General features: G+C 44.0%; 1 protein-coding gene across 1 annotated transcript; it reads left to right on the top strand.

Annotated features, from left to right (window-relative positions):
- The first annotated feature begins 1,051 nt into the window (after positions 1-1,051).
- LOC143930793 (claudin-10-like) lies at positions 1,052-54,251 on the top strand. The gene is made up of 5 exons (XM_077455390.1): positions 1,052-1,458; positions 29,268-29,429; positions 50,129-50,210; positions 50,292-50,399; positions 53,572-54,251. The coding sequence occupies exons 1-5, from the start codon at positions 1,239-1,241 to the stop codon at positions 53,696-53,698; spliced, it is 699 nt and encodes a 232-aa protein (XP_077311516.1). The 5' UTR covers positions 1,052-1,238; the 3' UTR covers positions 53,699-54,251.
- The last annotated feature ends 6,697 nt before the right edge of the window (positions 54,252-60,948 follow it).

Raw genomic sequence — 60,948 nt, 5'->3', positions numbered from 1 at the left:
GACCGTGTGTACGCTCCATCGGACAAACTTTTTCGGTTTTCATTGGACTTTTGTTGGCTGTGTGGGAACGGACAAACTTTCTGGCAACAAAAGTCTGATCGTGTGTACAGAAAACCATCAGACTTTTGTACAAAGTACAAACACGCATGCTCAGAACCAGTGAGAGGTGGCCAACCTACACTGATAGAAGAGCAGAGTTTCACTGCCAGTCATAGGGTGGGGGTAGAAAGAAGACCTGCAGGTGAATGTGAAGTTTCAGTAGAGCAAGCTAAGGTCTCCTGCCCTATCAAATGAGACTGTGGTATGTAGAGCTGTGTAAATTTCAGGACTTGATAGATAGAAATACAAATCTCTAGGCAGGTAAAATTGCTTGTATTTTTTATGCTTTTAAATATTTCTGATTATGGCAAATTTTAGGATTTAGTAAGGTTTAGGGGCAGCCTAAAGGTTACGATAAAATTAGAAATTTTGGTGACATAAGGATTACTTAATAAATAAATTAATAAATAAATATTTACACTGTACATGTATCACATGTCAATGTACTGTAAAAAATGTATTTGTTATAGTCAGTTTCTACCGGAACATTTTAAAGAATAGATAAAAAAAAGTTGAATATTACATTTTTTATGCTTTATTAATCTGCCATTAAGCTGCCATCTAATTATGAAAGGACAAAACAAAACAATCTTGCAACCAAAGCAATTGATTGTGGGTTTAAAAAGATTTACCTGTGCATTTTAATGGCTCTTGAACTGATACCATGTATCTTAGAATGGCAACATATTCTGTAGTACTTAGAAGCTTTTAAATGCGCCATTTAGTCAAGCCATGGCTATTCCAGATGTCAATTGAGGAAGGACCCAAGATTCATAAGAGCTAATGAAAACAATACAGCCGTGAGAGCCATTAATCCAAGACGTTGGCAGTAGCATGAAACTATGTGTGTGTTTTACATTCTGCCTGGAAATTAACTGAATTAATTAGGGAGGGCCACCTAGAGAACAAGGAGGGATTTTCATGACCATGACATTTGTGGACTGTTATTTCTTCTGGGACATTCTGTTGGACTGTCACTGTGTCAGCCTCTCTCCATTATAACTAAACTTTTTTTTCCTAATTTTTTCTTCTTCGAATCACATTTATCTGAACATCTATTTTTATATTAATGATATCCCTTTTTATTTTTTAACAAGTTTGTCCTTTGTAAATTTTCTGGTTTGATTTCGTGTGTCACCATGTCACACATGGCAACTGAGATTATAGCCTTTGTGCTCTCAGTGTCAGGATGGGTATTGGTAAGCTCTACTTTACCAACTGACTACTGGAAGGTCTCCAGCATTGATGGTACTGTTATCACTACTGCAACCTTCTGGTCCAACCTCTGGAAAACGTGTGTGACCGACTCAACTGGAGTCTCTAACTGTAAGGACTTCCCGTCTATGCTGGCTCTGGAAGGTAAGAACCTTTGGCTGGGGCTTGTGTAAAGCTTAGGTGAGATTGTTTGAGTTATCAATGAATTATAAAAACATGTGGAAATGGATATCAATGGGATATTTACATTAACATAGTATACAGACCTAATGTTATATGTAGCTGCATTATGTCTAAAAAGTTCAAATAAAATTCATGCTGCACTGCCAAGGAAAATAGATAAATAGTCCTATGTTTGTATTTTAAGATGTTTCCAACTTCATAGGGGGTATGCTAGACAGTAAAGATTTACAAATTTTAAGACTCTGCCTAATTGTTTGAGCATAGAGTTGATTTCCGTCTACAGTATATCCCCTGCCACTCCAAGGTCCTGTCATATTTACTCCCATTGTCTATGTGTAGGAACTTTCCAATGCACAACGCCTACAATAGGTAGTGGGATCCCAAGGTTGATTGGAACTACAACTACAATTTGGGGCTCTAGAATCACAGTTTAGGAAAGGCAAAGCATACAGCTGAGAGACATTCACAGCTTCCACCATTTTGAAAGCCACAAAATGGTATTTAAATTTAACAAGGCTTTCCATCCAAATAGAACATCTTACAGTACCAATAAAATATATATAATATATATAATATATATAAAGGACATGTAGCAAGTTTGAAGCATTGCCTCAGTTTGTTCGAAAAGCTCTAAGATTTGTGACCAAACATGGAGTTTGAACACAAATGCTGTGAACCAAATACAAGCCTAACCACATACAATTCATCATCTATCATTGTACAACTAAATATAACTAACATTGAATTGCAACTATTTTTTAAAGAGGTTTTCAATGTAGCCAACTTAAACTCGTAGAGGGCTTCATCCTATACTGATTTCTTTGCTTTTCATTTCTTTCTTACTTTAGTTTTCACTTTTTCTCCCTGTTGATTTTTAGACCTAATCCAATCTCCTGCTTCTATCTTCTTTCTAACTGATGCTTCCCTTCTTATTCTCATTGCAGCTTTCCTGATTTCCCCCCACCTGGTCATACTGGTAGATGTTTTCCCTATTTTTTTTTTTAATTCTTTATTTATTATCAGAGAGAGATGGTACACAAGTACATTTCACAATGATAGGTATAGGAACTGTAAAATATGTTAACAGATAATAAACAGGGTTGATGTTACATACATTGGCTTTCTGACAATATAAGGCCTGTTTGGCCTAGAATCGACAACTGGGGAGTATGTGAAGTGTTCTACTGCTTTCCCTTTTCCATTACTCATTGCTGCTGCATTCCCTTTTGCCCTTAATGCTGTCCAACTCTGCCCTCTGTGCTACTTTTCCCCTTGTCCTCAATGCTGCACTTCTTTCTGTCTTCAATGTTGCACCCACTTGCATTTGTGCTGCATTTCTTTTTGTCCTTAGTGCTACTGTACATTCCCCCCTATTCGCAGTGCTCTTTTTTTTTTTTATTATCCCCAATGTTGAATTTCCCCTTGTCCATAGGTATGCACCCCCCCCCCCCCTTTGTCCTCAGTACTACATTTGTCTTTGTCCTCAGTGCTGCATTTCCTTTGCTTTGCTCTCAGTATTGCATTCCTCCTAGTCCTCAGGGCTGCATTTATCCTTTTATCCTGTGCTCAATGCTGCATGTCCACTATATCCTATGTGCTGCATCCCTCCTTGCCCTCAGTGTTGCCATTCCTCCTTGCCCTCAATGCTGGCAATTCCTCCTTGCCCTCAATGCTGGCAATTCCTCCTTGCCCTCAGTGCTGCAATTTCTCCTGGTCCTCAGTGCTGCAACTCCTCCATGTCCTCAGTGCTCCATTTTTACTTGTCCTCCATGCTGCATTTCACCTAGTTTTCAGTGCTACATCCCCCCTTGTCCTCAGTGTTGTAACTCAAAAAAGCTGGTAGACCACCAATGGTCTGTAGGCCACAGTTTCAGAAACACAACTTTTAGCCCTTGTACACACGGTCGGACATTCCGACGGAAAATGTCCGATCGGACCGTGCTGTTGGATAATCCGACCATGTGTGGGCTCCATCGGACTGTTTCCGTCGGAATATCCGACCAACAAAGTTTTAGAGCTGGGCTATAAAATTTTCCGACAACATGATGCGATCGGACTTTGTCCAATCATTTGTAGAGAATTCCAAGCGGACAAAGTGCCGCGCATGCTCAGGTCAAATTCCTAGACCAAAGCTATTGGCTACTAGCCTGAACGTAGTCTCGTCGTAACGAAATAACGTCACCATGTTCTGCACGATCAGATTTTCCGACAACTTTGTCCGACCGTGTGTATGCAACACACGTTTCGGACAAAATCCGTCGGACAAAATCTGACGGATTTTGTTGTCGGAATGTCTAACCGTGTGTACAAGGGCTAAGAGATCTGGCTTCACATCAGACATCATATAAAATCTGCATTTTTTGAGTGCAGGTAGTATTTTTAACAACATATAAATGTGAAAATACTATCTTTTTTTTTTCATAGAAAAAAATGTATTCTATTAGTAAAAATGAAATAGAACAATGCCTTTCTGTACAAACCCCACCCCTTGTGTCTTATTATTTGAACAAAAACTACTGCTAGAATACACTTGTGTAGACAGAATGAGATCCATTTTTTATGCTGAGCTACATTTTAACTGTACAGGCCAAAAGAGAAGGTAAAGATGGGTTCATGCTTCCTGGATTATAAAGAGCCTACTGACCACTCTCAAAATCTTTTGCACCCCCTTTTGTCTATAGTTCCTTTGTTGCCTTTGGTCTCTAATGCTCAGAGGTGGACAGAATAGAAAAGCGAAATAAGGAACAAGTTTTAGCTTGGCGTTGGCCCACAAGTGTCATCATGTTTAATGCTGCCCTAATCTTCAGAGCCATCTGCTGATGTTGTGGTGCAAACATACACACACAGTGCTTCATTACTCCGTGTTGAAATAAGCTTTCTAAAGTTGCCGTACAATATAAGAGCTCGATGCAAATTAATTTTAGTCTGAAATGACAGGAATAATGAAACTCAATCAAATATTTTTGAACTTTGAATGAGAACCTTTTTATTCCTATGGATTGTTTCAATGTAGATTTATGTGATTTTTCCAGTGTCCAGACATACTGTTTGTTTAATGGAAGTCAGTGAGTCATTTAATAGGTCTGTTAATTTCTAACTCCAGCAAACATTTCTATTTGTTTTATCTTCCTACTGTTGGAACCTCCACCTTCATACTGGACGTACAGCCCTTTACAGGAGAGAATTGACCAATAGACTTAAAATCCAATTTAATTCATAAGAAGAGCTATGAAACCTACAAACACGCTTACCTGATGCAACAAATTCACCATGAACCCTGATGTAAAAAGTGTTTACTCATGCTCACAGTTACCTCTTCTCCATGTAGTAAACTCTTTTCAAAGTGCAGTTGCACCAGAGCTTATTAAATGACTAGAAGCTCTGCTGACTTCCATCCTCCAATCATGTGCAAGCAAAAAAAGCAACAGTTTTTTTTCCTTGCATGTGATTGGGTATTCTTTGTGAAGCTTTACCACATTTACTAAGCTCTGAAGCAACTGCCCTTGCAGAGTGCAACAGTCTTTTTGCCTTTAGAAAAACAACCCCTAAGCCACTTCTGTTACCTGAGAACTGGCCATTGAGTGTCATGTTGCAGTTTTGCACATTTTGGTTGTGTCTGGTAGGAGATAGATGTCTCTCATTCCAATTCATCGCATGCTATCTTGGAATCTCAGAATTGGTCACCGTGCTCAAATGTTTTTTTTTTTTTATGTTGTCACAGAACATTCAGAGGCAAACAGATATGCCTGTATGGGTTTCTAGTAACACACAGTATACTGTATTGTCAAAAGTATTGGGACACCTGCCTTTACACGCACATGTCCCAGTCTTAGTCCGAAGGGTTCCATATTGAGTTGGCCCACCCTTTGCAGCTATAACAGCTTCAACTCTTCTGGGAAGGCTGTCCACAAGGTTTAGGAGTGTGCCTATGGGAATGTTTGACCATTCTTCCAGAAGTGCATTTGTGAGGTCAAGCACTGATGTTAGACTTTATGGACCTTGCTTTGTGCACTGGTGCGCAGTCATGTTGGAACAGGAAGGGGCCATCCACAAACTGTTCCCACAAAGTAGGAAGCATGAAATTGTCCAAAATGTCTTGGTATGCTGACACCTTAAGGGTTCCCTTCACTGGAACTAAGTGGCCAAACCCAACCCTTGAAAAACAACCCCACACCATAATCGCCCCTCCATCAAATGATTTAGACCAGTGCACAAAGCAAAACCCATAAAGACATGAATGAGTGAGTTTGGGGTGGAGAGACTTGACTGGCCTGCACAAAGTCCTGACCTCAACCCAACAGAACAGCATATAGTTGCAAAGGGTGGGCCAACTCAATATTGAACCCTACGATCTAAGACGGGGATGCCACTAAAGTTCATGTGCGTGTAAAGGCAAGTGTCCCACTACTTTTGACAATATAGTGTATTTTCATTACCATTCAAGTATTAAGAGAATACAAAGCCAGTGAACTTCCACTTAGCAGAAGCCACTTTGTCTTCATCCAGTAAAAAAGTGTTGGTAAATCTGGATGAAGGGGTAATGGCTTCATATTGGTCGCCAACCAAACGCTAAGTTTGAACAGAGAATGTTTCTCTAGTACCATGAGCATATATTAGAACAGTCAGAGTTAAGCTTGAAAAAAAGTGGGCTTAGAAGGGGGAAGTGAAGGGGGAAGGAGATGGTAGGGTTATGTTGGCCCCACTGAGAGGAAAGGGAAAGGAACCAGAAGAGTGATAGCTTTTATTTTTCAAGGCATTTTCTCATTTTAAATCTCTTTTTTTTTTTTTACTTTATTATACAACATACTGTATATGTTTTAATATTAATATTCTACAAATCTTTTAAATAATACGATTTTATAGTATACAGTAATATATAGTATTCTGTATCATACTGTAAGTATGAGGGGTCTTCAAAAAGTTTCTGCACTTTTACATTTTTGTTGGAAATGGTGAGAGCGGGAAGAGTTTTGCTGATGGCATTAAAAAATTGGTACGAAGCTGGAAAAAATTAATCGCAAAAGAAAGTGACTATGTAGAAATATCATTTGTTTTTGAAATTCTTAATAAAAAGAGTTTAACATAGTATGGAAACTTTTTGAAGAACTCTCATATTATATATATGCAGTATATAGTAATATTATCTCAAGCAGGTTCACTTTTAACAAAACCTGCATTGACCCACTCCATTAGACCCCCTAAACTAAACTAACCCTAAAATCCTTCACCTAGCTGTTTACTAATCTCAAAATGATATCCAGGGCCTGTGTGGGCTGAAACTCTACTTCAGTGATAGCATTGTATTGTGGGACTAGACTCGCCTGAAATATGGCTCCTTCCAAGTCAACAGGTTTTCACAGCACAGCCACAGTCAACATAAAAAATTACATTTGCCCAGAAAAGGTAAGTAGCAGTAAAGTCTGCTGATATACCAAGTTACATAAGTAGCCGATCAGGGAGTTTCTAGGTTAGGTTAGTGGGGTAGGGAGAGTGGATTAATATAGTTTGTAGTCCTTACTAGAAGTTAACCTGTCTATGCAAGACTCCCCATAGTCACCAAGGAATTAAATGTACATGCTTCATACAATGTTTTCAAAGCTTTTCCTCCTATAGCCACATCCCTGGAGTAGTATTTAGAAGCAAAGAAGCCTACCCATAGCTCCTCCTCTAGCCAAAGAAGGTGATGTTATACTGTAAGGAATCTAGGTTTAAAGTGATATTAAACAATAGCCTTAGGCCCCTTTCACATGGGCCGGTGTATCGTCACATATGGCGACCCATCACATTTGGCTACCCGCTGGAGTGTGCATGGGAGACGCAGCCATATGTGTTCCAATACTTTTACGACAAAACAGCACACTAAGACCGTCAGATAGTGTGACGAAACTGACGTTGAACTGCGCTTGCGTAGTTATTATGTGGCTCCACCCCTAAGTCCAGGTTCAAGTCCCACCATCTAAGTGAACATAGAGTCAGAATATAAATATGGCGAGCGAAGCAAGGCCGTGCCCGAAGCGTGGCAAGCAAAGCAAGCCCGCGAGGGGCCCTGTTGCAAAGTGGTGTCTTACAATCAATAATTATACAGAAGAGCTTGTCTGTATCGTCACGTTCCGTGACATTATCTGATGGTTTCACTGCTCCGTATTGTCGTAAAAACTTTTGGAACGCATATGGGTAACTTACACATGCACAGTACGTAATTTCTCAGTGGAACGTCAACTCCTGTAACACCTGCCTGCATATAGAGTTCTATGGACATTACGACCAGGTCTACCTGAAAAGCTGATAGGACTCTGCTCAACTGTCCAAGATTTGATCCATCTATGGCCAGCTTTATTGTGTTTTCCTGCTTCCTTGTAATGTCATTCATGAGCTCACAAACCTTTCCTTCCTCCACCACTACCCTGTCCACTTGTTTGAAATAAGCCGCGCAGGTTTATTGTAGTCAGGTGCACAGCTCTGTGCAAACCACAAAGCCCAAAGTCCATATTTCATGTAAGGGGCAAAAGAAGGTGGCTACATTCCTACATACAATGGGAACATTTCCACCCTCTAACAGAAAGTTAGATCACAGCAGCAGAAAAAAAAAAATTATAATAATAATTTTGAGATTTGGAGAAGGCTGAGAGCAATAGAAGGTACTTTTTAAAGTTAACAATACATACCATATATACTCGAGTATAAGCCAAGGTTTTCATCCCATTTTTTAGGCTGAACCCCTCCTCGGCTAATACTTGAGTGAGCCATACCTTTGCTTACTAAAATAGCATGTGTCTTCCGCTGTGTTATGAAGTCTGTTCGGCTGTCCATTGTAACAAAGACCCACCTCCTCCTCGCACGTGATAGAGAAATACTGGTACAATGCTGGGAAACTGTATCAATGTTCTGTCTATCACAGACGAGGAGGAGGCGGGGCTTTGTTACAATGGACAGCCGAACAGACTGCATAACACAGCGGGAGACACACGCTGTTTAGTAATCACAGGTATGGCTGTAGATGGGTACAGTGAGACTACAAATGGGCACAATTAGGCTGCAAATGGTCACATTTAGACTGCAAATGAGCACAATTAGACTGCAAATGGTCACAGTGAGACTGCGGATTGGCATTGTTTACCCATTAGCTGTTGTATTTTCTCACCCTAGGCTTATACTCGAGTCAATATGTTTTCCCAGTTTTTTGTGGTAAAATTAGGTGCCTCGGCTTATATTCGGGTCGGCCTATACTCAAGTATATGCGCTAAGTTGCCAACTTTGTTGATTTTCAGTGACAGTTTCAACTTGATTCATGAAAAGAAAGTAATAAACATTGCATTACCACCAATGCTTGCCACCAAGCATTGCAATTAACATTTTTATGTGGTGCTTTAAATGAAAACTATTCTTTTCTTAAAGAAATATTTTTAACGTAAAGTACTTGTAAATGATCACTTTGTAAAACAACCCATTCATAGTTACATAGTATGTGAGGTTGAAAAAAAGACACAAGTCCATTAAGTCCAACCTATGTGTGTGATTATATATCAGTATTACATTGTATATCCCTGTATGCTGCGGTCGTTCAGGCGCTTATCTAATAGTTTCTTGAAACTATCGATGCCCCCCCCGCTGAGACTACCACCTGTGGAAGGGAATTCAACATCCTTGGCGCTCTTACAGTAGAGAACCCTCTACATAGTTTAAGGTTAAACCTCTTTTCTTGTAATTTTAATGAGTGGCCACAAGTCTTGTTAAACTCCCTTCTGCGAAAAAGTTTTATCCCTATTGTGGGGTGGAGTATGGTATTTTTCTATTGAAATCATATCCCCTTTCAAGTGTCTCTTCTCCAGAAAGTTCAGTGCTAACCTTTCCTCATATCTAATATCCTCCAGACCCTTTATTAGCTTTGTTGCCCTTCTCTGTACTCGCTCCATTTCCAGTATATCCTTCCTGAGGACTGGTGCCCAGAACTGGACAGCACACTCTAGGTGCAGCCGGACCAAAGTCTTGTAGAGCGGGAGAATTATCGTTTTATTTCTGGAATTAATCCCTTTTTAATGCATGCCAACATTCTGTTTGCTTTGTTAGCAGCAGCTTGGCATTGCATGCCATTGCTGAGCCTATCATCTACTAGGACCCCCAGGTCCTTTTCCATCCTAGATTCCCCCAGAGATTCTCCCTCATGTATAGATTACATTCATATTTTTGCCACCCAAATGCATTATTTTACATTTTTCTACATTGAACCTCATTTGCCATGTAGTTGCTCACCTTATTAATTTGTTCAGATCTTTTTCCACATCCTGCGGAGAAGTTATTGCCCTGCTTAGCTTAGTATCATCCACAAATACAGAGATTGAACTTTTTACCCCATTCTCCAGGTCGTTTATGAACAAATTATACAGAATTGGTCCCAGCACAGAACCCCGGGGGACCCCACTACCCACCCCTGACCATTCTGAGTACTCCCCATTTATCACCACCCTCTGAACTCGCCCTTGTAGCCAGTATTCAATACATGTACTCACCCTATGGTCCATGCCAACGGACCTTATTTTGTACAGTAAATGTTTATGGGGAACTGTGTCAAATGCTTTTGCAAAATCCAGATTGACCACATCTCTGGGCCTTCCTTTATCTAGATGGCAACTCACCTCTTCATAGAAGGTTAATAGATTGCTTTGGCAAGGACGATTCTTCATGAATCCACTGCTGATACCATTCTCATTACTAAAATCTTCGGTCTGTAATTCCCAGGAATGTATTTTGGGCCCCTTTTAAATATTGGTGCTACATTGACTTTTCTCCAATCAGTTGGTACCATTCCAGTCAGTAGACTGTCAGTAAAAATTAGGAACAATGGTCTGGCAATTACTTGACTGAGTTCCCTAAGTACCCTCGGGTGCAAGCCATCTTGTCCTGGTGATGTATTAATGTTAAGTTTCCCAAGTCTAATTTTAATTCTGTCCTCTGTTAACCTTGAGGGTGCTTCCTGTGATGTATTATGAAAATAAACACTGCAGTTTTGGTTACTGAAGCCCCCCAATTCCCTCGTGAAAACTGAGGAGAAGAATAAATTCAGTACCTTCGCCATCTCCCCATCTTTTCTAACTAGATGTCCTTCCTCATTCATTATAGGGGCAATATGGCCTATCCTCCTTTTTTACTGTTTACATACCATTCTAGGTGAGGGAATCAGGAAGTGAAGCGTTGCGGCTTCACTTCCCGGTTCTCTACTGCGCATGCGCAGGTCACGCAGCGCAATGGGAATGGTCCGCGCTGTCTCTGGGACCCGTGTGTGTCCCAGCAGACAGCACGGCAGGACAGGAAGAGGATTATACTCCCGTGGGAGTCTATGCCTGGAAGTGGGTGCAATACCTGTCTTAGACAGGTATCTGCACCCCCTCCCCCCTGAAAGGTGCCAACTGTGATACTGGAGGGGGGGGAGGGTTCCGATGAGCGGAAGTTCCACTTTAGGGTGGAACCCCGCTTTAAAGAATTTCTTTGTTTTGCTCTCCTCCGCTATATATCTTTCGTGTTCTTAGCCATCCTTATTGCACCCTTATTGCACCCTTACATTTCTTGTTGAATTCTTTATAAAGTCTGAATGCTGATGATAATCCCTCAACCTTGTATTTTTTGAAGGCCTTCTCCTTTGCTTATATATATGCATTTTTACATTGGAGTTAAGCCATCCAGGAATTTTGTTCAGGCGTTCAAATTTATTACCCAATGGGATGCATTGGCTAATGACCTTATTTAATATGCTCTTAAAGCAAACCCATCTCTCCTCTGTGTTCTTTGTTACTAAGATTTTATCCCAATTTATGCCTTCTAGCAATGATTGTATTTTAGGGAAGTTGGCTCTTTTAAAATTCAGTGTCTTTCTATTCCCCTTATGTTTCCTATTTGAGTGATTTATACTGAAGCCAATTGAGCTGTGATCGCTGTTACCTAAATTGCCCCATATTTCCACATCCGTGATCAGGTCTGTATTGTTGGTAATCAGTAGATCCAGTAACGTTTTATTTCTAGTTTGTGTGTCTGCCATCTGACCCATAAAATTGTCCTGCAAAACATTTAGGAACTGGCGAGCCTTAGATGAATGCGTTGTTCCCAGTCTATGTCTGGATAATTAAAATCCCCCATTATGATAACACTTCCTATCCTTGCTGCTAATCCAAATTGTGCTAGGAGATCTGTCTCCCCTTCCTCCCTCAGGTTAGGGGGCCTATAGCCTGCTCCCAGTATTATTTTCCCCTCAGCTTCATCCCTTTGGAGCTCTCTTAGTGATGTCATCTCTCACATTCACTTGTACATTATTCTTGATATATAGGCATACCCTCCTTCTATTTTACCCTCTCTATCCTTGTGATAAAGGGTATATCCTTGAATGGTTGCCAGCAAATCATGAAAGCTGTTGAACCAGGTCTCTGAAATTCCCACAAAATCCAAATCCTCCTCGTACAACAGTATCACATATCAGGAATATGTTGGGTTTATATACGCTTTAAATAATTGCTGTTGTATTCAATGTTAATTAAAATGATGTTTCTATTTGAACAAGTAGGCACCTATTATTTACTAAGACTTATAATGATTTACTAAAATTACAAAATTAAATAATTTACTGACGTGAGAAGCAAGCATGTAAATGCATTGGAGTAAAGTAAATGACAGTTTACTGCAATCATTCAGTTATGTGGGAAGCTCTGTTTACCTTAATTTCCCTGCAATTTAATTTGATGGTTTAAGTGAATGTGAGTTCCAGTGATTCACTTTATTACAAAATCCTGTTTGATAATTTTTTGTAAATTGACAGTAAATGATCAGTACAATAAAACCTTTAGTTGATTCTTATTTAATCAATCCTTAAAATAGGCAAATAATGCATTGCATTTAAAAAACAGCATTCATTGTGCTTTTGTGAACAGGCAATATTATCATTGGAAATGCTTGTTGTGCTTCAGGCCGGGTTCACACGAATCCGCGGCGTTTACCCGCATCGCACACCTCCCGACGGCAGTTCACACTGCCCTATGCGGACGGCTGGGAGTGTCAATGTTATGTTAATGACACCCCCAGATCCGTCGGCATATCGCAGTGCGATCTGCCGACTCGCACAGGAATCGGATCGCATGGTGTGAACCCCCATGCGATCCGATTCTGTTGCGGACCCAAAAAAGGGTCCCGTGCGAGTTTGCTGCGGGAGCGCTGCGAATTCAGCCATACTATCTGTATGGCTGTACTCGCATCGCTACGGAGATCGGATGTGATTTGCTGTGCGAATCACATCCGGATCTCCCCCCGCAGCGGTGTGAACCGGGCCTCAGTGTATCATGGGCCCTCTACCATTTTTCTCCAGGAATGACCTTGATTGATCAACTTCCCTTTACAAAGCTTATTCTTTTTTTCTCATATACTTTTTCAAGCTGTAATTTTATTTACAACCAAACAGAAACATTGAGGGTACAGTAATGGGCCGTACACACGATCGGATTTTCCGATGGGAAATGCTCGATGTGAGCGTGTTGTTGGAAATTCTGACCGTGTGTATGCTCTATCGGACATTTGCTGTTGGAATTTCCAACAACAAACTCTGTGTACACAAGTCCGAGGCACAAAATTCCATGCATGCTCAGAATCAATTACGAGACAGTCTGGTAAAACTAGCATTCATAATGGAGATAGCACATTTGTCACACTGCAAATTTTCAAATATTTCAATGCAGCACATTCTCTTCTTCTTTATAATGCTAAAATAATGAAGTTGTTTGCTGCTGATATTCACACAGAGTCCTGACATGTACTTATCAACGAAGTTGGGGACAAAGTCATGATCATTGAATTTATCCATATTCTCTGCAAGGCACAACACAAGACAAACCCTAATGTCAGGCTAAACTCTCCTAATCTTGTCCCAATATAGGCCTCAATCTATAAGCAGTAAAGGCCACTGTTGTCCCAAGTTAAAATGGTACCTTTGTTTGCACGATCATTGCTTACGCTCCGCTCACAGATTGTACCTACGACGCATTCATTTTATGCTTTATATACACTGTGTATGCATGAAACTCCACCCCTGACCTTCTTTTTAGTATATTCCCCACCCCTTCTCTTTTGGCGCACTGGAAGAGCACATGGCGGAAAGACAACAGGTGAGAGCAGCAACAATGAAAGCCCGGAGCCAGAAACGTCCCAATCCAGGAGAAGATTTAAGGCCTCAAATATGGCCTTTGTTGAGATGGTGGAGATGGTGGACATCGTGAAGAGAGCCAACTATGATGGAAAATATGGACCATACAGCAACCCAAATGTGAGAAAGGACAAGATCATGACTAAAGGTGTGAAAAGTCTGTAGAAGAATTTTGGGGTATGACGATCCAAGGAGCAATTGAGGAAAAAATGGTCAGACTTCAAATTGAGGGAGCAGGATCAGTACAGAAGGATCAAGAGAGTGCTTCAAAAAAAGTAAGTATTTTGTCATGTGTTCCTATTATTATTAGTACTTGTATGCTGCTCCATGTGCTTTACTGTTGTGTAGTTTAAAATGGTGTTTAAAATGACAAGTTTCAGGTTCGAGGGCACAGTAATCGTTCGTAGTAAACATTGTTTGTTCGTCCACTAATACAATGTTTTTGACAGATGCAGGTTAACTACATTTGTTCAGGCCTATTTGTATTAAAAGAAGTTTATTTCCCTGTACATAAGGTCGGACTTTCCGACAGAAAAAGTGCGATTGGATCGTGTTGTCAGAACTACCGACACACAAAGTTTGAGAGCTGGATCTAAAATTTTCCAACAACAAAAGCTGATCTTTTAAATTCTGATCGTGTGTAGACAATTCCAGTGGACAAAGTGCCATGCATGCTCAGAATAAATTATGAGACAAAAGCAATTGGTTACTGCCCTCTTTATAGTCCCTTTGTACGTGGTTTACGTCACCTCATTTTGAACGATCAGATTTTCCGCCAATTTTGTGCGACCGTGTGAATGCAAGTTTGGGCCAAAATCCGTCTGAAAAAATCGACCGTGTGTACAGGGCATAATACATTGTTGTCTAGATGGGTTTGTAACTAGAATGAAATGCAAACTTGGTTCAGTGTAAGGAGAGGACGCTCAGCAGCTGTTTACACATCTAGACGCAGGAGCACTAGTGTGGGACACCAGAACACCCTTTTTAGGGTGTCCCACACAGGTGCTCCAGTGGATACTAGGGGTGTCTCCATGTGTGAAACTTTACGAAAGAAGGTAAGTATTCCAGCTTTAAGAAAGGGAAAAAATCATGTCTTCAGCTTGAAACTCTGCCAAAACAGACAATTGTATGACACTTCAATTTTCATATTTCTATTTCTTGCCTCAAATATCTGTGTGCTAGGTATACCTTTTTTTTATTCACATAGGGGAGAAAAGACTCGGGACATATGAGGACACCAAAAAGCCCACACCTAAATCCCCAAAGCACAACCTGAGGATGTGGATTCCAATGTACATGAATTGGGCAAATTGTAACCACAACGGTTGAGTGATGGTGACCACAGCTTCAGGTAATAGATATATGCCTGCATATTTATAATACATGGTGTGTTTTTTTATTTTAGGTGATGCGGATGTTGTGGAAGAAGAAACTCATTTCACCAGTGCAAGTGCACACGTCCTCATTGGGGAGATCACGTGTGCAATCAGGATTTAGAGAAGATAAAGTAAAACATCAATGATGTTCAACAAAAAATGAAGAACATCATTGATGTTTTAGGAAAAATCTAAAACACACAAAAATTGTACCGTTTTGTCGTGGAATTTGCTCTTTTAAATCAAGTTTTAAAGTATTTTGAAAGCCAAATTTTTAATATGCACACAGTGTCTCAACATGTGCTATCTGCCATCACCGGATATCAATGTACGCGCTTTGTAGGTGCAACCCCCTCCTCTCAACTCAAGTAGGTGAGAGGAAGGGGTTGCACCCCCAAAACACGTCCATTGATTGCCCGTCATGGGAGCTAGCACATGTTGACATTAGGCATGGGATCAGGAGGGAAATCCACATTTTGACTCCCAGTTTGTGTGCATCTTCAAAATGTGGCTTTTACAGGGGTGACATTATCGCATCTGATGAAACCAAGATCAACACAGTTTGGACATACTAATGTCTGATATTGCCTTCACTTTTTCAAAGTTGAACTTTGTAAGTTCCTGAGTTGTGTATGTTATTATGGTTTTAAACATGCCTGTTTAACCAAAAAAAGGTTATTTCTAATGTCAACCATAAAAATGTTACACACCAAAGATGTTGGTTTGTTCAAAAACCCTTTTTTTAATGCACATGTGAATGTGCACAGAGTAAAATGTTTTCTACTCAACAATGTGTGGCTTCTTCTTTCAATGCTCAATACCAGTTTTTGGAGTAAGTTGGTGTTTACAGTCACAATGCTTTTATTTATTTTTTTACTAAAGGCAAATCCACTTTGCACTACAAGTGCACTTTCAGTGCAGTTTCAAGTGCACTTGTAGTGCAAAGTGGATTTGCCTTTAGTAATAACCCCCACAGTGCTATAAAATTTGACCTAATCAGGCCATTTTAGGGAATCAAAACAATTAATTCATGGTGCTTAAAAGGATGATGATTTTTATCATTAATGCCTTAAATACCTTAACAACAAAAATAATGTGTGTGTGTGTAGCAGACCAACAACATAATAGTTAGCTGAAGAAGAGATTGTCACCTCATGTATCAAATAAATGATGTTTGCACTATTGAAGTAAATGACCAAAAAGAAAAGCCCATTGGAGAACCTAGGAGACAGCTAAAATAAACAAAAGCAGTAAATCAAATGAAATATTAGTTCAGTTTATAATAAAAATTTATTTTAAAAATGTTTCACACATTCGCTGGCAGATTAACGGCTCCCTACCCGCAAAGTACTCAAGATAATTTTGTCTTACTTCGCAGGCGCTGGGGGGGGCAAGCCAGGATGGCCAAATTCAAGTGCCCTCAATTAACTCATTGGTTATCTGGCCTCAGCCCCAACTGAGGCCACATTGTTTGTAGCATTTTTGCGGAGATAATTGTGTAGAATGCCGCAGGCAAGCACAATATGGTTCAGTTTATATTCCGCCATGTGGATTGGTGTCAGAAATAGGCGGAGAGACCCTACGAACAGTTAAGAAGGTCTTTAAAACCACCACTTTCTTGGCAGATCTGACTCCCATGGTTCCAGTTCTGGGCAGATCGACTTTTTAGCCAGGAATGACAGATCCCCGTCTTAAGACCGTGTTACAACAGGGTATTAGTTGGCTTTTTCATTTTTCAATAGAAGGGGCAAATGATGACAAATAGAGAGATTGAAGGCAATTTCTCAGCAGACCTACATTTCCTTCACCGGTTACAGTTGAGAACGTATATTCGATCTCAGTTAAGAATCCCTACTTTAATATGTGAACCCTTGACTTTTGAACAGATATGTTTAAAGGGTGAATCATTGAAACACTCACTGTCATATCTATATGCCCTGCTAATTGAAATAGAGGCCCCATACGAATTGCCTTTTCTGCAATGTTGGGAAAGAGATCTTTTTCACAGGCACAAAAGCATAGGATTTTATTTTTCACTCACTATATAAAATCCTTAGGAGGTGGTATAGAACACTGGCAGCATTGCATTGGATATTTCCTCAAGTATCTGATGTATGCTGGAGACATCAGGAATTGAAAGGTACCATGATACATATTTTTTAGGAATGTCCAATGTTTAAGGAATTATGGAAGATGGTTGAGGAAACTGTTGAAACGATTACGGGTGTGTCTCTTGGAGAGAATCCGGCAGCCTTTCTCTTGCATGACACCCCATTGTCAAATTAAAAATATAAAAGCTCACCGTTAAAACATTTGCTCACTGCAGCAAAGGCTTGTATTCCAGTATTGTGGAAAAGTAATGTATTCCCAATGAGATTACAGTGGATGGCAAGGGTTTCAAAAATTCAACAAATGGAAAATCTGACTATGACACTAATGGGCCTTATGGGGGGGGGGGGGGGTGAGAGGTGAGGGGGAGGAGGATTCAATGTTATTTTTTTCTCTCTCTCCTTGTTTATCTCTCTGCCTATAGAGGAAAAACCAGGACTTGTTCTTGGAAAGGAGAAAGAAATGGTGTTTATTTTGTTAAGAGATTGAGCATGTTACATGATAATTAATATCAATTAGGATTAAGATAAGAAGAATAAACACAATATATATAACTGTGGTGTGGTGTGATAACTATGAATCCTTATTTGATATGATTGTACAACGTTTTGATATATGAAAAAATAAAAATAAAGAAGTAGCCACCATTCTGGAGCCATCTGTAAAACTCAGTCTGGGAAATGACTCCACCATCCGACATCTGCCCATTCTTCCCCACGTCCACATACAAAAACTCTTATGTCGCCGACACCACCACCAACAACACAATACTATTAAACCCCTTATAATTATAATAGTATGACCCCGAGTGGCGGGGCGGGATGATGCATACATGTTTCCCATCGATTGCCCCTCCACAGTTTGGGAAGTACCACTGCTGGGCAAACTGGGATGCCACAGTCTGACATTCCTGTGGGTTTGAAGGAAACTGTGGAGTCAAACAAGCAAATGAAAAAAAGTACTTTTTCACATAAACATTGCAAGCAGATTACACACAAACATTCTTGGCCAACATAATTATAACATTTATTGAAGTAAGTATTTTAAGACAAAGGTATAAGGTCCACTTATCATATTCCTCACCCCCTCTGATGGCCCATTGTAAAAAAATTTATGGTGGGGGGAGGGGGATGTTTTGGACAGGTAACCCTCTCTACTTCATTGAGAGATGAATGCATAAATAATGTGTTTTACTTTGGCCAGACCCTCCTTACCTACACTATTGGCAGCCCACTGGAAAGGTAAAAAGTGTCATAATCCAAAAATATGAATACACTGTACAAATTTAAGCAAATTTTTACATTCTGCAATTACCTATTAAGATGATAAGAGAACAAAACTTTAAACAGTACCATTTGCAAGTATTCAAGCAGGCCCTTGCACTACATTCTTTGGTGAATTCATCTATAAATCTGACCACAAAAGAGGTAGGTATAGTGTGTATGGATTTGGCAAAGTCAGCAGATAGCAGATTGGTATCTGCTGACTAAGCAGTTGGGGGGAGGGAGGGTTCCAAATGAGTTCTGGCACCAAAAATAAGCCTCTTGCACTATGCAATAAATTTAAGGACAAAAATCACATTTGTACACATTTTAGGGGGTGTTTAGGGTAAGCACTACAATGGAGCTGACAAAATACATTGCTAAGTGACTAGGCTAGGTGTGTATGGGCCCAGGATAGCATGATGGGGAGGTTAGTGAAGGTAAATATGCATGAAGGACAAAAAAGGAACTTTAAAAGCTTCCAGCATGCATGAGTACAAGGAGGACATTTACAGCATATTACAATCAAGGTAATTAGGGAATAATGAAATAAATACAATACATTAGCGAACATTAAATACATAGAATGTGATGTTAAAGGATAAAATGTACCTTAATATAGTCCTTCTGCAGGACCTGTATGATGGCAGAACAGGTTTCTGGAATAATGATTTCCAGAGCCTGGAGGGAGATGCCTGTCGAGAACTTGATGTCCTGCAGACTTCTCCCCGTTGCCAAGTACCGCAAGGTGGCGACGAGCCTCTGCTCAGGAGTGGTAACTTGCCGCATGCAGGTGTCCTTCTTAGTAATATATGGGGACAACAAAGCCAACAAACGGTGAAAAATGGGGTCTGTCATTCTGAGATAATTCATGAAATCATCAGGCTTATTCTACCGGATCTTCCACAACAAAGGCATGTGCGGGAATTGGTCACGCCAGAGCAACCAATTCTTTGTCCATGAACTCCTCCTCGCCCTGTTCATGGATTGGGTTTGGGTCAAAGTAAGAACCCCAACACCAAGCCCCTACACATCACAAACTCTACGACAAGTACGTACCTGCAACATGGCTAGAAAGCGATCGGCTGGTCAGAATGAACAGAACACACTGAAAATCAGAAAGAACCTGATAAGAACGATCTGAAAATCAGAAACGAGCAGACAAGAATGCACTGAAAAACAGATACTAACTGACAACAAGCACAGAAAAACAGGTACAAACCCACAAGCACAAACTGAAGAGCAGTAATGAACTACTGAAAGGCTGTAAAGCGCAAATTGTCTCTCACCAAAATTCTACTAACACGAGATTAGCAGAAGGAGCCCAAAGGTTGGCACACTTGGTATTTTCACTTCCTTTTTCTAGTCCCGTTATAAGTGTTGTATGTCATTGCATTATTGCCGATCGGAATTTCCCATAACATTTGTGTGACCATGTGTATGCAAGACAAGTTTGAGCCAACATCCATCGGAAAAAAATCCACGGTTTTGTTGTCGGAATGTCCAATCATGTGTACATAGCATAAGAGTGATCCTTTTGTATCTCTTTTTTTAATCAGCTCCAGCAAAAGTACTTTTGCCCTGCAGGGCAGGTCCTTGCACTACATAATTGATGGCAGATTGGTACAAAAAGATTGTATAGTGTACGGCCCCTTTAGTGGGGGGCATGTCAGACTGCCATACAGAGACTACTGCTCAGATCAGTGGTCTTCATGTGCACAGAGAAGAGGACTTTGTAAAGAAAATAAAACAGGTAGGAAATGCAAAAAGATTACTTTTAGGCCTCTCACACTGCCCCTCTGAAAAGCAATTTGTGACATATTGCTTTTTGGAGGCAGCTTTCAGGTTTTCATGCTTGTTTGGCTCTTGGTTGTGGTATGGTCCCATTGACCTCAATGGGTGAGTTTGATAGAGTACACATTGCCGAGCACAGCCTAATGGCCAACCATGTTCATTGAAGGTGGGTAGTTGTGGGGTGGTATAAAGTGTGACAGAAAGCTTGGCACCCCTCTTGGGTGCTTCTGTTAGTATGCAGCTTTCTCTACTCTGGACTCAGGAACCAGGTATTATCACTGTGTATTGCACCCAAGGACTAGACAACACTAGCTTACGTTCAAACTGGAACTGACTTTATTGGGAATTCACACAGAATATATACCACACAAAATCAAGAGTTTGATAACATCATCCTAAAAAATGCAAACTGTAAACAGTAATATCGGTACATCTAATGAAGAGCTAACATAAACACATAAATATCTCACAATGGTTTGGTAATAAGGTAAAGTGGACACAATGCTAGTCACATCTCCAAGAGGATTAGCAGACAGAAATAATAGGTGACTCAATTAACAATGGAGATACATACCTAGGAGGCACACGATGGGGACATTATAGCATAAGAAAAAGACAACTTAGTAAACAGATTATAGCAGGAGACCCCAGCATCAGATTGTTTTGAGCTGATTATGTTAACATCTGCTCTAAGTCTCTGAGCCCGGGGGGGTTTAAGTATCCAGTTCTCAGAGTCTGTGTGTTTCGGGGAGACATGGACCCTAGTCCAAAGCAAAACCACTCCAAAGGTCCCTCAGGCACACCCCTTCCAAATAATAGAGCCCCCTCAAAAGCCAGGACCCATAGTCAGTAGGTGAGAGGCTACCCTGCAGTCCCCTCCAAAAGCCCCTGTCCCAGTTGGGTCTGCCACAAAAAGTATTTAATGTGTAAAAATATAATCAGATTCGGTAAACATGGCATGATGGAACTGTAGTGCACTGTTAGCTTCTAGGACAGAATCATAATTGTCAACAATAATTAGCAATTCCTTAAGTATTATGGTACCTCTGGAAATAATTTTAAAGGATAACTAAACCCAAGAAAAAAAAATTAATATGTTGCAGCTAACAGTCCTTAGATGTGGTGGCTGCATTTGTTTTCTTTTTTCTTCAGGCTAAGAATATTTTCAACAAACACAAAGAATACCTGTTTATCTAGCCAGAAATGCCATGTCTGTGTGAGCTGCACCAAAGAATAGCTTCCTTTGCAGCTATCTTCTGTAAACTACCAATTGCTCTGCCCTCCATGTAATGGAGATGAAGAGATAAGGACAAGTTTGGGGTCCATATCAGGAGTGCAGCCTAGGGTGACAATAATGGCTCCCTTCATAGATACTGTGGAGGAGGAGTGGCGTGGCTTCCCAGGGACAGGAAGTGTGTTATTTGCAGATTTATCACGTGAAAATAAAGCAAAAAAAGCTTGGAAAAAAAGAAAACAACTACAGCCACCACTGCAAGCACCAACAATCTGCAATATGTTACATTTTTGGTTTTGTGCACTTTAAACAGGTTGGTTACTGTGAATTAATTTCTGAATAAAACTGTTCCACCTTTTATATATCACTGCTGAATAGTGATGGCCGAACGGTTCGCCCGGCGGTCGTTTCGCGGCGAATTTCCGACATTCGCGGTCCGCACGTTCGAACGCCTTTTTCCGTCGTTCGCCGCGGCGGACTTACGTGTTTAATGTATACAAGAACTTTAACCTTTGGTGACACGTTTATCATGTGATACAGGACAGCCAATTGAGACATGACAGCACATGGACACTTGTACATTCCCCCTAACCTATAAATACACCCGATCCGGTGGCCATTTTACATTCTTTCTTCTGTTACGATAGGGACAGGTTCCTGTGTGGAGTAGGGAGAGATAAACCACTAGCTATTTGGTACACAAAAGTTCTTTTCAGGACTGGTATAGGTGTTAGGTGTTGATAGGTTTGCTGTGCTGCTGATTCTTGCAGCAGCCTGAGTGTCTTTTGTTAGTTTAGAGAAAGGGAAAGGACGGTGTATGCTACAGGGACAGCCAGATTAGTCTTTCATCATCATCATCATCATCATCATCATTAGCTGTTACTATCAAGGTCCACAAAAGAGCTGTTCCAGTAACCACTAATCGTTCTCTTTTTTTGCCAATTTGTATAGGGACAGGAAGGAAGCAGTGTTGTCAGGCAGTGAGGGTAATTTTAAAGACTTGCTGTTATTATTAGTTCCACAAAGGTTCTTTTCAGGACTGGTATCAGTGGTACAGTAATAGGCTTGTACATGTATAATATTCTTTCTTCCAAATATAGAAAGGATATTATACTTGACTGCTGCCCTTCTGCTGCAGTCTGCTAAACATTCACAACTCACTTGTTCCACAAAAGTTCTTATAAGGACTGGTAACTTGGTATAGGGTGCTACGGTACATAGGCTTGAGTGCGGTACAGTCTGCTGTTCTGTAAGGACCGCTATCGGTCCACAATAGATAGGGTTGACGTGCACCACTGCTGACCGCTGCCCTATACTGCAGCAGTCCTTCAGCGGTATAGGGACTGACGTACAGTCTGCTAATCACTAACACACAACCTGCTTGTTCCACAAAAGTTCTTATAAGGACTGGTAACTTGGTATAGGGTGCTACGGTACATAGGCTTGAGTGCGGTACAGTCTGCTGTTCTGTAAGGACCGCTATCGGTCCACAATAGATAGGGTTGACGTGCACCACTGCTGACCGCTGCCCTATACTGCAGCAGTCCTTCAGCGGTATAGGGACTGACGTACAGTCTGCTAATCACTAACACACAACCTGCTTGTTCCACAAAAGTTCTTATAAGGACTGGTAACTTGGTATAGGGTGCTACGGTACATAGGCTTGAGTGCGGTACAGTCTGCTGTTCTGTAAGGACCGCTATCGGTCCACAATAGATAGGGTTGACGTGCACCACTGCTGACCGCTGCCCTATACTGCAGCAGTCCTTCAGCGGTATAGGGACTGACGTACAGTCTGCTAAACACTAATACACAACCTGCTTGGTCCACAAAAGTTCTTATAAGGACTGGTAACTTGGTATAGGGTGCTACGGTACATAGGCTTGAGTGCGGTACAGTCTGCTGTTCTGTAAGGACCGCTATCGGTCCACAATAGATAGGGTTGACGTGCACCACTGCTGACCGCTGCCCTATACTGCAGCAGTCCTTCAGCGGTATAGGGACTGACGTACAGTCTGCTAAACACTAATACACAACCTGCTTGGTCCACAAAAGTTCTTATAAGGACTGGTAACTTGGTATAGGGTGCTACGGTACATAGGCTTGAGTGCGGTACAGTCTGCTGTTCTGTAAGGACCGCTATCGGTCCACAATAGATAGGGTTGACGTGCACCACTGCTGACCGCTCACCTATACTGCAGCAGTCCTTCAGCGGTATAGGGACTGACGTACAGTCTGCTAAACACTAATACACAACCTGCTTGGTCCACAAAAGTTCTTATAAGGACTGGTAACTTGGTATAGGGTGCTACGGTACATAGGCTTGAGTGCGGTACAGTCTGCTGTTCTGTAAGGACCGCTATCGGTCCACAATAGATAGGGTTGACGTGCACCACTGCTGACCGCTCACCTATACTGCAGCAGTCCTTCAGCGGTATAGGGACTGACGTACAGTCTGCTAATCACTAACACACAACCTGCTTGTTCCACAAAAGTTCTTATAAGGACTGGTAACTTGGTATAGGGTGCTACGGTACATAGGCTTGAGTGCGGTACAGTCTGCTGTTCTGTAAGGACCGCTATCGGTCCACAATAGATAGGGTTGACGTGCACCACTGCTGACCGCTGCCCTATACTGCAGCAGTCCTTCAGCGGTATAGGGACTGACGTACAGTCTGCTAAACACTAATACACAACCTGCTTGGTCCACAAAAGTTCTTATAAGGACTGGTAACTTGGTATAGGGTGCTACGGTACATAGGCTTGAGTGCGGTACAGTCTGCTGTTCTGTAAGGACCGCTATCGGTCCACAATAGATAGGGTTGACGTGCACCACTGCTGACCGCTCACCTATACTGCAGCAGTCCTTCAGCGGTATAGGGACTGACGTACAGTCTGCTAATCACTAACACACAACCTGCTTGTTCCACAAAAGTTCTTATAAGGACTGGTAACTTGGTATAGGGTGCTACGGTACATAGGCTTGAGTGCGGTACAGTCTGCTGTTCTGTAAGGACCGCTATCGGTCCACAATAGATAGGGTTGACGTGCACCACTGCTGACCGCTGCCCTATACTGCAGCAGTCCTTCAGCGGTATAGGGACTGACGTACAGTCTGCTAAACACTAATACACAACCTGCTTGGTCCACAAAAGTTCTTATAAGGACTGGTAACTTGGTATAGGGTGCTACGGTACATAGGCTTGAGTGCGGTACAGTCTGCTGTTCTGTAAGGACCGCTATAGGTCCACAATAGATAGGGTTGACGTGCACCACTGCTGACCGCTCACCTATACTGCAGCAGTCCTTCAGCGGTATAGGGACTAAGAGTTTTGTCACAGGGTCATTTAAAAAATGACATGCAGAGGAAGAGGCAGGCCCTTCCGCAGGGGTGGTAGGGGTAGGGCAGGAGCAACAGGCTTGAGCCAAAGTGGGAAGTTGCAGAAGGTGCGTTCAATTACTTTAAAGGATGCACCAGACTTGGTTGAGTGGCTCGCTCAGCCTTACTCTTCTGCACCCTCCTCATCCTCTCGATCTGCACCCTCTTCTTCACTCTCTGCTATGTGCACCCCCAAAGACACTACCACCAACAACACGACCACCACCACCACCACCACATACCTTCCGCTTGAGTCACTGGAATTATTTTCCGATCCATATCAAGAGGACATTTCTGATGCGCAGCCACTCTTGGTATTGGATCAGGAAGAGGAGGTAGCAACAAGCGCTACTCAGCAGTCTGACGCCAGTACCCAGATCAGCCCAAGGAGGAGGTTGGTCCCCGGTGTTGCTGCCTACTCCGAGATCTCTACTTATAGCGGTGGGGAAGGTGACGTTGATGATGACGTGTCTAGTGATGTCACGTGGGTGCCCACAAGAGAGGAAGAGGAGGGGAGTTCAGAGGGAGATATGGACCAGCAGATAGGGAGGAGAAGCAGCAATGACTTACATTGCACAGCAGGGACAAAGCAGACTGCAAATGTATCAGGAGCGAGTCATCGACCATGTACGGTCACATCTGGCGCTCCCAGGACACCGGCACATGGCTCCGCAGTGTGGGCTTTTTTTAACGTGTCCGCTGCTGACAATAGCGTTGCCATCTGCAATCTTTGCAGTCAACGCGTTAGTCGCGGTAAGCCCAATACTCACCTAGGGACGACCGCCTTAAGAAGGCACATGAGCAGCCATCACCGAGCCCAGTGGGAGCAACGGAACACACAAAGCCACACTGCAGGCTCTCACCGTCCAGCCTCGTCTTCTACTTCTCCTTCTCCTCTCTCCTCACAATTGTCCTCCACTCCACCTTCCATCACGCCAAGCTCACATTTTTCTGCAAAAAGGCAGGCTTCCGTGGGCCTAATGTTTGAGCGTAAAAAAATGATGATGCCGGATAACCCTCTTGCCCAACGGTTGGCGGCTGGCTTGTCAGAACTCATAGCCCGCCAACTACTGCCATATAAACTGGTGGACTCGGAGGCCTTTCGCAAATTTGTGGCCATTGGAACACCACAATGGAAGGTCCCAGGAAGGAAGTATTTCTCAGAGAAGGGCATCCCAGAGCTATATGGCCATGTTCAGCGGCAAGTGAATGTATCTCTGGCACACAGTGTCGGTGCCAAGATACATCTGACCACAGACACGTGGTCTAGCAAACACGGGCAGGGAAGGTATATCAGTTTTACTGCCCACTGGGTGAACCTTCTGACGGCCGTCAAGCATGTAACCCGTGGCACCCGTGTAGATTTGGTTTTACCGCCACGGATTGCATGCAGGCCTGACTCTTCTTCTCCTCCTCCTACTCCATCCTCCTCCCTCTCCTCCTCAGCTGCCTCCTCCTTTTCCGCTGCTAGCGTCTCTTCCACTGCACCGCCCAAGCTCCCCAGAACCTATTCCACATGCCAGGTGAGACGTTGCCATGCCGTGCTGCGTCTGTTGTGCCTGGAAGCAAAGAGCCACACTGGCCCGGCACTCCTTTCAGCTTTGCGTTCACAGGCAGATGAGTGGCTAACACCGCTCAATTTGACAGTTGGTAAAGTGGTGTGTGACAACGGTGCCAATCTGCTTAGCGCATTGAAACAGGGCAAAATCACGCACGTGCCGTGCATGGCACACGTCTTAAACTTGGTCGTGCAGCGATTCCTTGTCAAATACCCTGGGGTCCAGGACATCTTGCGGCAGGCAAGGAAAATCTCGGCCCATTTCAGAAGATCTTACACGGCCATGGCTCGCCTTGCTGACATTCAGCGGCGACACCATCTGCCGGTCAGACGTCTTATTTGCGATTGCCCGACGCGATGGAACTCAACCTTCTATATGCTTGATAGGCTGCTCCAGCAGAAACGTGCAGTTAACGTCTACCTGTATGAACTCTGCGAAAGAAACGGTTCTGGGGAGCTGGGTTTTTTTTCACCGCGCCAGTGGCTGCTCATGCGCGACACATGCAGACTTCTGCGGCCATTTGAGGAGATCACCAAACTGGTCAGTCGCAGCCATGGCGCCATCAGTGACATGGTACCTTATGCCTTCTTTCTGGAGCGTGCATTGCGTCGTGTCATTGATCAGGCTGTGGAGGAGCAGGAGCGGGAAGATGAGGAAGTCGCAATGCTGGATGAATTCCCAGGGGGGGCTACTCTATCTGAGACAAGTCAACAACAGGAGTCTGATGAGGAGTCAGAGGAGGATGGTGCCGGGGCGGATGAGCAGGAGCAAGAAGAGCATGCTTTAAACCTTTCTGGGATCCCTGTTGTGCGAGGATGGGGAGAGGAGAATGAAGAGGACGACATTATCCTGGATGATGAGCAGGAGCCAGGCCACCACACCGCTTCCACTTTAGTGCAAATGGGGGCCTTCATGCTCCAGTGTTTTAATAGGGACCCCCGTATAAAAAGCATGAGGGTCAAGGACCAGTACTGGGTGGCAACGTACTTAGACCCCCGGTACAAACACAAAATGGCGGAAATGTTACCGCCGTCGCAGAGGGCTGTCAGAATGCAGCACTTCCAGGCCTTGCTTCGAGAAATGCTGCATTCTGCTTTTGCGTGCGCTGGCAGAGGAGCAATTCCCACTCCCAGAGAAGGATTTGCGGGTACCAATCCAACAGCGCCTGCAAGAAGAGGCCGGTTTGAAGATGTGTTGGTGACTTCGGATATGAGGTCATTCTTTCAGCCGACCCATCGACAGGTGTCATCCGGATCCAGCATCAGGGAACGCCTAGACCGTCAGGTGTCCGACTACATTGGGTTAACGGCCGATGTGGACGCTCTGAGGAGTGATGAACCCCTAGACTACTGGGTGGGCAGGCTTGACCTCTGGCCAGAGCTTGCCCAATTTGCAATCGAACTGTTGGCTTGCCCCTCATCCAGTGTCCTGTCCGAAAGGACGTTCAGCGCAGCAGGGGGGATTGTGACCGATAAGCGTACTCGCCTAGCTCACCACAGTGTTAACTACCTCACATTTCTAAAAATGAATGAGGCATGGATCTCGGAGGAATTCAACACATGTGACCAGTAGACCATGTATATGTCTATAAACTATTTTTTTAATCAAGCACACAGACCTTCTTAATTCATTTGGCTCACTTCCTTGACCCAAAAAAGCACACCGTACTATATGCCCCTACCCTCCTCTTTGAAGAGGTTGAGCGGTGTCATATTTCTACTGGGGCTGCTTATGATATCCCTGTGCTGTGCTGACTTCCTCCTGGGGGTTCTTATTATGAAGGGATCACACTATCCCTGTGCTGTGCTGACTTCCTCCTGGGGGTTCTTATTATGAGGGGATCACACCATCCCTGTGCTGTGCTGACTTCCTCCTGGGGCTGCTTACGGTGCTGCTGTCAGTGCTGTATGTCACGGTGCTGCTGTCAGCGCTGTATGTCACGGTGCTGCTGTCAGCGCTGTATGTCACGGTGCTGCTGTCAGCGCTGTATGTCACGGTGCTGCTGTCAGCGCTGTATGTCACGGTGCTGCTGTCAGCGCTGTATGTCACGGTGCTGCTGTCAGCGCTGTATGTCACGGTGCTGCTGTCAGCGCTGTATGTCACGGTGCTGCTGTCAGCGCTGTATGTCACGGTGCTGCTGTCAGCGCTGTATGTCACGGTGCTGCTGTCAGTGCTCTGTATTACGGTGCTGCTGTCAGATGCCTCTATCACGGTGCATGTGTCATTCCGGTATGTCACGCTGCTGGTGATCATCTCCTGCACCCTCTTCTTTGCCTACCCTGGTCCCTGACCTTCCCTCTCCTCCATTGCCTTCATTAGCTCCATAGTCCTGAATTGTTAGAACAATTTCCCAAATAAAATAAAAATGCTTGTAGTTATCGATCCCAAATTCACCTCATACATGTATTATGTCATTGTCCAGATGGTGGGACTACGTTTTACCCCCTAATAATTACCACGTGGCCGCAAATTCGACATGAAGGTTTGCAAAGTTCGCCTCCCATTGAAGTCAATGGGGCCCGCGGCGAACGTTCGGTTTCGCGAACGTTTGGGTCCGTTCGCATTTCGCGTTCGCGAAACGTCCCGTCGGAAGTTCGTCCATCACTACTGCTGAATATAAAAAAAATGGTTGGCACACCCAAACTGCCTGTTTTAGCCTACAATAGCTTTTTTTTGAAGCTGCAAACAAGGTGTGTGTGGTATAAATATATCTTTGAATAGTAACCGGTGTTTTCACATACAGTACATATTTGTATAATTGTTATTCTTGGCTACGTTATATATGATTGTATCTTGGCACAGATAAATATGGAAATAATAATTATGAAATTAGTGGTTAGCCATGTGAAAATAAAATATTTGCATTATTATTTTTCCCATAGGGTATATCCAAGCCTGTCGTGGTTTGATGATAGCAGCGGTCAGTCTGGGATTTTTTGGTTCGATTTTTGTACTTGTTGGGATGAAATGCACCAAAATTGGAGGCTCAGAAAACACCAAAGGAAAAATCACCTTCTTCGCTGGCCTGCTCTACATACTCAGTGGTGAGCTCTATACAGTGGTCACAAGGGCTCACTTCTTTTTCGTACATCACGGGACACAGAGCACCATATTAATTACTTAATGGGTTTTAGGCCACCTTCAGGTGATGGACAATGGCATAATTAATAATAAAAAAGGCAGGAAGTCCCACTCCCTATATAACCCATCCCATCCCGAGAATACCTCAATTTTTTTGCAAGTGTCTAAGGTGTTGGGCACAAATAAGTTTGTGCTAAGAAAGCTCCTTGGATGATCCTGACTGGGTCAAAGGAGCTGTGCAATCAAATCCATTCAAAAGGTCTAAAGTGGATGGTACCTGTGCCTTAATACTCCCTTAAGGAGAGCTGGGCTCTGGGATCCAGCACCTTGGTCACATTTCTATACCACAGGTTGCCTGGCAGAGCGATATACAGGTCCAAGGCAGTGGACAATACATTCAAAGGGGACCTCGTCCTTGAAGGTCTGGAATGACTCCAACCCGCCATGATGGGTGAAGATTGGGTCTCTGTGATATTCCAGCATGTACCCTGCGGCGGGAATGGTAAATTAAAGAAGATCCTGGGATAAATTCCTATGGACTTTATTTGACTGAGTAGATGTTGTCTGCCTGTTTGATTTTTGTCAACCACTAGAGAGGATAAATAACATAGTGTTGTAACATTTCATGCTCCCCCTTGGATAGTTGTGTCATGCAGTACTTAGGGTTGCTTTTTTTTCTCTTGTTGTCAAACCCCCTGGGTTTCCCAATGATAGAGCCGCGTGCACGCGTGAGCGTTCCCTCCCTCATGCGTGTTTATTGTGAAGATGTCACAAAGGGGGCGGGCACGTTCTCCCACAGCACAGGCATGGACCAGTGGCTCCTTTATAAGCTTAAGCTGTATGTATAGAGTGGAGCATAATTATTTTGTTACAGGCACAAACTGACCACACTGATTGCAAAAAATCTTCAAAATTCAGCAGAGCAGTCCAAAAACTTGCAAGATCTTATCTGCCAAGCTTACAAGCTTTTCATTCTATGGATGGGGAAGGAAAAAGAAGTGAGGACCAGAGAAAAACAGATTCCAACAGATCAGTGAAAGAGTATACAACACCCCACATATATGTAATCCAACTGTGTTTGTCATGACACATTATCAGTATTAGGCCTCCTGCACACGATACTCCTGCTTGAGCATCTACTTTTTCAGCTGTTTTTTTTTTGTATGCATTTTTGCGTATATGCATTTGAACAAATTTTCACGCAATTTTGTGTGCAAAAACGTATTATCCCATTTTTGTTCTGCACAATATGCGAAAGGGTGTGCATGAGGTGTAAATTTCTGACCAAAATTGCTGATTTTTCTATTTTTTTTTTTTTTTTTTTTTACCGAGGCATGCACTGCCCATTTATACGTACCTGTGTGCATAGGCACATTACAATTAATTGCTCAGTAAAATAAAATCTGTACTGAGCTTTTTCAAGCTGCAGTGTGCAAGAGGCCTAAAAGTGTATCTAGAGCTGGAACATTTTTTTTTTTAGCTATGGATATAACAGGGAAAAGGTAAGAACTAATTTCAGGTTTTACTACTTTCCAGGGCTCCATTGCCAAGATTTCACCCTACTTTCTAGGGACAAAGTTTTACCAGACAAGATATCAAGGAAAATCTGCAACAGGGATACAGACAACAATAAAAAGCTGACAGATGTTCTAACATTTTCCTACTCAACGTTGTCTGTGTTGGAGCTTCCTTCAGTTCCAGTCTGGTGCCGGACATGGGTTCTAATCCTTTCCTTATCTATCCTTTAACCACTTGAGATCCGCGCTATAGCCAAATGACGGCTACAGCGCGGATCTCCTTTTCCGGGATGACGTCAATAGACGTAGTCCCGTGTACGAGCGGCCTGCGCGCCCCCTGAGGGGCGCGCGCGGCGCGCTCTGTGATCGGCGAGTCCATGAGACTCACCTGATCACCGATCCGTGCAAGGGGTCGATCCCGACCCCTTATCACGTGATCAGCTGTCAGCCAATGACAGCTGATCATGTGATATAACGGAGCCGGTAATCGGCTAGTATTCCTCCTCGCGCTGTCAGCCGATCACCGATCACCGGCGGCTGTGATCAGGACATCAGTCCCGATCACGGCCAGCAATGCAAGCGTCCACCTGCCCCCTGCCAGTGCCCACCTGCCCCCTGCAGTGCCACCCTAATTAAAAGTAAGTGCCCCCCGTCAGCGCCACCCAGCAGTGCCCATAGTGCCACCCAGCAGTGCCCACAGTGCCACCCAGCAGTGCCACCCACAGTGCCCACAATCTGCCTCAAAGGTGCTGCACCCCAGTGCCGCCCATCAGTGCCCAGCAGTGCCGCCCATCAGTGCCCAGCAGTGCCACCTATCAGAGCCACCTATCAGTGCCACCTATCAGTGCCCATCAGTCCCATCTATCAGTGGTACCTATCAGTGCCCATCCGTGCCACCCATCCGTGCCACCCATCCGTGCCACCCATCCGTGCCATCTTATCTGTGCCCATCTTTGCCCATCAGTGCCGCCTTATCTTTGCCCATCGGTGCCGCCTTATCTGTGCCTATTAGTGCCGCCTTAACTATGCCTATCAGTGCCCACCAGTGCAGCCTATCAGTGCCCACCAATGCAGCCTGTGCCCACCAATGCAGCCCATCAGTGCCCACCAATGCAGCCTATCAGTGCGCACTTCAATGAAGGAGAAAAATGACCCGTTTGCAAAATTTTATAACAAACTATGAAACATGATTTTTTTTTTTTGCATCTTTTTTTGTTTGTTTAGCAAAAAATAAAACTCCAAGCTGTAACTACCGTATATACTCGAGTATAAGCCGAGATTTTCAGCCTCTTTTTTGAGGCTGAAAGTGCCCCCCTCGGCTTATACTCGAGTCATCGCTGTCTGCCTGCTCGATCAGCGTGTCGAGCAGACAGACAGCGGCCATTCTATAATTCAAAAGCCGCGCCTCCGGCTCCGCCTTCGCCTGTGATAGGCGGAACACTGAATTTCCCAGCAGCCTGTGTTCCGCCTATCACGGACATCGTCTCATCTTCGTACTACGGACGAGGATGAGACGATGTCCATGATAGGCGGAACACAGGCTGCTGGGAAATTGTGTTCCGCCTATCACAGACAGGGAGGCGCGGCATTTGAACAGGGGAATGGGCGCCGACGAAGAGCGGTGATCCTGGGACGGGACCGGACGGAGGCTCGGCTCGGGACGGGACGGGACCGGACGGAGTCTCGGGACGGGACGGGACCGGACGGAGGCTCGGGACGGGACGGGACCGGACGGAGGCTCGGGACGGGACGGGACCGGACGGAGGCTCGGGACCGGACGGACGCTCGGGACACAGGTAGGCTGGACACACAAGGCCACACACACACACACACACACACACACACACACACACACACACACACGGATGGATGGATGGACACACACACAGGGATGGATGGATGGATGGACACACACACACACAGGGATGGATGGATGGATGGACACACACACAGGGATGGATGGATGGATGGACACACACACACACAGGGATGGATGGACACACACACACACAGGGATGGATGGATGGATGGACACACACACAGGGATGGACAGGCATATCTCACCCTCGGCTTATACACGAGTCAATAGGTTTCCCAGTTTTTTGGGGGTAAATTGGGGGCCTCGGCTTATACTCGGGTCGGCCTATACTCGAGTATATACGGTAAATACCACCAAAAGAAAGCTCTATTTCTGGGAAAAAAATGATAAAAATTTCATTTGGGTACAGTGTTATATGCCGCAATTGTCATTCAAAGTGCATCAGCGCTGAAAGCTGAAAATTGGTCTGGGACTGAGGGGGGTTTAAGTGCCCAGTAAGCAAGTGGTTAATTAAAGAAAAAAGGGTTAGCTATAAAAGTGTGGGCCGGTGCCAAGTCCTGCTGGAAAATTAAATCAACATCTCCATAAAGCTGGTCAGCAAAGGGAAGCATGAAGTGCTCTAGAATTTCCTGGTAGAGGGCTGCGCTGACTTTGGACTTGATAAAACACAGTGGACCAACACCAGCAGATGACATGGCTCCCCAAATCATCACTGACTGTGGAAACATTACACTGGACCTCATGCAACAAGGATTCTCTGCCTCTCCACTTTTCCTCCAGACTCTGAGACCTTGATTTCCAAATGAAATGCAACATTTTTCACAGTCCTCTGCAGTTGTATGGAGATGCTGATTTCATTTTGCCGCAGGACCAGTGGCGTAACAATCAGGGTCGCACCAGTCACACTTGTGACTGGGCCCTGCCATTCCGCCACAGTGGGGCGGGGGCAGGACCCAGCATCTCCCCCTGCACATCTGGTTGTCACTTCACTATGCTGTAGAGGGGTGGGAGGGGGCGATCATCAGCTCTGTGGTGCCTGTGAGCAGCGGGGTCTCCTTCCAGCGATCAGTTGACTTTCCTCTATACAGTGCAGAGGGGAGGGGCCTCAGTACTTGCCAAAAATCCCGATCTGTGGAGATCACAAACTCTTTTCCAGCAGCGGATCAGGCGGCTCTCGGGTACACTCTCTGCTACACTCGCTGCTACTCCTGCAGAACATGCCAGGAGCGGAGCCTACTGAGGCTTGCATTTTGCTTGCATTTTGATTGAGCTGGACTCAGGGGGGGGGGGGGGGGGGGGGGTGGCCAGCCTCAAATGTGATGGCGCCCGGTCCACCTTCTGGTGCAGGTGCGAGGCTCAAGCTGCATGGTTTCCATAAGCTGGTCTCCTTGCTATACAGGTATATTTCAGCACAACTCTTGCTTTTATCTCACCAGCATCACCTTATAAAAATTACATTACAAATGTACACCTCTACCCTTAACTAAAATAGGCGGAACCTCAGCATCTCCCCTGCCAGCCAGTGTATCACTTTTTTGGCAGTCAGCAAGATTACAGATTTAATTGATTATTATTGTCACTGGGACATTAAGCTTCCAATGGAGGTGTTCCCAATATGTATGAAGATGTTAAAAGTTTATTTTATTTATTTATTGTTAAAGCGGATTTCCACCCAAAGGTAGAACTTCCGCTCATTATACTCCTCCCCCTCTCTCTGGTGTCACATTTAGCACCTTTTGGGGGAGGGAGGGGGGACAGCATACCTGTCTTTCACAGGTATGCTTTCCCCATTTCCAGGGAGCTTCAGCCGCCTGTATTGACGTCACGGCTGGGGCTCCCTCCTCATCCCTCCTCCTCTGGGGCTCCCTCCTCATCCCTCCTCCTCTCCCTGTCGCCTGGACAGTAGGAGAGAGGATCAGAGCCTCGCGCATGCATAGTAGGGTTCCCAGTGTGAAGCCAAAAGGCTTACCTGATGGGTTCCCTTACTCGCAATGGAGGCGGCATGCCCCCAACAGCTGATGGAAACATCAGCTGTGGTGCTGACATTGCTGGACTCCAGGACAGGTAAGTGTCCGATTATTAGCAGTATGTGCAGCTGCTGGCTTTTAATTTTTGTAGCGGTGGGCGGGCCTCCGCTTTAATGTGAACGTGGATATTTATTTGGGTTTATTATTATAGTTTATAATAAGCTACAATAGGAAATCCAAATAAATATCTGCATGTTCGCATTACCATGAAAGTAATATAAAAGTATAGTCACAGTATATATGGTCACTTTAGCAATTTTTCAAATCTTCATGCATTTAATGATAATCTCATATAGCATCCTAATGTCCTAGTGACATAAAAGATACATGCAGTATCACCGCTAGCACTGGCACTCAGAGAATGTACTCTAAATCTCCCATGGGGTGTCCTGGGTCCCTACAGCAGCATCTCTCCCCACTATTCACCACGTCAGAAAAAAGTTAAACAGTACACTTTAGGACTCTTTCATACAGGGCAGATCTGCCCGGTGGACTCCACTTTGCCGAGCAGGGGATCGATCCACTGATCTCCACTGAGCAGGAAGATGACAAATCCATCTTCGGTCACTGTGCGGAGACAGACCTGTCAGAGCCTCGCTCTCCTCTCTGGGAGATTGGATGAAAATGGACCACCTGTCCTTTTTCATCCAATCCCATCCGATCCTCAAGACAGATGGAAAATAGGGTCACCATCCGTCTGGATTGTATTCATTCAGACACGGAGCCCCCGCATGAGCCCCCTCTCTCCCCTGATTGACAGCTGCGGGAGCCAATAGCGCCACTGCTCTGTCTCAGGAGTAATGTACTGGATGTCTGAGGGGATCATGGACATTGCTGGAGAGAGAAGGAGGTGAGGTAGGTAACTGGGGGGTGCTGGGGAGGCTGCTACACACAGAAGGTTTTTTAGCTTAATGCATAGAATGCATTAAGATAAAAAACCTTCTGCCTTTACAACTCCTTTAAAAAAAGGTGTCCCTAAAAACTTTCTTGAAATGTTGGCAACTATGGGGGGCCCTGACCTAGGTAGGCATCGGCTTCAGTAAACAAGTGATTCACTCTGCTTGTACACTGAAGCCGATACCTGCCTGGGTCAGAAGCCCCTCCCCTCTCCACTATATAGACTCGGGAAGTAAACTGCTAGCTCACAATGAGATTAAAGGGCCCTGGATGAGTGGCAAGGGCTGCAGGATGGGGTCAGGGGGGGCCCTTCATGGTTTCTTGCACCAGGGCCCTAAAGGTTCTAGTTACACCTCTGAGCAGGACTTGGTACCTGCTCACACTGCTAAAAGTACCAATACCTGTTTAATGATCATGGTATCACGGTGCTGGTTTGGCCAGCAAACTCACCCGACCTAAACCCCATAGAGAATCTGTGAGGTATTGTCAAGAGGAAGATGAGAGACACCAGACTCAACTATGCAGATGAGCTGAAGGCCGCTATCAAAGCAACCTGGGCTTGCATAACACCTTAGCAGTGCCACAGGCTGATCGCCTCCATGACATTGATGCAGTAATTCATGCAAAAGAAGCCCCGACCAAGTATTGAGTGCATACTATACTGTATGTGGACATACTTTTCAGTAAGCCAACATTTCTCTATTAAAAATCTTTTTTTTTAATGGCCTTATATAACATTCTACTTTTCTGAGACACTAAATTTGTGTTTTTTACTAGATATAAGCCATAATCATCAAAATTAAAAGAAAGAAATGCTTGAACTATATCACTCTGTGTGTAACGCATCTATATAAAATATATGAGTTTCACTTTTTGAATTGAATTGCTGAAATAAATTAACTTATCGATGATATTCTAATTTTTATGAGATGCACCTGTATATAGATGCACACCAGTATAGAAATAATACAAGCTTTATATAAATAAACAATAATAACACATAATCCAATGTACAAACAGGTATTATCAGGAAAGGGTCCAACAAGAGTCCAGGTGGAACTGTGCACATATATCCAAGTATATAGCATATAGTTAATAATAGAGATACCTCCAGTTGACTATATAGAAAAGTTCAGTTGCAGGGGTCCCGAAGATGATCAGCATTCATCTTGGTGTCAGAGACCTGAAGACAGGATCTGCCATGCTGGGGAGACCCTCCAGTCATTGTCCAACTAGCCTGGAATGCAGCTTTTTTCAGCAGAAGTTGTGGCGTGACACTGAAAGAGTCAGTGTCTATACTCTGCACTTACTCCCCAGTAGCATCTAATCTGTCATGCCACTAAACCTCTAACTACCAAAAGTGTCCATTGAATGCCTAGCCTGGCTCAAGCCTATGCTGGTTATTGAGCCCTGAGCTAAAATTAGCTATAAAATCCAAGACCAGAAGGGACAGGGTTGAACCAAAAATGTAACATATTGCAGCTTATCAATCATTAGATGTGATGGCTGCATTATTTTCCTTTTCTTAGGCTTTTTTCCCCTCTGCTTTCACCTGGGGATCTGGCCAGTAACACACATCCTGTATTAGAGTGCCTCCACTCTAGATGAAAGAGCACAAGGGGAGATTTGAATGAGGGGAGGGGAAGTTAGATGCATTAGCATATTTAGATACACTAATATACTGAAGCCAAACTCCAGCTACCACTTTATAAGCAGTTACAGCAAACAGTTGTTTTCATTTTGGGATAAAGATTTTACATTAATAAATAAAAAATGATCATTGTAAGCACCCCAATCAGTGGTAAACAGATTGCCACATGCCTGTAACTGCAAGAGAGCAAGTTCTTCTGTAAAACAACAAACTTACTAGCTATATCACCAGATGATAATAAAAGAAAGAAAGCCTTAAAAAAAAATAGGATTTGTTCCTCATACCTGTAAAATCCTTTTCTTTGAGTACATCATGGGATACAGAGTTAGGCTAATATTCATTACCTACTGGGTTATACTCCATCTCCAGGTGAATGGACACTGGTAGACCAAAGGTCTTCAGACAGGAAGTGATCCCCTATATAACCCCTCCCACACAGGAAGCACTTCAGTTTTGTAACAAGCACTGAATCCTCAAAAAAGAGGGGAGGAATCTCTGTGTCCCCTGATGTACTCAAAGAAAGGGATTTTACAGGTAAGTATAATGACAAAGTTGAGGGCAGTTGGTAGCTCTACGCGTTTCGTGGTTTTTGAACCACTCATCAGGAGAAACGCACGTGATGAATCTATAATAAAATAATAATGAATGAATAATCAGATTAAAATAATATACGACATGAATAAAGGAAAGGGTGAGTAAACCCTGCACCAGGTACATGTCTATTTACTCAAATACACAAATTGGTGATAGGGTGACCGGGCGGCGCAAGCCGTCTAGGGGCACCCCCAACTGGGAGCTGTGGCAGGCAGCTCCGGAGAGGCAACCCATACAGGTATCACGCAAGGCAGGCATGGAAATACAGAGGCACTCCTGTGAGGGGAAAGATATGAGGTATGAAATAGATGAACATGTAAGGTGAGCAATGGGAGTCATGCGTTTCCATCCCAATTAATTTGAAGAAGAGAAGAACAGGGGGGATGGGACTTTATATGAAGTACAAGGTAACAATAGAGTTGATTGGTGAATGTATAGGAATTTAATTGGTTATGACAATAATAAACACATAAAATGCAGGTACATAGATATAACATTGATATCAAAAAATCAATATTCAAACTTATTAATAACATCGATAACTCATAGTAAAATAACAATCAAATTCCAAAGTTCACCAAAAGAAGATTGGATAAAATGATTAGCACGATAAAGCCTGCAGGACCTATTGCCTCCCTGGGTCAATAAATGAAGGTAATACATTAATAACTTGAGACTTAAATAAATAATGGTAGAAACACGGCAGTTGGTAGCTCTACGCGTTTCGTGGGTTTTGAACCACTCATCAGGAGAAAAGCACGTGATGAATCTATAATAAAATGATAATGAATGAATAATCAGATTAAAATAATATACTACATGAACAAGGAAAGGGTGAGTAAACCCTGCACCAGGTACATGTCTACTTACTCAAATGCACAAATTAGTGATAGGGTGAACAGGCGGTGCAAGCCGTCTAGGGGCACCCCCAACTGGGAGCTGTGGCATGCATCTCCGGAGAGGCAACCCATACAGGTATCACCTGAGGCAGGCATGGAAATACCGAGGCACTCATGTGAGGGGAAAGATATGAGGTATGAAATAGATGAAGATGTAAGGTGAGCAATGGGAGTCCAGTGGGAAAAGTAAAAAAAGGAACGATGGGCAGGAAGCCCGTGCTGGTAAAGGGTGAGCGAAGTGAAACAATGAGAGTACCCCAAAGCTTAAATGAAAAGTGACAATGTAATCAAAAAACTGTGCATGAGGAGGATTAGTAAAGAAATTATTGCCCATGGAAAGCCATACGGTAATGGATAAGTGAGACACATGAAGAGTGTGAAGAGTGCACAATTACCTATATTCGGAAAGATATGTGAGAGGAGAGACAGGAGAGGACCCTGACTGTGTGTAGTCCAATGTGCAGAGAGCCTCGAATGCCAGACACTGCCCAGGTAAGTATGACAAAAAAATCCTATTTTGTTTTTCATACATTATGGGACACAGAGTCAGGCTAATATTCATTACTTACTTGGACGTCCCAGAGCAATAGCCTTGAGGGGAGGGAGACACCCTGCCAAACAATAGCCAGCATATTCAGAATTTATACAGCAGCCCGCAGTACACTGCAGCCAAGAGCTGAATCCTCGCCTGCTCGAACATCCACTTGATAAAATTTTATGAACGTATACACTGAAGACCAGGTACAAATTTGAGACACAGAAACCTGATGGCGAAAAGCCCAGGAGGTTCCTACACCCCTGGTAGAATGAGCTCTCACCTCCTGAGCAGGAGGTCATCCAGATACCCGAGTGCTAGGATTCTTGGGCCCTTAAAAGACTGCTAGGGCCTTTGTGAACACCTGGGGAGATGTAGCCAGCCCAAAGGGTAGAGCCACAAACTGAAAATGAAGTTCCACTACTGTGAAACGTAGGAACCTCTGATGAGGATGAAAGATAGGTATATGTAAATACACATCTTTTATATCAATGAAGGCTAGAAAGTCTCCCCTCTGGAGTGAGGCTCAGGGCCGCTGATAAGCCAGTACAATTGGCCCTGTTGTACCGGGCCCAGCCAGCAGGGGGGGCCCGGGCAATCTGAGCAGAGAATGATAGAAAAAAAATATATATATATTTCTCCAGCCAGCACGAGATGAGTCTGACCACCGGAAAGGTGAGGAGGGGCAGGCACCACTCAGAGGCTGGAGAGGAGGAGGAGAACACTTTCCAGACAGTAAGTAAACTGAAAGCAGGGGTTGCCTTCAGTTTAACAGCACCGACGGCAGGTAGCCTGCATGTGTGACTTGCTCACATTCCACTCACATCTCTGCTCATGTCCCTTGTGTCAGTGAGGAGAACAGCACCATGGAAGCCTCTCCTACACTGCTATCTACAGATTTCTGCCTCCCAGCAGGATGTCAAACCAATTGGTCTGCTGCTCTGTCATTCAGAGCTGCACCACCTCCTCCTGACCTCCAGACTGTGCAGGAAATACAATGTGCAGCCTGGAGATTTAAATGTCTGCTGAAGCAAGAGTGGTAAGAGCCAGTGGTCTCACTTGTTACAGCTGTACACTCAACCCTGTTTACCATCAATGGTGTACTGTGATGGAACATGTGAGCAGAGGGGTGCACTGAGGGAAAACGTGTGTAGCGATGACACATATGTACATAAGGAGAAAGCAATGGAACATGTGTACAGTGATAGAACATGTGTGCAGAGGTGTACAGTGATAGAACATGTGTGCAGAGGTGTACAGTGACAGCACATGTGTGAAGAGGTGTACAGTGACAGCACATGTGTGAAGAGGTGTACAGTGACAGCACATGTATGAAGAGGTGTACAGTGACAGCACATGTGTGAAGAGGTGTACAGTGATAGAACATGTGTGCAGAGGTGTACAGTGACAGCACATGTGTGAAGAGGTGTACAGTGATAGAACATGTGTGAAGAGGTGTACAGTGACAGCACATGTGTGAAGAGGTGTACAGTGACAGCACATGTATGAAGAGGTGTACAGTGACAGCACATGTGTGAAGAGGTGTACAGTGATAGAACATGTGTGCAGAGGTGTACAGTGACAGCACATGTGTGAAGAGGTGTACAGTGACAGCACATGTGTGCAGAGGTGTACAGTGATAGAACATGTGTGAAGAGGTGTACAGTGACAGCACATGTGTGAAGAGGTGTACAGTGACAGCACATGTATGAAGAGGTGTACAGTGACAGCACATGTGTGAAGAGGTGTACAGTGATAGAACATGTGTGCAGAGGTGTACAGTGACAGCACATGTGTGCAGAGGTGTACAGTGATAGAACATGTGTGAAGAGGTGTACAGTGACAGCACATGTGTGAAGAGGTGTACAGTGACAGCACATGTGTGAAGAGGTGTACAGTGACAGCACATGTATGAAGAGGTGTACAGTGACAGCACATGTATGAAGAGGTGTACAGTGACAGCACATGTATGAAGAGGTGTACAGTGACAGCACATGTGTGAAGAGGTGTACAGTGATAGAACATGTGTGCAGAGGTGTACAGTGATAGAACATGTGTGCAGAGGTGTACAGTGATAGAACATGTGTGCAGAGGTGTACAGTGACAGCACATGTGTGAAGAGGTGTACAGTGACAGCACATGTGTGAAGAGGTGTACAGTGACAGCACATGTATGAAGAGGTGTACAGTGATAGCACATGTATGAAGAGGTGTACAGTGACAGCACATGTGTGAAGAGGTGTACAGTGACAGCACATGTGTGAAGAGGTGTACAGTGACAGCACATGTATGAAGAGGTGTACAGTGACAGCACATGTGTGAAGAGGTGTACAGTGACAGCACATGTATGAAGAGGTGTACAGTGACAGCACATGTGTGAAGAGGTGTACTGTACTTCATATAATGGGGGCCCCCTGTGTGTCCTGAGAACAGTGTACTCATAATGGGCGACCCCCTGTCATGTCATGTGGATGGGGGAGATTTAAAGCGGGAGTCCGCCGGGACTCCGCATTTTTGTTTTTTTTTAAAAGCCAGCAGCTACAAATACTGCAGCTGCTGACTTTTAAAATAGTGACACTTACCTGTCCAGCGCGCCCGCGATGTCGGCAACCGAAGCCGATCTCTCGATCGTCTCTCGGGTGCTGCCGCCGCCATCTTGGGTATGGGAATCAGGAAGTGGAGCCTTTCGGCTTCACTTCCCGGTTCCCTATTGCGCATGCGCGAGTCGCGCTGCGCAATGAAGATGGACCCGCTGCCTCTGGGATCTGTGTGTTTCCCAGCAGGCAACGGGGGACTTTCGGAAAGGGGCGTAATCTACGCCCCTTTCCGCAGAGAGCTATCCCGGAAGTGGGTGCAGATACCTGTACTGTACAGGTACCTGCACCCCCCTCCCCCCTGAAAGGTGCCAATTGTGGCGCCGGAGGGGGGGGGGTTCCAATGAGCGGAAGGTCCACTTTAGGGTGGACCTCCGCTTTAACTCTTTATATTGAGAGACCCCTGTGTGTCTTAACTCACTGGGAAGCAGCCAGGGTTGGGGCTGAAGGAGGGACCAGGGGCAGGACCAGGGGTGGGGCTGAAGGAGGGACCAGGGGTGGGGCTGAAGGAGGGACCAGTGATGGGGCTGAAGGGGGCCCCGTCAGGTGGGCTGTAGGGGGCCCAATGATTTCTATCAGCGGCCCTGGTGAGGCTACTACTGAGCGGACAGACTCCATCCGAAAACACTGTACCAGTAGACACTTGTTCAGGGAACGTAGGTTCAAAATGGGCCTTGTGTCCCAGTTTGGTTTCTGAACCGTAAACAGGTTTGAGTAAAACCCTGTGCCTCTTTCAGATACTGGAATCTCTACAATCACACCTTGATGCACTAGATTATGTAGTGCCTGAAGCAATAAGTTTATTTTTGGGAGGATCTGAGGGAACACTGGATCTTAAAGACCTCTGAGGTGGAACTCCCCCGCAACTACAGCTCGTAACCGCGAGATATAATTGAGGTGACCCACTCGTCCTAAATTATTGTTCTCCAAATGTCCACAAAACCTCGATAGAGTGGGGGCATCCCCTCAAAAGGAGGGCTTGGTGCTGGGTTTAGAAGAGATTTGGACCCAGGGTTTCTTCTGGCCCAGGCCCTGTGGCTTGCCCCTGGCCCTAGCGCCCTGTTGGTGGCGGAACTGCCTTGATGCTGAGACATTTTTGGAAGCAGTCCTGAGGTTTTTAAAAAGGGACGTCTGGTGCTTTTCTTTACAGGAAGTAGAGAATTCTTCCCTCCGGAAATCTTTCAGATATATTTGTCCAAATGATCACCAAATAAACGTTCCCCGTGAAAAGGGAAACCTGACAATAACTTTTTACAAGGAAGATTGGCTGACCAGTTCTTAAGCCACAAGAGTCTGTGCATATGTATAGACAAGAGAGCCAAAGGAAACACCTGTTGTATCGAATCCTTTGAGGCGTCAATAGCAAAACACAGCGCTCAAGAAATATCTGTCTTACTTTCAGGCAGATCATCCTCCTGGCTAGGCCTTTCAGGCCGTTTGACCTGATCCTTTATGGATTGGCAGATACCAATTGCTGCAAAAGCTGGCTGAACAGCTGAACTGGCCAAAGAAAAGGAAGCCTTTAATAATGACTCCAATTTCTTGTCAACTGGGTCCTTCAAACCCTGTGCATTATCTACCGCAGTGTTCATCAACGCTGTCCTCAGGGCCCACCAACAGGCCAGGTTTGCAAGATAACTGAAATACATCGCAGGTGATATCATTTGCTGCTCAGTGATTGCAGTATTCTAATCTGCATCTCCCCAAGGTAATACATAAAACCTGGCCTGTTAGTGGGCCCTGAGGACAGGCTTGATGACCATTTTCACTCTAAACCCCTGTTTGAACAGGCAGTGTATGCTGATTTGGAACATCCTGACAGGAAATTTGTGGAAGAATTTTTTATATATATTTTTTGGGGATATTTATTATATCAAAAAGTAAAAAATATTGCTTTTTCTTTCAAAATTCTTTTCTTTTTTTGTTTATAGCACAAAAAATAAAAACTACAGAGGTGATCAAATACCACCAATTTTGTTTGGGTACAACGTCGCACGACTGCACAATTGTCAGCTAAAACAATGCAATGCCAAATCACAAAAAATGCTCTGGTCGGAAATCCTTCCGGGGCCAAAGTGGTTAATATATTTTTTTAACCTTTATGATATTGAATAAAATTTTCATTTTTTTATACATCTTATGAGTTGATGTCTAATTTACCCTAGAATTTACATCTAAAGTCCCACCTATTTCCAGGGGTCTGAACATAATATACTGGAAGGTGACCACTGCCCACACACACTGGCACAGACCTAGCTATTTAGCACTGTGCATGTGAAATATTAACAACAGGACAGAGATATGTCACAAAGATTCAGATTAAGAAGTTATGGGCAGCCACAGTTAAACAGCTAATATGACACAGGAAATATGACCTAATGGTTTCTGGTTCTATCTTGCATAAAATAAAGCAGCAGCTCCTTTATGTGGACATGAGGTCTCCAAACAATCTCTCTTTCTCTACTTCCGTCCTCTGGGGTTATCACCTCAGCCACCAGGGACAGGAAGTGATGTCCATAAAATGGAAAATTGTATACTTACCTTTCCGTAATTTTCCTTTCCTGTCGCATCTTCATGGCAGCATACACTCTGGGTTGTGACTCCGCCCCCACAACCTGATAGGACCACATAGCTATAAGATGAAGATACGCCCCCCGCCCCGGTATTCTCTGTATATATGAATCACCTTTGTGGGTGGGATATTGTATGCTGCCATGAAGATGCGACAGGAAAGGAAAATTACGGAAAGGTAAGTATACAATTTTCCATTTTCCTGTCGCATCATGGCAGCATACACTCTGGGGATTAACTCGCAGACTGGGTGGGAGATGCAAAGGTAAATGTTTATTAGCAAGGAATAGAAGAGTTGGCTTGAATAATGGACTTTCCCAATTCTACTGTTGATAGCTGAGCTGAGTCCACCTTGTAGTGAGAGATAAAGGTGTTCCTGGAGGACCAAGTGGCCGCTCTGCAGATGGTTTCCGCTGAGACCCTACAATACGCTGCCCAGGAGGTGGCCACTGCTCTGGTGGAATGAGCCCTCAGGTCTTCAGGAATTTGCGACTCACTCAGCAAGTAGGCCTTCACTAACCAGGAGGCAATGGTTCGGGCCGATGTTGCTTGACCTCTCCTAAGGCCATAGGGAATGATGAAGAGGTTCTCCGATCTTTTAAAGGATTTGGACAGGGAAAGATATTTTATGATGTTGCCCCTTACATCCAGAGGATGAGGGTCGCCCTGGTCTGTGTTAAGAGCTGGCAAGTTGATTTCCTGGTTGAAGTGAAAAGAGGATGCCACCTTTGGGATAACGTGATCCAAGGGTCTTAGAACTACCCTGTCTGGATGAATGATCAGATACGGCTCCTTAATCAGTAATGCTTGCATCTCTGAAACTCTCTTCGCTGATGTGATTGCGACCAGGAAAGGTGACTTTTAGTGTCAGGTGCCAGAGGGAGATGTTTTCCAGCGGAAAACAGGGTTCTTTGGATAGTACCTCTAAGATGACTGATGGGTCCCATGTTGGAAAGGAAGGCTTCCTAGGTGGTCTTAGTTTAAGACAGGCCTTCTGAAATTGCATAACAAGGGGATCGTGAGCCCATTTAACCCCTGTCAGGGCGGATAGAGCTGACACCTGAACTTTCAGAGTACTAGAGCTAAGACCATTGTCTAAGCCTGATTGCAGGAACTCTAGGATCAGAGGAGCCGAAAGGGAGGACAGATCCCGGCCACGGTCCTGAGAGAAGGCAACAAACTTCTCCCAGACCCTGCAGTAGGTGCAGTTGGTGGTAGGTTTTCTGGCCTGGAGCAGGGTATCAGCTACCTTCTGGGAGCAGCCCTGACATAGATACCTAGCCCTCTCAGCCCCCAAGCCATCAAGTGCAGCTTCCCCGAATCTGGGTGTAGTAGCTGGCCCTGGGAGAGCAAGTCGGCTGACAGGGAAGAGCAAGAGGGTCTGCCGTGCTCAGTTGTAGGAGGGTGGTGAACCATGGCCTCCTGAGCCAAAAAGGAATCACCGCTATCACCAATGCCGTTGATCTCTTGAGCCTTAAGAGAAATCTCGCATCAGGGGAGTCAGAGGGCAGATATACCCGAGATGGAAGTTCCAGGGATGCTGGAGGCAATCTGTCCCCTCCGCTAAGTGAAAGGGAAACCTCGACAGGAACCTTTGGCATTTGGAGTTTGCCAGAGTCGCAGCAAGGTCTATGTCTGGTTGACCCCAGGTCTGGCAGATGAGGGAGAAGGCCTGAGGGCTCAGGGACCACTCGTTGTTGAAGGCAAACTCCCTGCTGAGCGTGTCGGCTAAGATGTTCTCGGACCCCTGGATGTAAGTCGCCCTCTGGTTCAACTGTGCTCATTCAATCACAGGGAGAACTTCCCGCATCATGGAGGGACTCCTGGTCCCTCCCTGTCTGTTTATGTAGGCGACAGCAACCTTGTTGTCCATCGTTAAGAGGACCTGCTTCCCCCTTAAAAGGGAGCTGAAAGCCAGGAGAGCCTGGAGGGCCGCCCTCATCTCCAGCACGTTCGATACCGAGTCCCGTACTTCGAAAGGTCAACGGCCCTGCGCTGCATGGGACTGGTAGTGGGCTCCCAAACCTTCTAGACTGGCGGCCGTTGTCACTACCTCCTGAGGAGGGATGACTATGTGTTTTCAATTGTTTAAGTTGTGGGGGCCACAACGCAATGAGCGCCTGACTGTCTCCGAGATCCGGATCGTCTGGGTCATGGATGAACCATCCCACTGATGTAGGAAGGAGTCTTGCAGAGGTCTGGTGTGCCACTGAGCCCAACGGACCATAGGAATTGTCGCTGATAGGGAGCCTAGAAGGCTGAGGCTCTTCCCACAGTTTATGAGCCATCCCAGATTCTGCAGAGTGGAGACGAGGATCTTTTGATGCTGTAACAGCGACTCCCGGCTGTCTGAGAGGAGGAGAATATTGTCCAGTTAATGGTGGACTCGCAGCCCCCTCTCCCTCAGATGCGCGATAACGGGAAGAAGGACCTTTGTAAAGGTCCTGGGAGCCACAGAAATTCCAAACTGAATACTTCAGAACTGAAAGTGTCTGTGGTTTAGCGAAAAACTGAGGAACTTTTGGAGTTCTGAATGGATAGGGATATGGAGGTAGGCGCCCTGCAGATCTATGGAGAGCATCCAGTCCCCCAGATTTATGGCCTGGAGGATAGACTGTAGGCTCTCCATTTTGAATGCTTCTACCTGGATAGAGCGGTTTACGTTTAGATCCAGGACTGGACGTAGGTCCCCTGATTTCTTTTTTACTAGAAATAGAGGGGAATAGAACCCCCGACCTCTTTGGGATAGGGGCACCTCGGTAATTGCTTCCTTTTGGAGCAGATCCTGAACGTATCGGGTCAAGGCTAACCTCTTTTGCCGGGATGACGGGAGGTTTGTTGGGCAAAAATGGTCCCCTGGGGGAAGTCACCTGAATGACCATCTGTGCCCGATGCGAACGGTGGTTAACGCTTATTGTTTCCCTCCAGACCAGCGTGAACTTTGAGAGTCTGGCCCCCACCACTGCTGGCTGCGTGGACGCACCTTCAAAAGGACTTCTGGTCAGTAGATGCCGGGGTCCTGGGCTTCTGGGAAGTCAGGAAGGACGTTTGATGGGCCTTCCAGTTCCTTCTGTACTCCCTACCAGGCCTGTAGGACTTGGCATCCCTGTACTTGTCCGGGAGGTTACGCCTAAAGGGAGGAGGCCTCTGAAGCTTTGGCTTTCTATCCAAGGGGATAAGCCCTGATTTTCCGCCAGTAACCTTAGAAATAGCAGAGTCCAATATTGCGCGGAAAAGGTTCTCACCATCATAAGGGATGCGGCACCAATTGGACTTGGAAGCAGGATCTGCTGCCCAGGGTTTGAGCCAGAGAGCCCGTCTGGCCATTACCGAGGACAATATAACCCTGGATGCAGACTTAATAGCATCCACAGATGCCTCTGCCACAAAATCCCCTGCAAGGCTTAGTTCTTGCAGGGCCCTAACTATCCGGTCCTGATCAGAGTCTTGGATACAAGCTTTTCTGTGCTTGCTGACCAACTGGCAATAGCCTTACCCACAGCTGCAAGAACCACTGCTGGCCTGCATACGCCTCCTGCTGCTAAGTAAGCTCTTATGAGATCAGTATCGATCTTCCTATCCAGGACATCCTTGAATGACACAGCATCCTTGATAGGGAGCGTAACGTGTCTGGCCACGCGCATGAGGGATGCATCCGCCACTGGCGGGGACACAAGAGATTTAATTTTAGCCTCCTTTAGAGGATATAGTTTGGCAAGCCGATTGTTAAGATTTGCTTTCTTCTCGGGTCTCTGCCACTCGTCTCTGATAAGTTCTTCCAACTCATCAATGAAGGGGAAGGCTTTGGGTTCTCTCATCAGGTTCGGGAAATATTTTCTCCTTTTGGGTTGGGCCTCCTGGGGTTCCTCCCAGCTAATGGCCCCCTTCACTGACCTCACAAAAGGCTCTATTAGGGAGAAGTCAAAGCCCGCTGAAGCCTCTAGTTCTTCCTCATCTGAAGGAGAATCATGCTCTCTGGAAGTACTTGGGGGAGCCAGCGAAGCACCCCGTGGAGATAACTCCGTGTCGGGAGTGACACGTGGGGCAGAAGACTCTGTGAGCTCTCTGTGTTCTTGCCCTTTCTCTCTGGTGGCTTCTTCAAAGCACCGGCGGCATGCCGACATATCTGGAAGGGCAATGGCCCCGCATACCCAGCAGGTATTTTCAGAAGGATGGCAGTGGCATGCTGGTGAATGGCGCCTCTGGTCAGGGGGATCTTCTTTGGCGCGAATGGCTGCGCCTTGAACACGACCTGGAGCGACTCCTTCTGCGACTCCCTTTCCCTGAGCGACTTCCTCCACCCGAATGGCTCCGCCTATGGCCAGAGCGGCTTCTTCTATGCGAGGAATCTCTGCGAGATGATCTTGTGGACCTGATGGGGCTAACCATTTAGGTAGCGCTAGTGCGTCCTGCTCTCTTTTTCGATCTTCTCTACTTACCAAACTCCTCCCCTCTTACCTATTATGCTGGTGGTGATCTGCTGGAGCAGTGGTCTCCATGAATAGGGAACAGAGGAAGCCTGAAGACACAGGTAACACAAAAAGGGTAAGGAAGATAAAGCCATAACAGAAACAAGAGGGGAATAGAGAGAAGAAAAATACAGGGGAGATACTTACCAAACAGAGAGGCAACACTGGGGTAGAAAAAAACAGAAATGCAGCAGTCATGAAATTCAGCTGAGCACAAAAAACAGGCAAAAAAAAAGGCATCTGCGTTAAAAAAGGCATCTTCCCCTTTTAAAATCGGAGCCGGGGTCATGTCCCGCCTGCACATGCTCAGTAGTGCCATGCGGCCCCCGGCACCATCTTGGAAAAGGGAAAAGACATAGATAGACATACACAGGCTGCCCAAAGTGCACAGTGAGCATGTGCAAAGCGGCAGAGTTACCAGGAAGAGTGGTGATGTTGATGTGAGACTACAGAGCTAAGGAAAAGGAAGTAAAATATGGCAGAAAGGCAACACTGGGGTAAAGGCACCAGACAACCTAAGGTGACAAGAGATACTGAAGGCAGAGAGTATGCTGTCAGGTTGCAGACAGAGTGACACCAGGGAGGAACAGGAAACTGGAGACCACCGCAGGTACTAAGCCTGTTTAAGGCTTAAAGACCGATCTTTTTATTATATGCCTTCAGCCTGTTTAAGGCTTACTTTCAACGGCTATAGAGGCAATGCTCTGTTTGCAGAGAAAAAGTATTCATACCCCTGAGATCACCAGAGTGGGGTTCCTTCCATTTAGCTTCCTTTAGAGGCTGTACCGGTAAGGACTTCCACCCAGGAGAGGCTAGAACCTGGCTGGGGCGAAACGGTAAGAGGGTGATGATCCATGCGGTCCCAACAGGTGAGGAAAAATAAGAGAATACCGGGGCGGGGGGCGTATCTTCATCTTATAGCTATGTGGTCCTATCAGGTTGTGGGGGCGGAGTCACAACCCAGAGTGTATGCTGCCATGATGCGACAGGAAACAACTCTGGACATAGAGTAGCAGAGCCACTTTACAAATGCCAACAGTAGAGGGCAGCAGCTCCCTAAATGTGAACTATTTGTCTTCCATGTTTCCAGGTCTGTGTGCCATGACTGGAATATCCCTTTATGCTCACAAGATAACCTCAGAGTTCTTTGATCCATTCTACGTGGAGCAAAAGTAAGTAGACTGTCAGAATAATTTCACAGATCTTCTATTAGAAGAAAATTGTTGTTTGAATACTCTGATTCCTGTACACAGGTATGAACTAGGAGCTGCACTGTTTATCGGATGGGGTGGATCGTCACTTAGCATCATTGGAGGTTCTATTCTCTGTTTGTCTCTGAAAGATAGCATCAAGGCAGCCAGGTAAGCAGAGTATTTCCTTTATCTGAGCATGTGACCAGCTCACTCACTAAATTCATATCGCCTTGTATCAACTATTTTCTTTGTAAGAATATTGCTCTTCTCATTAACTTCTGATCAATGCGTCCTTATCGTGTATTATAAACACATATTCTCATACTTTAATGGAGTACTATGGCTATTTTTTTATTTTATTTAACTCCCCAGGGAACAAATGCATATAGTAATTGATCCCATTCTGATGGGTGGTCCTGTTGTCCCCCAAACACACCTCCCAATGCTGGCTGTAGCTCCAGCCCTTTTAAAGCCCAAATTATGGTTGCTCCTTTGAGGGAGCTCTACACCTCTAAGCGAGATCGTGACATCTAATGCCCCTGCCAAACTAGGGACCTCCTGTGTTGACAATGTAGCAGAGCAGCATCATGACAATGCACTTGGATGTTAGCGACGATCACTGTAGTAGCGGTGCCTACCACAGTGATTTCCACCTTCCACAAGTATGGCACATACATACTTATATTGGTCGAAACAATGTAAAATTGCCATACATAGACTTCAGCTTTACAATTTTTAGTTTTCTTAATGCCGCGTACACACGACTTGAGTTTCCGGCAGACTAGGTCCGATCGTGTGGGGGATGGTCCGATCGTTTTGGACTACGTCAGATGGCCCTAGAAATAGAACATGTTTCAAATCTGTTCGACGGACTCAATTCCTATCAGGAAAACCGTTCGTCTGTAATGCTGGTCCGATGGACCAAATACGACGCAAGGACAGCTATTGAACTTCCTTTTCTAGTCTTGTTGTATGCCATCACATTCAAAACGAACGGACTTTCGAATGTACTTTAGTCCGGTCGTGTGTGGGCAAGTCTGTTTGTTCCGAAGTCCATCGTAACTCTGTCGAAAGTCCGTCAGACCTTTTCTGCCAGAAAGTCCGGTCGTGTGTATGAGGCATTAGAATAACCTGGTCCTGTGAGCAGTGGCCCCTGATACCCTGTTTAAGACCCCTTTCACACTGGGGCATTTTTCAGGCATTTTTCAGGCGCTTGAGCGTTAAAAAAAGCGTTTGTAAAGCACTTGAAAGAAGCCTCATCTGTAATCCCAATGTGAAAGCCCAAGTGCTTTAAGAGCCCTTTCACACTGCCAGCGCCCAAAAAATGCTCGTAAAGCTCCGCTAAAACTAGCAGCGCTTTACCAGCATTTTTTTCAAGCACTAGTGGGGCGCTTTTAACCCCTGCTAGTGGCCAAATAAATGGTTAAAAGCAGGCGTTTCCCAGGCGCTTCCCTTTGATTTCAATGGGAAGGGGCGCTTTAGGAACAGTGTATTCACCGCTCCAAAAGCGCTGCAAAGAAGCTGCTTGTGGGACTTTTTTTGACGCCCTGCCAGCGCAGCGCCTCATTGTGAAAGCACTCAGGCTTTTACCATTGGGATTGCAGTTGCGGCTTCTTTCAGGGGCTTTACAGGTGCTTTTTTTAACGCTAAAACGCCTGAAAAATGCCCCAGTGTGAAAGGGGTCTAAGGCTGGATTCACCCCTATGCATTTTTTGTGCTTTTTGCATTTTGCAGAATTGCTCTACAGAACGTGTTCCATAGGAAACCATGTTAAATGGACTGTAGTACAAATCTGCAAAATGCAAAAAGCACTAAAAATGCATAGGTGTGAATCCAGCCTTTGGGTGGCTCCTTTCCCTTGCAATGTCTCAATGGAGCCACCCTTGTATGTATGTTTGCTTCCACAAGCACACAGGTACGGCGCGGCAAACCACTCTTGCTTCTTCCTCCTCTAAGCTAGTAGATGGTCAGCTGCTGGAGACTGCTCTGTCCTTTGTGATCATATACCCAACAAGAAGTTCACAGAGTTGGAGCCAGATGTTTGGAATTGGAAATATATGCTTGGGCAAAAATGTAAAGAAACACTTTGCCAGGCAAAAGTATATTTCATCTGGATTCATTACTGAAAAAAAAGGTTTCAGAGTTTAAAACTACTTTATGCTCAGTGATGTTATATACCGTTTAATTGTCCATGTCCAAGAAAAAAAAAGAAAAATGATGTGTCCTCTGGCACCATCAGTAATTGGCCTCCATCCCAAATTTGGACAGAAAGCAAGAGCATTTTGGGCAGGGGGACTTTGAATGAGGCCAATCACCATATAGAATAAGCATATAGGATATAAAGCACAGTATTACTTGTATGAGTTTATTACATAATATCTGACAAAAAAAAAGGGGAGGGTTTTGGAGATGTATACCAAAAAGCAGTCATTGCAAAGAATATTTTACTGAACCTTATGCCCTTGTACACACGGTTGGACATTTTGACAACCAAATCCGTTGGATTTTGTCCGAAACTGTTGCATACACACGGTCAGACAAAGTTGTCGGAAAATCCGATCGTTCAGAACGTGATGACGTCATTTCGTTACAATGGGACTACGTTCAGGCTAGTAGCCAATAGCTTTGGTCTAGGAATTTGATCTGAGCATGCGTGGCACTTTGTCCGATCGGAATTCTCTACGTTGTTGTCGGAAAATTTTATAGCCCAGCTGGAAAACTTGGTCCATCGGATACTCCTAAGGAAACAGTACGATGGAGCCCACACACAGTCGGATTATCCGACAAGATGGTCCTATCGGACATTGTCCATCGGAATATCCGACCGTGTGTACAAGGGCTAAGAGATCATATACAGTAGGGATATGCAATTAGCGGACCTCCAGCTGTTGCAAAACTACAAGTCCCATCATGCCTCTGCTCTGGGTGTCATGCTTGTGGCTGTCAGAGTCTTGCTATGCCTCATGGGAATTGTAGTTCTGCAACAGCCGGAGGTCCGCTAATTGCATATCCCTGATACTCAATAACAAAAAGTGACTTAATGCGATTTTGTGTATGCACTTTGTCATTGAGTATGTTGTATATGATCTCACAAGGTACAGTAAAATGTTCTTTGCAATGACTGCTTTTGATATACATCTCTCATTTAAAGTAAAAAAAAAAAAAAAAAAAAACAACCTGTGTCAGATATTATGTAATAAACTCAAGTACAAGTAATATTGTTGCTTGATATCCTATGTGCTTACTCTGTATAGTGATTGGCCTCATTCAATTCCCCTGACCAAAATTCTCTTTCTATTTGTCCATGGAAGTGCCATTTAATGTTACTTTTGTATTACAGAATTTCTTATTCCTACAACGGAGTGAAATCCGTACGCTCAGCGCACACCAACCTCCAAGGCCGCAACAACAGCCACAACACACAGAGGGGATTACCTAAACAATTTGACAAGAATGCCTATGTGTAATGGACTATGGTGGTTCAGAAGCCATTCTGGCTGCATTTGAACCTTGCATATTCAACATAACATCCAGAATTAAAAAAAGACATTGCTCCCGCATGTTTGATGGAAGTCAGTCACTATCCCAAAATATTGCAGACTGCAACATAGGATACCTTGACAAGTCCAGACGTGAATTTGAAGATTACTCTGTGTTGGATTCATGTATCTAATCCTATTTTCGGTACAGACCCTATCCCCTATCTTATGGATCAGGTTATGTCATTACTGCGCAAATCCTAACACAAGAACGTGGTATTAAGGATGGCCTGCAACATTCTTTAAACATATGTGTGAACACCGCTCTAGGTCAGTCTCCCATCTCCACAGAGGCCAGGTGCTGGCTCCATCCATCATGGATACCAATGAGCAAAAAAAAAAGAATTTTGGTTGGCCGCACATCCAGTAAAATCACCTTTATTTCAGCACATCCAGAAAAACATTCTGTAAACATGAGCTATTGTTTTACAGTGTAATCAAGATGTCGCAGAGAAAGAAATAAATATATTGTGCTGCTTGAGCTGCAGAGGGTCTTGTCATTACTCTAGCACACATTAACATGAGACAACCAAGTTTAATATTAAAATGTCCAGTGAAACACATAAAATACACAATGGGGGTTATTTAAGAAAGAGAAATCCACTTTGCACTGCAAGTGTACTTGGAAGTGCAGTCACTCTAAATCTAAGGGGTAAGTAAGCAGCAAAAGGATTGTGTAAAGTTTAGAAATGTCAAGAATTTAATCAGCTTTTCGTTTTCGGAATTAGGATCAACAAATGATGATTTCTGTTTATTTGCCATTGGTTACCCATGAAAAGATGAAATGACAAATCCCTGCAGGCTACCTTTGCTGAATTCTCTTGAAAAAAAAGCTAATTTTTTGACTGTTATGCTGATCCAATGGCTACTTTGAGTACCTGCCTAGAACAAGTAACTAAAGATATGGGATTTTTCTTGCCTTTTCTGATCCGATACTTGTTCTCAGTCAGTGTCGCAGAAGGTACTGAACCCAGTAGTCCAGTAGCCGGACAGATAGCATGCTCAGAAGGAGTTCTCACCAATGCCAGCTGTCATATCTCTCACATAGCATTGAAAAAAAAAAAAAAAAAAAGGGAAAAATAAGAAGCCAAACCCTATTCACATGGTCGTCAACAAAGGGGACACTCTTGGACACCCAAAAAGTATTGGCTACTTTTGACCCCCTAACTTTTCTTGGAATAAAGTTGCATCTGGACCAGGGGTGGACTGACCATTTGGCCACTCGGGCACTGCCCGAGGGCCCCGGGCCACTAGGGGGTCCCATAAGAGTTGCCAGCCTCAGTAAAACCAGGGACAGTATGTAAAAATCTGTGTTTTTTTTTACATCTGTCTCTGAAATGTCCCTTACCGACATCCTTTTGGTCTAAAAATCCAGAGATTATAGCTGCCCCACCTCTCCAGTACCATCTTAGACAATAGAAACATGTCTGTGTAAACTGTGTGATTGTATACTGTGTGTGTGTTTGTGTCTACTGTGTGGCCCCATAATCTCCTATTGCCCGGGGGCCCTATGAGTTGTCAGTCCGCCCCTGATCTGGACTTCTTAGCAGAATAAAGTTGTATCTGGACTTTCTATTTTTGTTACAAGCCAAGGATACTATGGAGATAATCTTGGGTATAGAAGCTGCCTGCCTGGAAAACATTTCCATCAATACTTTAGGAGAGCCATTTGGGATGGGATAACCCTATGGGTATAGCAACAATTTTTCAACTTACCTCAAATATTTCTCTTGTAACAGCTTATTTCAAATAAGCCCATAGATATTTATCTGCCCCCATCACCACCACCATTTTATGCACTGTCATCCTTGAACTGTTTTTTAAAAGCATGCCTATAACACAGCAGAGGGCAGGAGATAATACACAATGGGGTTTATTTACTAAAGAAAAATCCACTTTGCACTACAAGTGCACTTGCTGTAGATCTGAGGGGAACAAGCAAGGGCAAAAAAAACAAAAAAAAAAAAAACAGTATTTTTGGATTGTACATGATTGGATGATAGAAATCTGCAGATCTTCCCCTCAGAGCTACAACTTCGGCACTTCCAAGTGCACTTGTAGTGCAAAGTACATTTGCCTTTAGTAAATCACCCCCATTGCAGCAGTAAACGTTTGGCTGCCTGATAAGCTCCTTTTACCACATGCCGACCCGGCCATAGCCAAAAGACGGCTGCAGTGCGGTCGGCTTGTTCTGGGAGGGCTTCCATGGACGTCCTCCCAAAATCTTGCTCCCGTACGCCCACTGGGGCACGCACCCAGGAATATCCGTGACCATCACGGATCACGGTAAATGGGCGCTGGTATCGGGCATTTACCACGTGATCGATCCATCAATTGACAGAGTGATCACTTGTAAACAAACCGGCGTCACAGCCGGTTTCTATCTCCCCTCTCTGTACCGATGTGTAGGAGAGGAGAGATCAAGTGCTGCAGTGCTGTGGGCGAGATGTGTAATGCCCACAGCGCTGATGTGTGCCCATTCCTGCACTAATCCATCCATCCTAGCAATACTCATCAATACTTATCCAACCCAGCAATAGTCATCCATCCATCCATCCATCCATGCTCAGCCATCCTCATCCATAGTCAGCAATACTCATTCATCCATCCATCTCAGCAATACTAATCCATCCATCCATCCCCAGCAATACCCAACCCAGCCATCTCATCCATACCCACCCAGCCATCCACATTCATGGCTCCACCATGCTCATCCATGCCACTACAGTGCCTCAAAGTGTAAGAGGTAGTCAAATTAGATTTGAAATGTATGCCCTTGCAACGCCTGATGGTGCTCCCTGCATGTTGGGCCTCTGTATGTGTCCAGGCTGTGTAAAACTCTCACACATGTGGTATTGTTATACTCGGGAGTGGGAGAATCTATTTTGGGGTGTAATTTTTTCCATGTACATGCTATGTGTTAGAAATATTGTAAAAATGGACAACTTTGTGTAAAAAAATAAATAATAATATAAAATTATATATATATATATATATATATATAAAAAATATGACATGTTCAAAAGACTCAATATGCCCCATAGATTATATTTTGGGGTGTTTTCTTTCGATAATGGGGTAATTTTTTGGGCATTTTTATTGTCCTGGTGCTCCAGGGCCTTCAAAAGTGTAAGAGGTAGTCAAGAAATTAGGTGTAATTTATGCTCCTAGAACGCCTGAAGGTGCTCCCTGCATGTTGGGCCTCTGTATGTGGCCACGCTGTGTAAAACTCTCACACATGTGGTATCACCGTACTCAGGTGGAGTAGTAGAATGTGTTTTGGGGTGTAATTTGTGGTATGTATATGCCGTGTGTGAGAAATGAAACTTGTTAAAAAAAAAAAAAAAAAAAAAACTTGATTTTGCAAAGAATTGTGGGAAAAATTACTTAAACTTAACTTTAAAAAAAAAAAAAAAATAATCACCACGCCTCTTTCGAAATACCTTTGAATGTCTACTTTCCATAAAGGGGTCATTTGGTGGGGTATTTGTACTCTCCTGGCTTATTAGGGTCTCAAGAATTGAGATAGGCCATCAGTGCATCAGATGTGATCAATTTTCAGATATTGGCACCATTGCTTGTGGACTCTATAACTGTCACACAGACCAAATAATATACACCGATTTGGATTATTTTTGCCAAAGATATGGAGCAGTATAAAATTTGGCAAAAATGTATTATGAAAAATTACTAATTTGCTACATTTACAGAAACAAAGAAAAAAAAATGCATTTATTTATTTTACAGAATTTTTCGGTCTTTCCATTTATAGCGCAAAATTTTTTTATATATATATATATATATATATATATATATATATATATATATATATATATATATATATATATATATATATATATAACCTAGCAGTGATTAAATACCATTAAAAGAAAGCTCTATTTGTGTATAAAACAAAAAAAATAAAAAAGGACAAAAATTTTATATGGGTACAGTGTGGGTAAAGCCCCGTACACACTATCAGATTGTCTGCTGAGTTTTTCCTTCAGAACCATATAATATGAGGTCAAACCTTAGGAGTTTCAATGTGTATGCAATTAGGCAGGCCCTTCTACTACATGGTTTTGGTAAATCTGAAGGAAAAACTGTACGGGGCTTAATTGTCAAAGTGTGAGAGTGCTGAAAGCTGAAAATTGGGCTGGTTAGGAAGGGGTTTTAGCAAGTGGTTAAAGTAAACCCATCGTGATCTATGAGTGTTTGCCATTGCTGATCTCCTGCTTAAGATTCTCCTTCTGGATTCAGCTTTACAGAGTCACAGACCTGAAACAAACATGCATGAAATTTAAGTCACAATTACTCGTCTCTATACTTGTTGTGGGTCAATGACCAAGAAAGTAGCCAAAAGCTATTTTAAAAAGCCAAATTGTTGATACAACAGCCAGGAGTTTTAGTATTTTAGGAAGATGGGGTCAAAAATAGCAGCCCATATTACACATTTGTCTCATTGGTGTGGATGTGTGAGGAAGAAGTGGTTTGTGGTGACTCTACTCAAGGAGAGAACTTAGTTCTGTTGGCCCCTTCAAAATGTAAGGGTTGTGGCTGTTGCCAAAAAGAAAGTTCTCAAAAGCTTGCCAGCGTTATAAATATTGTTTACCGAAAACTTGTACACAAAATATAGCGAACGCATTTTAGAGTTGAAACTAATCTTTAGGGCTGGAGGCCAACATGTGTTGCCTGTTCTTTGTATACAGGTTTGCAAATAAAGATCTAGAATGATTACAATCTTTCGGGATATTTTTTTATTTTTTATTTTTTATGGTGCTCCTGGCTAACTTTCTCTCCACACCGAACTTTTACATTTTTCTCAGGTCATGTCGCCTTTAAAATAAAAACAAAAATGTTATGCCAACTGCTTTTTCTGAAATCATCCTTACATATAAAACGCTGGACACTGAATCAAAGCCACATGATACAAAGTGGATGGGTTTATCATTTTATTTAAATATAGGGCTACAGTCAGGATTATAATACATCACTGAATCAAAAACGGAACGACGACAAAGTGTAAAAAAAACAAAAAACAAAAAAATCAAATCAAATATGTCGTTTGAAATGACAAGAGATGGAATTACTTTGGTCACAGCGAAATCTTCACACATAGCAATAAAAGCTACGCAGAATACATCACAATAACCAGGACTGGCTCGCATGTCTTTCATAGAGAAAATAGATCTACCGCCATACATCCAAGAAGTAAAATTCCAAAAACTTGCTTTTAAGAGTAATGATAAAGCGATCCATGTGATTGAAACCTAGGCAGTTTAGGTATTGTAGACTGTATGTCTGTCTATAAACCCAGAAGTGACCAATAGGCACAGCTTGAAGCCACCTTTCTGCACCGTAAGGCTACATTGTACACTAGCTTACCCTGACCACAGGAAAACACGAGTTTGCCGTCAAACCGTTCCTACCCTGAACTTGATTCTTCTGCCTTCAGAAGAGGGAGGTTTAGCCTCACCTAAACGTGTCCGCTCCTAAGTCTGTGTGTACATGGACACATACTGGCTTTTATGGAGTTGAGCTTAGGAGCTTTGGCAAAAAAAAAAAAAAAAAGCCAAAAGTCCCTAAACTCAAGTTTAGGAGCTGCCAGTGTACTTGAAGCCCAAGATTTCCCCTCTGGCTTGTAACTGTTTTGATAGTATCAGCACTGTGCCAATATTTGTACTAGCAAGAGTTGACTGGGGACTATGAGAAAAAGTATAAACCTTATTACATGCCAATTCAAGAGGGCAAAATTGGCAACTCAGTTCCAGCACTGTCCTATATTTGTACTCGAATCACAGTATTTTTTTTTAATTTAAAATCTATAAAAAGCTGTACATTGGACAAAAGAAATACATGTGCTTCTGGAGAGATCAGCATGTTAATAGGCCGGAATTTTTTTATTTTTTTTGAAGCCTCTCCATACTGAGTGTCCAATGCTAGGGCACTGGAGACACAGGCAGTTTTTTTGGTTAAGGTAAACGAACCCTTTAAACCAACAAAAATACAAGGGTATAATTAGATACATTCATTAGATTGTAAGCTCTTCTGCTCAGGGCACTCTTAATGCGCTTGCATTTTATTGTATTGCCTCCTTTTATATTGTAAAGCGCTGCATTGTTTGCGCTATATAAATCCTGAATACTACATTTTTTGTTTTAGGGAAAAAATAAAATAAATAAAAATGGTGGGGGGGGGGGGGGGAAATTGGATGTTTGATCACCACATACTGTTACTTGCGGTCTTTGCAAATAAAAAAATGATTGCGGGGAAAACACTGTCATTATTTTCCGCAGGTGCACAAGAGTTTACCATAGCAACCGCATTACGCAATATTATGCAAGGACATACTTGCCCCACTCTTTTTAAATTCACCCGGTGGCGTCTATTTTTAATTTAACAAAATTAGATTTTTAAACTCATTGAGATAAAAAAAAAAAAAAAAAAAAAAAACATGAATATGTAATTAAAATGCTGTAGCTAAAGTTAGTTACATTAGTCCCCCCCTTTTTCAAAAATCATCCCCAGGGGGTGGTACTTACATTGAATGAATAAAGTCCCTTGTGCTGGTGCTTGCTATCCTTTTTAAAAGTCCTCTCCCTCCCTCCATCTGTGATCTTCTGGTGCTGTGAGGGTTAATACAAGACGTTGAACCCATCATAAGTGCCAACTATGCCTTACTTTTCTGCCCCCCTCCTCCATTCATAAAAGCTGTACTAATTCTTGCAATTAAAGGGCTCTATGAGAAGAGGCAGCCGGGCCTTTCATTTATCCACCCATTCTCTATTTTTATTGTGAGAAGCAATAGTATGGCTTCTAGGAATAGATCAGGGGGGTGGAAAGGGTGGGCATAGTTGGCACTTTTGATGAGTACCTGCGATAGGTCCAGTGGCTGAGGGGTAATTGGAGAGCAGGGGTCCAGGTGTAGAGAAATGAGGATTTAAAAGAACACAGCAGCTACCAGCACAAGTACTGTTCCTGATGTTAATAACTTTAACCCATCTTACAAATAAAGCTTTTTTTAAAAAAATAAATAAAAAAAATATATATTTTACTTTCTTCTCTCAAAATAAAAATCAAAAAGTTGGTAAGGGGGCATCAAGTGAAAGAAACCAATTCCAATGCTAATTTATTTAGCAAAGAACGAGATATCGATTCCCATTAGCATCACTACTGAA

This window comes from Lithobates pipiens, unplaced genomic scaffold (assembly GCF_037356315.1).
Source record: "Lithobates pipiens isolate NorthernLeopardFrog02 unplaced genomic scaffold, aLitPip1_a1.2 Scaffold_25, whole genome shotgun sequence".
NCBI lineage: Eukaryota > Metazoa > Chordata > Amphibia > Anura > Ranidae > Lithobates > Lithobates pipiens.
This window is presented reverse-complemented; position numbering and strand designations above follow the sequence as displayed.

Bases quoted from the DNA above. Each gene is read 5' to 3' on its own strand.
- LOC143930793 (XM_077455390.1), top strand. From the start codon at position 1,239: ATGTCACACATGGCAACTGAGATTATAGCCTTTGTGCTCTCAGTGTCA. The intron at 1,459-29,267 runs GTAAGAACCTTT...TTTTTCCCATAG, and splicing joins GTCTATGCTGGCTCTGGAAG to GGTATATCCAAGCCTGTCGT. The intron at 29,430-50,128 runs GTGAGCTCTATA...CCATGTTTCCAG, and splicing joins CCTGCTCTACATACTCAGTG to GTCTGTGTGCCATGACTGGA.